A 72,089-nucleotide genomic window follows, 5' to 3' on the forward strand; every position below is an offset into this window, starting at 1 on the left:
TTCGAGCGTATTTTGATTGATTGTGTTGGGCCACTACCCAAAACAAAATCTGGAAATTCCTACTTGTTGACATTAATGTGTACGTCGACTAGGTATCCTGAAGCAATACCACTACGCTCTCTTAAAGCTCATGCAGTTGTTAAAGCAATCATTAAATTCTGCACCACTTTTGGAGTACCGAAATACATTCAGTCCGATCAAGGAACCAATTTTATGTCTAGGGTGTTCGCCAAAGTAATAAAAAAATTAAATATTAAACATCAAGTATCTAGCGCTTATCACCCTCAGTCACAGGGGGCAATCGAAAGATTTCATCAAACTCTCAAGTCCATGCTTCGAACTTTTTGTGTTGATCAACAGAAAGAATGGGACGAGGAAATCCCACTATTGTTATTCGCAATTCGTACCACGACTCAAGCATCTCTCGGATTCAGCCCTGCTGAATTGATTTTTGGGCATACTGTGCGTGGACCTTTGAAAATTTTGCAGGAGCAGATCCTTTCATCTGATCGTCCTACTCCTGCAACGAACGTCTTAGATTACGTTAGCTCGTTTCGTGAGCGACTTCATAAAGTGTGGAAGTTGGCAAGACGTTCTCTTGATTCCGCTCAAGACCAAATGAAAACTCGATATGATCAAAAAGCTGTGCAGCGATCATTCCAAATTGGAGAGAAAGTTCTCGTTTTACTTCCTATGCCTGGTTCAGCGCTTAAGGCTAGATTTACTGGACCCTATGATATTAAAGAGAAATTAAGTGTCACTGATTATGTTGTTAACACCCCAAATCATAAGAAAAAGTCACGCGTCTGTCATATCAATATGCTGAAGGCATATGTTACGCGGTCTAATTCTGAGACTAAGATCCCTGTTGTCACTGTTGCTCCAGTAGATGTATCACCCTCAGAATATTCACCAGAAATCGATGGTTTGAAGATGAACAGTGCCGCGTTCACAACCGCTCGGTTGCCTAATTCAGAAACTTTGTTAAACTTTTCAGCAAGATTGTCGCACTTGTCTTCATCGGCCCAGGCTGACATTTTAAATTTGATAAAGAGGTATCCGACTTTGTTCAGTGACTCGCCTACAACTACACACGTGTTAAAACACGACATTGATGTTGGTTCACATGCGCCCGTTAAGCAAAGTGCTTACCGAGTAAATCCACTTAAGAAGGAACTGATGAAACAAGAAACTCAGTATTTACTTAAACACAATTTGGCAGCCCCTAGTTCTAGTCCATGGTGTTCACCATGTCTTCTCGTCCCTAAGCCCGATGGTACTTCAAGGTTCTGTACAGATTACAGGAAAGTTAATGCGTTAACTAAGGCTGATTCCTTTCCACTTCCGCGAATGGAAGATTGCATAGATCGTGTGGGTAATGCCAAATTTGTGACTAAACTCGACCTACTAAAAGGTTATTGGCAGGTGCCGCTCACGGAGCGAGCGGCTGAAATTTCTGCATTCGCCACCCCTGAGGTATTTCTACAATACCGGGTTATGCCGTTCGGTCTTCGAAATGCTGGAGCTACCTTTCAGCGGTTAATGTCTATTGTGTTATCCAACATATCTAATTGTGAAGTTTATTTAGATGATGTTGTGTGTTATGCTAGCACTTGGGAAGAACATATTAAGGTTTTAGAGGAAGTCTTTGGACGCCTTAAAAATGCTAATCTTACCTTGAATCTAGCAAAGTGCGAATTCGGTTGTGCTACAGTCACCTATTTGGGTAAGGAGGTTGGTAGCGGTCAGATTTGCCCTTTGAATTCAAAAATTCAAGCTGTTCTTGATTTTTCCATTCCGAACAATAGAAGAGATCTCCGTCGATTTCTCGGAATGACGGGTTATTATCGATGCTTTTGTAAGAACTTCTCATCTGTAGCTAGTCCTCTTACAGAATTACTGCGTAAAGCAGTCTCATTCAAGTGGACTTCTGAATGTCAGTCCGCTTTTGAAGCATTAAAGACTCTGCTCTGTAGTGCTCCTGTACTTGTTGCCCCTCAGTTTGAAAAACCATTCTTGCTAGAAGTTGATGCCAGTGGCACTGGTATCGGAGCGGTTTTGTTGCAGACCGGTGAAGATGATTTGAATCATCCGATCAGTTTCTTTTCAAAGAAATTTCTCAAACATCAAATGAACTATAGTACGATAGAGAAAGAGGCTCTTGCCTTGATTCTTGCCTTGCAACACTTTGAAGTGTATATTGGTTCGAGTGTATCACCTATTACCATTTTCACTGATCATAATCCTCTTACGTTTCTCCAGCTAATGTCTAATAGCAATCATCGGTTAATGCGATGGTCTCTGATTTGTCAAAGCTACAATATGAAGATCTGTCATAAGAGAGGTATCGAAAATGTACTTGCTGACTCACTGTCCCGTGTCAACTAGTAAAACATTATGTTTTATTTTATGGGTGGGGGTGTTAGGATTTTGAGATTTTGTGTGTTGGTATCAACTGTCCTTGTGTGAAGGTTTGTCTTGTTCTCTTTTTCTCTCTGTATGTTAACAAGCTTGTTTCAGATGGGCGTTACCTCTGTTAATCTGTGGAAGACTGTGATTGGACCAGCTATGCACCTGACCTGGATATAAGGACCGCCTCTGACACTCTATCAAGGCCTTTGAGCCTCGCTGACTTTGTGCTTCTGTGTTTTGTGGTTGTACTGTTTAGGTACTTCTCGTTAGCTTTGTTTGTGTCACCATTGTTTGAATGAGTAAGAGTGTCGTGCCAGAGAGATTATTAGTGTTTAGTGAAATTGAGTAAGTGTTTGTTGAATGTAATACTATTTCGGGTTTTCTTCTATCTGATTATTGCCTGATTGATTACCTCTTTGGATTCTGATTCTAACTTGTCAACCTGATACTATTTTAAATATGTGTAAGCATTCTTGTAATTATTACCATACCAAGGGATGTAGGGGGTTTGACGCCAATTTATTTATATCTATTTTTCACTTTGTTTATGTGTAAGGGAGTTAGGTAAGTTAAACTGTATTTTCATTTCTTCTTTCTTTTGTTAAAGGTTATTTAGATTCTAAAAAGTAAATTGTTTTGTTTGTTATTTTGGCCTTGTCTGCCCCTGACGATAACCCCTTATGGTCAAATAAAATCATATTACTCTTTATCTCTCTGGTAGTGTGACTCTCTTCCTTTTTCTGTTGCGGCTGACCCCTAGAGGTCGTAACATGTTATTTCGTGAAATTCAGTTGAATCCGATACAATCAACATGTCCATTTTTTCTGAAATGTCATGACTTGAAATTCCAAGTGGCATAGAATCCCATACATTGCACTAAAGTGTTACTATAAAGGTCATGTACTGCAGGTCAGTGTTACTTTAATGTTTGGTTAATTCTAGCATGAACTGAATTGCAGTGCTTTGTCAACATTACTGCATTTCTGGATAAACTTGCCAGAGGGTTAAAGACTCTAGCTTGAGCCCGCAGCCAAAGGTTAGGTTTGTCAGAAGTGGGATTCGAACCCACGCCTCCAGGGGAGACTGCGACCTGAACGCAGTGCCTTAGACCGCTCGGCCATCCTGACACCACGGCCAGTGGTGAGCAGCATTTTTCCACCTACACGGAATGGCAGATGATCTAGAATCTAGGGGTCAACGCTCACCTGAGTCACAGCACATACCACATTGGCGCAGTTAGGCAGCGCATCAGTGTCATAATCTGAAGGTCGTGAGATCGAGCCTCACACGGGGCAGAATGGTGCTTTTTGATACACGGGACTGTGTAAATAAAGGAGCTGCTTTCTGTATTCCCTTTTATGCCTTTGTCCATTTCTTCATATGCACTGTAATTGAAATCCAGTGTTTTTTTAAGACTAATGTTGAACAAATGCAGTAATAGTTGTAAAGACTCTGGGCGGATCTAATCCGTGGGGAATTTGCATATCATAATTAATAATTGGTAATTAATAATTATTCATACATGTTTGGATTAGATCAGTCTTACATGTTAATAAAACTCCCGATAAGGGATGATATGTAATTTTACCTGCATGCATGCTTGTGTATCCTTGCACTTAACCACAAGTTGATTGCAATTACCTGCACGGACCACGTTTTACAAACCAGGCAAAATTAATTAGCTCAATTGTCAGACTAATATCTGTGGGAATCCACAATATCATCTCACTTTATAGGATTTCAGGAAAAGCAATTCTGTGGCCACAAGAATTGGGTTTCCTGCCCTATAAACACATACTCTTTAAAGTATCTTTAATTTGTAAGCTTGTTGCTATAAGATCTTTTGGCACTTAAGGGACTTAAATGAGCAAAAAGGCAGTACATCAATCAGATGAATATAATGAATTTAATAAGGCAGAACTACTTATGTATTTACTACGGTTACATGGGATATATGTATTTACAAACATAATAAACAACAATACACGATAAGGCATCGATGAATGAGAAATGCATAGAGTGTGGACAATGGAAACACGTGTGAGAGGGGAAGGGACAGAGAGAGAGAGAGAGAGAGAGAGAGAGAGAGCATTGGCAACATTCCCCTGACAGTCCCCTGCCTGTGACAACACGAAAACATCATCTTAATGCTTCTTAGAAGCTCTATAAAGAGATATACTTAAGTTTCTGGGTCTCTCTGTGTCGCGGCATTCCTGCGCGTGCGTGAGCGGAGTCCTTTAGGAAGCGTCACTGGGTGCTGCTTGGCGCGCGTTGAACGGAGTTTCCAAGTCTTTGGGGTAACATTACCAAAGGAAAATAGTTCGGCTAAGTTTGTTTCACTTTGTGGAAGTGAACAGAGTCGACTACGGAAAACAAAACTGACTAACAAAGAAAAGAAATAAAGATCTCTACGGGGAAATCACGCGGAGTTAACGTCACATCTTCGCATGGCTGGTGAAGAAGCGTGTGTGCGTCTCTCGCCACATGGTCACGTGCGCGTGTTTATCCTTCAAAACGAGCGCGCGCTCGTTTAAAGGTCCCTTGTAGATGGATTTGCTGAAGAGATATGTCACGCGGTGTTCTTTTCACTCGTCGATTGGAATTAAACACGGAGACTTATCTAAGACTGAAATACACAAACTAAACTAGAAACAAATAAAAGAAAGGCGAAGAGCTCGCCCGGAGGCGAGACCCTACATTTTTGACAGTCAGAGTAACAGAGAGACGAGCGGAGGGGGAAAGCGTCATTTATCACCTTGGAGAAATCCGGCCTCTTCCTGTTGACTTGGCCAATTAGAGGGTTGGAATTTCACAGGCGGGACTTTGGTTTTTATTGCTCTTTGTCTAAGAGAGAGACATTTAAAACCGACGAAATTAGGGTGTTTAAGAGCAGAATCTTCACAATTCTTATAATACTAATGCGTCACAAGTTTAGCAAAATGTAATGTCAATTAACAACTGGGGAATGAAGATTGGAGTTTATCAAGACCAAACTTGCCACAAATGGATTTGGTTAAACATTAGTTGGCCAAGTTTAAAACATTATCGCATTAGAGTTGTCGAGAAACATAGACCAAACCACAAAAAGGCAACTCATGAAATAGGGAACTTAGATACATTGTTCATACAATTCTCAAGTGGATATATAATAGCATATACTGTATATATATGAATACAGGATTCATTTCTCCTCCTTGGTTAGAATTCAGAGAGGGTGGCAGTTCTGTGAACATTCCTTTGGGTCGTAAACGCCGTTATCTAAGAACACCAGTGATGTTAGTTTTGGTCTCTTTTCACTCCAAAGATGGAAAACATAGTAAACTATATTTTTCATTAACTTCTTACATATATTTGGCTCGAGCAAGTTGAGCGATTTCGTTTAATACCAATCACTCCGTGTTTGTTACGCATACAAGGATATATATAAACTCTTAGACCTTTGTAGAAGTCCGCAAGGTTCAACTACATAACTAACAGTCCTAGATAGACAGGATACAGTATAAACTTCAAACATACAGGAATACATCATGTATACATTTCATAATCACTCATTTCTGGGTTTTAATGTTATAGATGCATATATGTGTGTGTGTGTGTGTGTGTGAGAGTGTGTGTTGTCCATTTGCGCATCTGGCATTCCTTCCTCGCTGGGAGGGGGGTTTGGAGATAACGGTCTTCTTGGATGTTGGCTCGCGAACAAATCAGGATCGCGCGAGGATCTCTGTGGGGACTCATTACGCTGTAAAGGTGTCACAAACTAATCTACCCTCCAGACTGGCTGGCGCTAACGGAAGATTTAGAATTGGAAGAGTCATAGGTTGGGGCTTTAGAAACCCCTGTTAACGTGTGTTTATTGTGTTAAGGAATGCTGACTCCATGATTCTGCGCTCATACCCTACATTCCCCCTTTTCGTCGGATGACGTCTCTGTGGAGACATCATCGGACGACAATAATCACAATGGCGGATGGCAGGTGAATCATGAGGGTTTTGTAGCAGGTGGTTATTGAGGCTGAGGGCTCAGCTCGATGAGATTCAAAGCGGTGTCTGGTGTGATCCCCTCTTTCCGGGGGTTCCGTCGGAAACCTCCAGACACGGCTTTCGTGAGCTTGGCTGTCGATGTTCGCATCTCGTTGAGCCTCCTATACAGGATGAAGGCCAGGCCTAGTGACAGGATGTGGCTGACTACCATAGAGATACACAGCGCGGTGTCGGCTGCGGTCCAGGCTTGGACAACAGGTGAGGTGTATTTGTAGAGGGTCAGTTGGCGTGGTGACGGCGGAAGCCAGCACCGTTTGGACAAGGCTTAAGGGTATCAGGTACGGTGGAATCCTTCCCATGGCTAGGCTGTCAATGGAAGAGCTCACCTCCCGCAGCATGTCTGCCATCAGGGCTGTGACCAGCTGAGTTTGAGCAAAGTCATTCTGGAAAACCGTAAACAGCTGTTTCATAGAGTTCACGGTCTGGTTCAGCAGGACGCTGTGAGTGTTGAGAACCACCACAGTTCCCCTCAAAGTCTTGCCGATGGTCTGAAGGGAGGCACTTTGTGTGTTGAGTTGCTCTTTTATCTGTGGGATTTCAGTCCGGATTTCGGCCACGTGCCGTCTCACGGTGGCTAAGTTCACTGAGTTGACACTAGACATACCAATGTTAAACAGAGTTCCGACGGCAGCGGCGGCTCCGAGCAAAGCTCCAAGGAACCGTTTGGAGCGGCGGTTGTATCCACTTAGCTCCGCTTGTGTGACAGTCATTTTCTCAAGTTGGTTGAGCATGTGCCTGACATCGGCCTCAGCGTGAGTGAGGGAGTCCTCTGTCCATCGGGCACCGGCCCAACTGTATTGGGCCACTGCGCTGGGGTAATGTGCTCTGTAAACATTACGCGGGTCTAGTCGAACATATACTTTCTGGGTGTGGGTCCGGCAGTTGGTGATCAGGAGTCCCGGTTGTTCCCTCAGGACGATGCCTGATGCCGGACCTGGTGAGATGTCCGATTGCGGCTGCTCTCTGGTTGGCTGGAGGCACAGCAGCATCCTGGTAAAAGTGAAAGGGAGAGAGAAAGAGAAAGGGAGGAAAAATTTCAGCGAGTGTCGTCCTTGGTTGGCTAGGACAGTCTTTCCGCTTTTGAGGACGCCGGTATGCCACTTGGTTCGGTGTCTTGCAAGTGTCTCTGGTGCTGCGGTGTGCAGCACATGGTGCGTCATGGGCATACATTGGCATGACCCCCCTTTTGCACTGTGGCACCACAAGCTGTGGCGCAGTGATGGCATCAGGTGCAGAACGCTGAATGTTGTCTTGTGCACGCAGCATGTGCCGGTAGACGTCGGTTGTCTGGGGCATTGGTTGTCGGTGGGTGCAGACGGCGTTCGTGGGTGGTTGGAGGGGTATGAGAGGTGGTTTCTCATAGTGTCCATTGTTTGTCATAGTCTTTGGTAAGCTGGAACGTTAAGGTCAGGTTAAGCAGAGGCTCTGTGACATTTTGTCGCACTTGGGGTGAGACTAATGCATGACCCTAAAAGTTCAGAACCAAGGTTTAATGGGTTCGCTAGGAATGTAGCATAAAGCTATGCGTTTCACGTGTATCTAGCTAGTGAAGTGTGTCTTGTATCCTTATCATCTTAGCTGTGGATGTTAGGAGGCTAAGACTTATGTGGTTCCGAGAGTATTTCCCGGAAAGGGCATAGCCGAGATGAAATAACTGACTTAAGATGGTTCTTATGACTAAATTATTTCTCAGGACTTAACTAGTGGTTCACTACGGCTTGACGAAGTGAATGATAGGGGGAAAAAGGACAGCTTTCCTATTCAAATTAGGCTTATTATCAATCCTCAGGACTATAGTTATGCCCTAGTAATCGTTGAAATTACTTGTGTTGCAGGGTCATAAAAATTAGTGCACTTGTTGAAAATAAACAAAATCACAAATAAAGGTGTCTCTGTTTCCTTTCTGGGCCCTATGGGAAATGGAACCACATTCCAACAAGAGAGGAAATGGAATTGAATCATATAGATGACCGAAAAGACAAGGTAATAGCTGAATGCTATTATTATTAAAGTAAAAATAAAAATAAAACGTGGGTGAGTGGTCACAACAGCGGGAATGATCTGAATGTGAGAATAGTCAGTAGCACTAGTGACTAAACTTTGAAATCGCTTGGACCAACACTCGATGGTGGGTTACAGCGGTTGCGTGTTCAAGACCACTTTGTGTGTCCCTTCAAATGTTTAGTCAACATGCTGATGAAAATTCTCATTACTATACAGATTCTTCTCTAGCTACACATTTTACATGTACTTAAGCTTAAGTTTAATTGGCGATTTAGCCTACAGTGCTCAGCAAGGCCTATGCCTAAACTAGTGAAGGTGAACTTTAGCTGAGCAGAATTGAAAGTACGGAAAGTGAAGAATTACAAACCCTAACTGGGGTTAAAGAAAGTATTCTAGAATACTTTGGGCTGTATAAACAGCAGCTGTAATTAAGGCTTAAAGTAAATGATGCTAACTGTAGAAGTTATTATTTAGCTTAGCCTAAGCGGGATGGATGTTAGGTTAGGTTAGCCTAGCCTAAGCTAGATGGATGCTAGGTTAGGTTAGCTTAGCCTAAGCTGGATGGATGGATGCTAGGTTAGGTTAGCTTAGCCTAAGCTGGATGGACGCTAGGTTAGGTTAGCTTAGCCACCTAGGCTGGTTTGTTTACAACGTGACATCACGAGTTAGCACTTCCTGTGACAAGTCATTGTCATGGGAACTAGAGCATGTCAGAACAATTCGACAGTACCTGAAGAATGTCTGCACCTTTTAACGGGTTAAAAGGGTTATAAGGGGGCGCCTATACTTTAAAGTCTTTTGAGAACTTGACGTTACATTAAGTAAAATGCGACTGTGTTTTGGCATTTGCTAGTTTTACTCATGTAACTCTTCTCTTTACTTAACACAACTTATTCTATTTGTTTACCGAGTAAGGAAATAGATTTGCTGTAAGTCAAAGGTTGTCTAAGCATCTATAGTTACGTCCCTCTCATGCACAAATGCTGGCTCTTCAGCGAGTGAACAGTTTTGATCGCTAGGTAGCTCTCTGCTTGTAGATGCAGCTAAAATTTTTAGGTGAATTACATCAATCTAACAATAATTTGTAAGGCCTTTACATTGTAGAAAGGGGAGCATCACCCAGGTCTACGTATATATAACACTGTCCTGAGCTTCCTTTGTCAGAAACAGGTTTAGCAATACTGCAATTTGGATTTCTTTAACCAAAGCAGGATAGATATCGGTACAGTTAACAAGCTGCTGAGATGAGATTTTTTTTTTTTTTGTCAAACAGACTTACGCTTTACTGCTGAACTTACTTATATTAAGGAAATCTAAGACTCTTTCACTTACAGTAGAGATGTCAATTCCAGCTATTGTTTTATCTGCATTTAGACAAGCCAGCACCCAGTGATCAAAATGCTTATCGCATGTTGTGTTCCGTTTGGATTGCAATGATCAAATTAAACCTGTAGGTTAACAGTAGTTTCAACTCAGGTGGTTTTCCTACACTATGGCGTCAAGGTGACGTATGCCTTATTTGGAGCTAGGGTTTCCTGTAACCCTTTATTGTCATGGAAACTAATGTTTAGCAGTGTCATTTCAACCAGCATGTAGCAAATGTTTGTTTCGAAAAAGTTGTGCATAGTGTGTTGGCAGGTGAGGCATACACGTCCATTCAAGATTTTCTTTAAATCAGTTAAATTCTAAATTGTCTAATGCAGAGTCTTGCTTCTCTTCGAGCACACATTTTCATCTACTTTAAAAGTTTTATGTTTTATGCTGACCAGGGACCCTTTTACAGAGTCTTGCATTATGTTCATTCTGTGTGCCTTCTGGTTTTGCAGTTCGGAAACAATGGGATCTTAGGGGACCCTTTCTGAGGAGGCCTTATGTGTTAGAGGCCTTCTGTATCAGTTCGCGCATCATTGAGCAGCATTTCTTGGTCTCTGGCGAGCTGGAAGGTGCAGGGTAGTGAACTTGAATCTTGACTTGGTGCTGAGGCTGTGTACCCATGGATGGCTGCTGGAGTTCCTGGGAACTACTTGTTCGAGCCGGATGTTGTTCTGGCTGTACGACTGCACGTTCAGCTGTCACGTCTGGGGTATAAGAGTTCGATCTTTGCTCTTAGCTTTAGTGTCGAGTCTTTCAAAGGGCTGAGCTGACATTAAAGTGAGGTCTGAGCTGGTGTCTACCAGGGCTTCCAAGCTCACCTCATTTTCCAAAGTGATGGCTAGGTAGAGTTTCCGGGCCACCCCCTTTTTCGATCAGGTTCCCCAGGAGTCTTAGCGTAGGGGCTGGTGTGGTGATCGATGGGCGGTTAGGGCCGGTCTTGTGTAGTTCTCTGCGGAGACAGACAGACAAGCAGCATTTCTAGGTATTTTGGGCTTTTGGACCCAGCTGTGGGAAACTGTGCTGTGTCGCTCAGGCTGTGCAGCTGTCAGCTGTGGTGGCTGGGTGATGCTGTCATTTTGTGATGTGACAGTTAGCTCTGTGCTCTGAGGCTGACGAGCAGTGCTCTGGTTGCCTGGTTCAGGTCTTACGCTTAGACATAGGATGTCTGTCTTGTCCCTCTTGTCTCCTTTGGAAAGTCTTTTGTGAAGAAGCTCTTTCAGCGACTTCAGGGTCTCAGCTGTCTCAGATGTGGCGGCACTGTTTTTTTCTGATGTGGGTTCAGACTTGTGCTTACCAGTGGCATGCCGAGAGGGGTTCCGCTCTGGGCTGTCTGGGCTTGATGGTCTGGTCGATGGGGCTCGGCTCTTTCTGGGCCATTGGTCGGTTTCCCATGTGGCTCCACCTTTTGGGTGGTCGGGTGGTTGTTGCAGGTCCCAGAATCTGTCAAAGCCCTCGCTCTGGTGTCTTGGACGAGCACCATCGCAGTAGTGCTGCCCTCTGTTGGCCTGGAACGGTCTTGACTCTCTGTAAACAGGGCTATGGTGTTGTGGGGCGCCCTCTAGAGGCAGCTCTGAGTAGGGCTCAGAGACAGAGTAGATTGTGGGGTTTTTCAAAGTCTTTTCGGACACAGTCTTTTGCTTTGTGTAAGCTTCTTTTAGCTGTTGAGTAGTCATGCTATGTGGTCAGGCCAGGATGTCTAGATGATGACTCACTGTGGGGTGCAGATTTCGGAGAGACAAAGTTCTGAAATTGAAATCATCCTCCATGCCAGACTGATTGAGGTCCATGGCTGTGATTAGTCTTTGGTCTGATTCTGGATCAGAGAATTCTTTAGTGAAGGCCTGCCGCAGCGGCTGGTAGTCCGACTTGACTGTCTCTGGTTGACGGTCGAGGAAGCTGCGCGCATCACGACTGGACGTGATTCTGAGCAGGTACAATCTGTCCCACGCGGTGACGTTGGTAACAGTTTGTAAGTGAAAGTCAATGTCCTGCGGATGGCGTGCACGTTGTGGCCTCCTGCATGGTTCGGAGTGAACATAGGGATGTTTCTGGCCAGCTTGTTAAGTCTTTTGGGAGCCATGCCGTGGTTAGTGGCCGGGGCTCTCCTGGAAAGGCTCTTCCCCCCTCGCTGCTGACGGGGGTTCTTGTGGGCTGGCTGGTGATGTTTTGAACAGTGGGCTTTCACCCCCCTGTACAGCTCTGGGTTCTTGGCTGAAAGGTGCGGACTGGCTGGTCAGGGAAACTTTGTGGTGTGCGTTTCCCCTTCCCGGTCTATAAGAGGGTTTCAACTCTGTGTGAACGGTGTCAAGTTCGTGTTCGAGATCTTGTCTCTGCTGAACGTGCTTGTGGATGGTAGCACGGGCCTCTTGCGAGTTTCTTTCGCAGGCCGTGGCTTTCGAGTCTCTTTAAGTTCAGTCTCTGCTCTTTGCAAGGGGCTTCACTTTTGTCGGAGTTTCTCGTTGAGTTCCTCTCTGGTTCTTTTCTCTGACTGCACTCTTTGGTCTATGTGCAGATGAAGATCAGATAGGGCAGTTTGAAGTCTTTCCACTTCCTTCTGTAACTCGGGGTCGTTGTCATCCTCGGCTTGCATCCTTAGCGTTGCAACTTCGTGCTCCGGGGCGATGCGGCTCCTTTCGTGGAGACGTGCTTGTGCGATGAGCTGGCGTGTCTGACCGGTCTTTGTCGTGGGAGCTTTGGCTTGGTTTGTGCGCCATCAGCCTGTCCACGTCTGCGATGCTCTTGGCTCGGGGCTCTGAGTCACTGGCGACCTTGGTCAGGAATGGAGGTTTCATGAATCTCAGCCATGTCTCCAGGTTGTGGGACTGTAGGACCGGAACATACTGGCTTCACTGTGGGCGAGAGGAACACAACACACACACAGAGAGACCAATGGAACTAAATTGCCCCTTGGGGATTAATAAAGCTATCTGTACCTGTATGCAGGTTCGTTCTACGTTTAACAAGCTATAATACGGGCTATGCCGCGTATGAAAATTTTGGTTAACTGATGCCGACAGTTAAATCATTTGGTAGGACAATTTGGGTAGGTCAGCATGGCCTGAATAAAGATTTTTAACGGGGCGGTAGCTTAGGTGTCACCTGTTGATGCTAACGGCTTGGTTGTCAAACTATTATTCAGCGTTCCTTGTTGTCTCAGATAGGTTCTGTCTCTAAGTGAACTGAAAGGAACAGAGCACAACAGAAAAGAGCAATGGCAAGATAGCAAAGTTTTAAGTAACATGCAACCATCCAAGACGGAAAGGTCTGTAATGAAATGGCGTTAATAGTACACAGGAAGTGTTACAGGGGAAGAGGAGGCCTAAGCCTGCGATTTGTGGCTAGGAGAGTAGGAGGGAGCCAAACACTTCAATGACCGGGGGAATCTCTAGATTCTGTGGCCAATACTAAGTGATGGATTTAATACCTTTTCTAGTTTCCCTGGGGTGAACTGAGGTCATTCGGGTTGGAGTCAGCATTTTGGTTGGTCTCTCTGTCGTCCCCAAACACTTGACAGCAGTGTCCCGGGCCCTTCCGCATATCTGTACCGATGTGTGCCCTCACGCAACCCGACCTTGAACACAACCGGCAGTGCCAAATTGGTGATGTCGTGTTGCGGGCTGCACCAACGGAGAAATACAGGAAAGTCCGAGACCCGTGCTCAGTCAGCGCTGGTGACGCAGGTCAGACGAACCAGCCAGCTGGACCCCAAGCAGAGATGACTGTCAAATCACCACAGCACGAGAGAAATTTCTACCTACAAACACAAAACAGGATGAAGGACAAGTGAACCTCAACGTGAATTAAAGCTCTCTCTATCTAAATCAAATTGAGTGTCTATTTTTTTGTAGAAAAATCAAAGGCAACGGTTTTACTAAAATTATGGTACAAACAAAAAGGGAATTATGACAATGTTAATTATCAGAACAACCTAGCCTCCATTCAGAGAAGAGATTAAGTGCAGCAGGAAGAGCACAGGAGGAAGCAAGCTGTAGTGGCACGTTTGGGCCACTAAGGGTTTGGGCCACTTCCTCCTAGTGGTCAACCTGGCTGACAGAGAACTTGATTTAAATTGCATTCAAACTGGTTTAAATACAATTCAAATCAAGCGTATGCATAGATGTTAAGTAACTTCTAGAATAGTAAGGATACAGTTGTCATAACGTATCAAATACATAACGTAACGTATCAAATCAAAATTATTAAAAATAATTTGAAAAAGGAAATATAGTAATAAAGCCATAAAAACATTCCCAACAGGAAAGGAGACTTAATTCAAATTGATCTTGAAATTTGTTTGTTTCAAACCAAATTTGATTAAGTGTAGGAAATTAAAGGTTGGCATTATATTTGATGATGATCACGACTACAGTGAGGTATCAATGATAATAACCAAAATAAAACCAACTGGGAGAAAGCCACTTCAGAAAAGAATGATGTTAGGAACTAAGTGATGAGCTGACGTAGAGGGGGGAGGCCACAAGGGGCGCATTCCTCCTAAGTGGTCATCAGAAACTGTAACTGCTTACTTTTAAATTTTAAATTCAACTGTGGTTTGAACCAAATTCAAAATAAGTGTACACAGTCGGGAGTGAAATCATGTTAGCAAAACTGGAACTTGCACATGCATTGAAAGTTAGAAACACAATTTCAGAAATTCACTGGAAAAATCTGAAATTGTGATGAGAGAGATTGTTTAGGAAAAGACGGCCTCGTTACTAGTGTCCACGAGATGGCGCCATTTCGCTCATGGAGGGTAAAGTCAGGGGGCGGTGCGTAATTCGAGAACTGTCAAGCACTTAGGCCTCAGTGCTGCCCTCTAGTGTTTGTCAGCGGAATAACAACCACCCTGCTTCCATGTGTGATTCAAATTTGAGCGTGCAGACGCTTTGTTTTCTGTAAGATCACACTTATCCAAAATAAAATCTCAGCGTTTTTTTTTTTTTCAGCTATATTTCACAAAACGGCGTGGCAGGAATTTTTTCTACACACACACATAGGGACAACCGGAATTAGGCATCGGTTTTTCAATTCCCACATAAACAATTAGCGCTATTATTCACACGTGTTCGCTTATGAATTTTAAACCTCGGCGGGTTTTTTCTATTCGACACACGTGTGCACGGAAGGATTTCTTCGCTTCCACACACTAATATGGACAACAGGAATTATACGTCTGTCGTTCGAATCCAAATAACATTTATCAAATATCACTTATGATTAAAAATGTTTTTCGGTTTTGGATTTTTTTGGTGCTATATTTTAACAAACACGTCTGGCAGGATTGCTTCGCTGCGTCGTGCAAAAATAAAACAGGAAATATTCGTCTGTTTTTTTTCGACTCCCATGACATATTATCAAATAGCACTTATGATTAAATATGCTTTAGGTTTTTTACAATTGAGTAGCTACGTCAATGTTTAACCAGGAGTTCATCGTTAATCTAACGATTATAATATCAGGCCTTTCTTAAGAATAGTGAAAGAGCATCGTTTCACTAAATCTAGTCTTCACCCTGACAGAAGAATCTCGTTCGGACAGGGGAGTTTAACATTAAAATGTCACAATTCAAAAGAGGTTTCTTCGTCTTTTGTTGGACAAATTTAATACTATGAAACTGCAGTTTTACTTTTAGTTATTAACAATGGCAAAAGGAATGTTAGACATTATTTTGCAGCTGTTAATGTGCTGAACTGGACTCGGCTTTGTGCCTTTAATCAGTCAGCCAGTGAGTTCGCGTTGCGTTCGCTCACTCGAGGCGCGCGTACAATATTAAATCACAATATAGACATCGATTGAAACTGAATTGCTCAAAAACAAGTTTAAAATGTGCCTGCATTATTCTCCACCATTATGTAAAGACTCTGGGCGGATCTAATCCGTGGGGAATTTGCATATCATAATTAATAATTGGTAATTAATAATTATTCATACATGTTTGGATTAGATCAGTCTTACATGTTAATAAAACTCCCGATAAGGGATGATATGTAATTTTACCTGCATGCATGCTTGTGTATCCTTGCACTTAACCACAAGTTGATTGCAATTACCTGCACGGACCACGTTTTACAAACCAGGCAAAATTAATTAGCTCAATTGTCAGACTAATATCTGTGGGAATCCACAATATCATCTCACTTTATAGGATTTCAGGAAAAGCAATTCTGTGGCCACAAGAATTGGGTTTCCTGCCCTATAAACACATACTCTTTAAAGTATCTTTAATTTGTAAGCTTGTTGCTATAAGATCTTTTGGCACTTAAGGGACTTAAATGAGCAAAAAGGCAGTACATCAATCAGATGAATATAATGAATTTAATAAGGCAGAACTACTTATGTATTTACTACGGTTACATGGGATATATGTATTTACAAACATAATAAACAACAATACACGATAAGGCATCGATGAATGAGAAATGCATAGAGTGTGGACAATGGAAACACGTGTGAGAGGGGAAGGGACAGAGAGAGAGAGAGAGAGAGAGAGAGAGAGCATTGGCAACATTCCCCTGACAGTCCCCTGCCTGTGACAACACGAAAACATCATCTTAATGCTTCTTAGAAGCTCTATAAAGAGATATACTTAAGTTTCTGGGTCTCTCTGTGTCGCGGCATTCCTGCGCGTGCGTGAGCGGAGTCCTTTAGGAAGCGTCACTGGGTGCTGCTTGGCGCGCGTTGAACGGAGTTTCCAAGTCTTTGGGGTAACATTACCAAAGGAAAATAGTTCGGCTAAGTTTGTTTCACTTTGTGGAAGTGAACAGAGTCGACTACGGAAAACAAAACTGACTAACAAAGAAAAGAAATAAAGATCTCTACGGGGAAATCACGCGGAGTTAACGTCACATCTTCGCATGGCTGGTGAAGAAGCGTGTGTGCGTCTCTCGCCACATGGTCACGTGCGCGTGTTTATCCTTCAAAACGAGCGCGCGCTCGTTTAAAGGTCCCTTGTAGATGGATTTGCTGAAGAGATATGTCACGCGGTGTTCTTTTCACTCGTCGATTGGAATTAAACACGGAGACTTATCTAAGACTGAAATACACAAACTAAACTAGAAACAAATAAAAGAAAGGCGAAGAGCTCGCCCGGAGGCGAGACCCTACATTTTTGACAGTCAGAGTAACAGAGAGACGAGCGGAGGGGGAAAGCGTCATTTATCACCTTGGAGAAATCCGGCCTCTTCCTGTTGACTTGGCCAATTAGAGGGTTGGAATTTCACAGGCGGGACTTTGGTTTTTATTGCTCTTTGTCTAAGAGAGAGACATTTAAAACCGACGAAATTAGGGTGTTTAAGAGCAGAATCTTCACAATTCTTATAATACTAATGCGTCACAAGTTTAGCAAAATGTAATGTCAATTAACAACTGGGGAATGAAGATTGGAGTTTATCAAGACCAAACTTGCCACAAATGGATTTGGTTAAACATTAGTTGGCCAAGTTTAAAACATTATCGCATTAGAGTTGTCGAGAAACATAGACCAAACCACAAAAAGGCAACTCATGAAATAGGGAACTTAGATACATTGTTCATACAATTCTCAAGTGGATATATAATAGCATATACTGTATATATATGAATACAGGATTCATTTCTCCTCCTTGGTTAGAATTCAGAGAGGGTGGCAGTTCTGTGAACATTCCTTTGGGTCGTAAACGCCGTTATCTAAGAACACCAGTGATGTTAGTTTTGGTCTCTTTTCACTCCAAAGATGGAAAACATAGTAAACTATATTTTTCATTAACTTCTTACATATATTTGGCTCGAGCAAGTTGAGCGATTTCGTTTAATACCAATCACTCCGTGTTTGTTACGCATACAAGGATATATATAAACTCTTAGACCTTTGTAGAAGTCCGCAAGGTTCAACTACATAACTAACAGTCCTAGATAGACAGGATACAGTATAAACTTCAAACATACAGGAATACATCATGTATACATTTCATAATCACTCATTTCTGGGTTTTAATGTTATAGATGCATATATGTGTGTGTGTGTGTGTGTGTGAGAGTGTGTGTTGTCCATTTGCGCATCTGGCATTCCTTCCTCGCTGGGAGGGGGGTTTGGAGATAACGGTCTTCTTGGATGTTGGCTCGCGAACAAATCAGGATCGCGCGAGGATCTCTGTGGGGACTCATTACGCTGTAAAGGTGTCACAAACTAATCTACCCTCCAGACTGGCTGGCGCTAACGGAAGATTTAGAATTGGAAGAGTCATAGGTTGGGGCTTTAGAAACCCCTGTTAACGTGTGTTTATTGTGTTAAGGAATGCTGACTCCATGATTCTGCGCTCATACCCTACATAGTATTACTCTCATATTCATGTCATATGTGTCAGTGTTGTTACAATGTTTTGTTAAGGCTTATATCATTCTTTCATTCTAATGGCATGTCTTGTTAATGCTAATGTAATGTTTTACATGACATTCCTTGAATCTTGTGTCATGACACTCCACCCCATGCCCCCAAACCCATGACATTTCATTCCAAGAAATTTCCAAGAATCCTTGCCATGAAATTCTACTTCATCTTCTTCCGGTAAACATCACAACATGTTATTTCGTGAAATTCAGTTGAATCCGATTCAATCAACATGTCCATTTTTTCTGAAATGTCATGACTTGAAATTCCAAGTGCCATAGAATCCCATACATTGCACTAAAGTGTTACTTTAAAGGTCATGTACTGCAGGTCAGTGTTACTTTAATGTTTGGTTTATTCTAGCATGAACTGAATTGCAGTGCTTTGTCAACATTACTGCATTTCTTGATAAACTTGCCAGAGGGTTAAAGACTCTATCTTGGGCCCGCAGCCAAATGTCGGTTTGTCAGAAGTGGAATTCGAACCCACGCCTCCAGGGGAGACTGCGACCTGAACGCAGCGCCCTAGACCGCTCGGCCATCCTGACATGACAGCCAGTGATGAGCAGCATTTTTCCACCTACACGGAATGGCAGATGATCTAGAATCTAGGGGTTAACGCTCACCTGAGTCACAGCACATGCCACGTTGGCGCAGTTAGGCAGCGCGTCAGTCTCATAATCTGAAGGTCGTGAGTTCGAGCCTCACACGGGGCAGAATGGTGCTTTTTGATACACGGGACCGTGTAAATAAAGGAGCTGCTTTCTGTATTCCCTTTTATGCCTTTGTCCATTTCTTCATATGCACTGTAATTGAAATCCAGTGTTTTTTTAAGACTAATGTTGAACAAATGCAGTAATAGTATTACTCTCATATTCATGTCATATGTGTCAGTGTTGTTACAATGTTTTGTTAAGGCTTATATCATTCTTGCATTCTAATGGCATGTCTTGTTAATGCTAATGTAATGTTTTACATGACATTCCTTGAATCTTGTGTCATGACACTCCACCCCATGCCCCCAAACCCATGACATTTCATTCCAAGAAATTTCCAAGAATCCTTGCCATGAAATTCTACTGCATCTTCTTCCGGTAAACATCACAACATGTTAATTCGTGAAATTCAGTTGAATCCGATTCAATCAACATGTCCATTTTTTCTGAAATGTCATGACTTGAAATTCCAAGTGCCATAGAATCCCATACATTGCACTAAAGTGTTACTTTAAAGGCCATGTACTGCAGGTCAGTGTTACTTTAATGTTTGGTTTATTCTAGCATGAACTGAATTGCAGTGCTTTGTCAACATTACTGCATTTCTTGATAAACTTGCCAGAGGGTTAAAGACTCTAGCTTGGGCCCGCAGCCAAATGTCGGTTTGTCAGAAGTGGGATTCGAACCCACGCCACAAGGGGAGACTGCGACCTGAACGCAGCGCCTTAGAACGCTCGGCAATCCTGACATGACAGCCAGTGATGAGCAGCATTTTTCCACCTACACGGAATAGCAGATGATCTAGAATCTAGGGGTTAACGCTCACCTGAGTCACAGCACATGCCACGTTGGCGCAGTTAGGCAGCGCGTCAGTCTCATAATCTGAAGGTCGTGAGTTCGAGCCTCACACGGGGCAGAATGGTGCTTTTTGATACACGGGACCGTGTAAATAAAGGAGCTGCTTTCTGTATTCCCTTTTATGCCTTTGTCCATTTCTTCATATGCACTGTAATTGATATCCAGTGTTTTTTTAAGACTAATGTTGAACAAATGCAGTAATAGTATTACTCTCATATTCATGTCATATGTGTCAGTGTTGTTACAATGTTTTGTTAAGGCTTATATCATTCTTTCATTCTAATGGCATGTCTTGTTAATGCTAATGTAATGTTTTACATGACATTCCTTGAATCTTGTGTCATGACACTCCATCCCATGCCCCCAAACCCATGACATTTCATTCCAAGAAATTTCCAAGAATCCTTGCCATGAAATTCTACTGCATCTTCTTCCGGTAAACATCACAACATGTTATTTCGTGAAATTCAGTTGAATCCGATTCAATCAACATGTCCATTTTTTCTGAAATGTCATGACTTGAAATTCCAAGTGCCATAGAATCCCATACATTGCACTAAAGTGTTACTTTAAAGGCCATGTACTGCAGGTCAGTGTTACTTTAATGTTTGGTTAATTCTAGCATGAACTGAATTGCAGTGCTTTGTCAACATTACTGCATTTCTTGATAAACTTGCCAGAGGGTTAAAGACTCTAGCTTGGGCCCGCAGCCAAATGTCGGTTTGTCAGAAGTGGGATTCGAACCCACGCCACAAGGGGAGACTGCGACCTGAACGCAGCGCCTTAGACCGCTCGGCAATCCTGACATGACAGCCAGTGATGAGCAGCATTTTTCCACCTACACGGAATAGCAGATGATCTAGAATCTAGGGGTTAACGCTCACCTGAGTCACAGCACATGCCACGTTGGCGCAGTTTGGCAGCGCGTCAGTCTCATAATCTGAAGGTCGTGAGTTCGAGCCTCACACGGGGCAGAATGGTGCTTTTTGATACACGGGACCGTGTAAATAAAGGAGCTGCTTTCTGTATTCCCTTTTATGCCTTTGTCCATTTCTTCATATGCACTGTAATTGAAATCCAGTGTTTTTTTAAGACTAATGTTGAACAAATGCAGTAATAGTATTACTCTCATATTCATGTCATATGTGTCAGTGTTGTTACAATGTTTTGTTAAGGCTTATATCATTCTTTCATTCTAATGGCATGTCTTGTTAATGCTAATGTAATGTTTTACATGACATTCCTTGAATCTTGTGTCATGACACTCCACCCCATGCCCCCAAACCCATGACATTTCATTCCAAGAAATTTCCAAGAATCCTTGCCATGAAATTCTACTACATCTTCTTCCGGTAAACATCACAACATGTTATTTCGTGAAATTCAGTTGAATCCGATTCAATCAACATGTCCATTTTTTCTGAAATGTCATGACTTGAAATTCCAAGTGCCATAGAATCCCATACATTGCACTAAAGTGTTACTATAAAGGTCATGTACTGCAGGTCAGTGTTACTTTAATGTTTGGTTAATTCTAGCATGAACTGAATTGCAGTGCTTTGTCAACATTACTGCATTTCTGGATAAACTTGCCAGAGGGTTAAAGACTCTAGCTTGAGCCCGCAGCCAAAGGTTAGGTTTGTCAGAAGTGGGATTCGAACCCACGCCTCCAGGGGAGACTGCGACCTGAACGCAGCGCCTTAGACCGCTCGGCCATCCTGACACGACGGCCAGTGGTGAGCAGCATTTTTCCACCTACACGGAATGGCAGATGATCTAGAATCTAGGGGTCAACGCTCACCTGAGTCACAGCACATGCCACATTGGCGCAGTTAGGCAGCGCATCAGTCTCATAATCTGAAGGTCGTGAGTTCGAGCCTCACACAGGGCAGAATGGTGCTTTTTGATACACGGGACTGTGTAAATAAAGGAGCTGCTTTCTGTATTCCCTTTTATGCCTTTGTCCATTTCTTCATATGCACTGTAATTGAAATCCAGTGTTTTTTTAAGACTAATGTTGAACAAATGCAGTAATAGTATTACTCTCATATTCATGTCATATGTGTCAGTGTTGTTACAATGTTTTGTTAAGGCTTATATCATTCTTTCATTCTAATGGCATGTCTTGTTAATGCTAATGTAATGTTTTACATGACATTCCTTGAATCTTGTGTCATGACACTCCACCCCATGCCCCCAAACCCATGACATTTCATTCCAAGAAATTTCCAAGAATCCTTGCCATGAAATTCTACTACATCTTCTTCCGGTAAACATCACAACATGTTATTTCGTGAAATTCAGTTGAATCCGATTCAATCAACATGTCCATTTTTTCTGAAATGTCATGACTTGAAATTCCAAGTGCCATAGAATCCCATACATTGCACTAAAGTGTTACTTTAAAGGTCATGTACTGCAGGTCAGTGTTACTTTAATGTTTGGTTAATTCTAGCATGAACTGAATTGCAGTGCTTTGCCAACATTGCTGCATTTCTGGATAAACTTGCCAGAGGGTTAAAGACTCTAGCTTGACTCTAAAGACTTAAGGACTGGTGTGATGTGTTCATATGTTCTGGTTCTGCTCAGCATTCTGTATGAGCTGCAACTGTCTTATGGTGTTTTTGGGAAGGCCAGTGAGAAGTCCATTACAATAATCCACCCTGCTGGTGATGAAAGCATGCACAAGTTTCTCTAAGTCTTGACTGGAAATGTGACACCCCAAAGTATGTGCACATTTTCGGTAAAGTGTTAATTCATTAAGCAAAATTGGATTGTTATTTATGTGAACTAAAAAGAATTGTGGAACTTGAAAGTGAATCAGTACAGGATCGGTGTAGAAATATAGTTTGTTGTTGTAGTGAGAAGACGGGACTCGTATTATGAAAAGTGAAAGGAGGACTCTCATATAGGAGCTGTGTGCGCCTGCGCCCTCACATCTGCTGAGGATTTAGTGCGACGTGACACTGTGGCTCCTGTCTCATAAATTTTTCCTGTTATTTTGCAGAACTGTCTTATCTGTATACTGAGCCTTCCGCGTGGGGCCTGTAACAGAAACAAAGCATCTAATTCTTGCATTATTTTTCAGGTGATAGTATGCTGATTTAGTTATTGCTTTGACATGACTACTGAAACTAAGGTCTGACTCTAGAGACACACCCAGATTCCTGACTTGATTTTTCGTTGTTTGACCCCTAGACTGAAGGTATGCGTTCACCTTGAGAACTTCATCTTTGTTTCCAAATGCAATGACTTCAGTTTTGTCTTTGTTTAACTGAAGAAAGTTTTGGCACATCCAATTGTTTACTTCATCAATGCATTGGCAGAGGGAGTTAATGGGGCTGTAATCGTTAGGCGATAGGGATAAGTAGAGCTGTGTGTCGTCTGCATAGCTGTGGTAAGCGATTTGGTTCTTTCTCATTATTTGGCTCATTGGGAGCATGTACAGGTTGAATAGGAGTGGCGCAAGAATTGAGCCTTGAGGGACTCCGCATGTCATGGATGTCCACTCAGACTTATGGTCTCCTATACTCACATAATAACCTCTCCCTACCAAGTATGACCTGAACCATTTTTGGACTATCCCAGAAAGCCCGACCCAGTTTTCCAGCCTGTCAAGAAGTATGTTGTGATCGACAGTGTCAAATGCAGCACTGAGGTCGAGTAGTACCAGCACTGATAATTTGCCTGTATCAGTATTTAAGCGAATATCATTTCGATAGGGTGCAGGTTGATGTTTTAAGGTGCTGTGCGGTTTCTTCCAAAATTTTGCCATCAATTTCTTCGAAATCAGACATAGTGACTACTTTCTCAGGTTGCGGTCTGATCTGTCTGACCCCAGCGCAACTCAAGGATGATCTGATCACCTTTCTGATATTATTGATTTTCTCAGAGAAGAAAGAAGTAAACTCACTGCACTTGCTCTCTGAGAGCATTTCACTGGGAATCTGGCTTGGGGGGTTTGTCAGTCTCTCTACAGTAGCAAAAAGAGTGCGCGTGTTGTTTATATTGCTGTTTATAATATTCCAGAAGAAAGTCTGTCTAGCTTTGCCTAGTTTCTTATTGAAAGCATGGATGCTGTCTTTGTAGATGTTATAATGGACTACAAGTTTTGTCTTCCGCCACATGCACTCTGCATATTTTTCACTGCTGCTGAGTTTCTCCAAGGTGCTTTTTGTGTGCCATTCTTCTTCCTGACTTTCACAGGAGCAATATCATTAATTACACTCTTAATTTTTGAGTTAAAAGAATCGAGGAGAAAATCAACAGTCAGCAGATATGCTTGGTGTTAAAGATATACCCTTCATGAATAGTACACTAGTGTTCTCATTTAAGCATCTCTTCTTGACAGACAAAGATCTAGCTTCAATGGCAGGAGAGATCAATATATCAAAGAGAATACAAAAATAATCAGACAGTGCTACGTCCTTAATAACAATCGATGAAATGTTTAGACCCTTACTGATAAGTAAATCTAGAGTGTGTCCACGATTATGTGTGGGTCCGTGTACATGCTGAGTCAGATCAAGTTTTTAAAACAGTTTTGATTTCTTTTGCCATATTGGTTTCTGCGTTATTTATGTGAATGTTAAAATCTCCAGCAATGGCAAAACAGTCAAACTCTGAGGCAATTGTTGATAACAGTTCTGTAAAGTCCTCAGCAAAGGCTGGAGAGTATTTTGGAGGCCTGTAAACAATGATAAGTAAAATGCGTGGAGCACCTTTTAACACAATATCCAGATATTCGAAAGACGGGTAATTCCCAAATGATATTTGTTTGCATTGATAGATATGTGGCGCGATACAGCACAGCAAATGGAGATGATTGTCCATTGTTCAATGGAGATGAAAGGGTTGTTCTCTTATAACACCTCTTCCTACGAAAAGGAGCAATACTATTGGTATTGAACCCAGTTAAAAGGTAGCCGACTACGCCACCTAGGTTATTTACTGAAACCCAGGACCCAAATTCACCCAATTAAATAATTCTCACTGAGGGCTGGACACTATTGACACTCAAACAGTAGTAGATTGAATTACAAAATCATTTATTACCATAAAATCAAGATGATCTAATTATTAAAACACATTGTCAAAAAAAGCTGCAGTCCTTAGCACAGTCTGGTATGATGTCCTTATGGTCAATGAATAAATGTCCTGGGTTGGTCCCACCGCACGTCGATCTCCACAGATCCAGACAGTAGTTTACCGGAAGGAAAAGAAGAAACAACTACCAGTATCTCTAGTCCAATGCAAATAAAAGCTAACGTTAGCCTATTACCACTCAATTGCGCACACAAATACCCACACCAAGCATTACGCACTACATCCTGAATAAATCACATCACTATAAAGGAAAACCAAGAGCTATGGCTAGTACACTGGCAATTAGTTCTTAGTTTCTATTTGTTATGAATTCGGTGCAAAATGGTCACAGCAATCTTCATCAGACGAGCTTCAAACATCAATTATTGGGGTTTTACTCACAATATGACTGGGTACCCAGCCAACATTGATATGTGGGCCCCATGTGGGTTATATCCAGGCAGCATGGGTTCCTTGTGGGCATGGGCTGAACATGGGCAATTGATGTGGGTCCCATGTGGGTTTCACAATGTGGGTCACATATAGGTATGCCCATGTTGGATGATAATATGGGACCTTCATAGGACCTATGTGGGCAAAATAATTTCATACTTAAAATATATATATATATATATATATATATATATATTTATACGTTTAAAATTTTGAAATGATAACATTTGGTTGGTAGTCACTTTTATACAAATAACTAATATCATAGATAGCATCGGATCAGTATAACAACTTTTTAAAATATAAATGCATTATTTTCTATTGTGACATTTCGTTTTGTTTGAATTATCATTATTACAACGTTCACCTGCCTATGAATTTATCAAACATGTATTTTATTTCCCATTTGCAAAGCTGGGAATGAGAGAAATTAAGAAATGTCAGAAATGAAGTGGGTCCCATATGAGACCTACGGGTTCAACATGACCTAGTCACTGACTGACGACACATTACGCTTGACAAAGTAGTCCTGCTTCGAATGTTTTTAATTACGATTTTTTTTTCACATATCATTATATCATATGTCATATAATATTTCCCGAAAATAATCGGAAATTTAAAATACAGCTATAAAGATTTGAAATATTCAAACTACAAGAATTCCCCCCCAGGCGCAAGGATACAGTTTCTTTCAAACCAAACGTAGAGCGGTGGCGCCGGCGAACGGGCGAAGCGAGCGACGACTTCATAATCGTTTCTGGATATACGACGAGGTCGTGGATAAAGTAAGGAGGTAAAATGAATATTTTCTAAACATGTCTGTATTATCTGTGTTTTAAACCATAAGGAACTTTGTTTTGGCAACTGAAATGACCTTTAAACAAATTTAGCCGTTAAGTTGTCTTTTTGTTTTTAGGCGCGTAACAGTAAATTATGCCTATTATGTTTGTGGGGCTTAAAATTGAGGTCATTTCTTTTGACAGTAAGGTGTACTTTTGTTTTTGCATGTCATTAATCAAGTGACATTCCCATTTTTATAGATTTTATGCTTTAATGATGCTTTTTGTGGCTGTATAGCCGCATTCACCTGAGGTAATGTAACATAAAACTTTCCACAGCAGCCGATGATAACACAATTTATAATAAGAACTTTTAATGGCATAATTCTGAATTTTTAGGGTATCCGACATAAGATGAGTGTCTAAGTTAAACACGTAAGAATTCTGCTTTTGAAGGCAAGGGCTAACGTTAAAAAAGGTTGCCTTTAATTTAAGTTACTTCTGCAGCTAACGTTAGGCAACAGTCCCGCTCAAGTATTAAAAGTCTGCAGTGAGAATGTCCTGGCTTTAAGGCCATCAAAAGGTTTATTTAGATCTGCTCACGTTGTAGTTAGATGTATTTTTATGCATTTTTGTTGCGATTAGTTTTATAACTAATCACACTTCATGTTGCGGTTAGTAACAGTCAAGTTTTTTCTCTCAAGTGTATGCACCATAGACTGTAAGGTACGTTCTGCTCTCTTGTAAATGATCACATCATAGTCAAAAAAAGATGCAAGATTCCTTTCAGTGTCTAGATCCAGTGATCAGAGATTCAGAGGTTTTGCATAAGCGCATAACTCATGCTAACGTAGCCTTTATGTAATTTATTTCCAAACTGAAATTTGTTTTTCATGCAACTAAAATAATCAGCAGGAGGTCTTGATTTGATAAATAAAACTAATTCATAAAGCTTTTAGCTTGTTTTGTCTGTGTAGCTAGAATATGACGTTTCAAAGTTATTTTTAATTAACTATGTGACATTGTGATATTAATGCTGTTGACTGAGCTAAACTTGTTTTAAACCTATTTGTGTAAACACACAGCTGTCAAAAGTTTGTAGTATTTAAGATAATTTAATGAATTTGAAAGTAGGCTATCTAATGCCCACCAAGTCAGCATTTATTTGATAAAAAAGAGTAAATGTTGTGAAATACTTTTATACTTTAACTGTTTCCTGTTTGAATTATGTTTTAAAATGTAATCAATCCCTGTGATGCAAAGTAGTTTTTTCAGCAACCACAAAAATATGAAGCAGCAGAACTATTTTTATCATTGATAATAATCAGAATTTCTGAGCAGCAAATCATCATATAGAGTGCCGAAGTTATGACGTCACTTTGTAGGACAACTCGGAAGTTAGCGGCGCATGGGTTCCCTCGATCGAAAAGCTATGCATCTTCCCCATAGACTTTTGGAAAATCGCAAAAAATAAGATCTGTGTTCAACAAAGAGTTGTGACCCTTACACGTTTTGTCTATCAAGATAATCTTCACAAGTTAATCCATAATTAATACATTTTGAAGCCTATATAAAGTTTGAAAAACCACAAGCAGACAAAGTTTAAAAAACCACGAGCAGGTTATAACTGGTGTGTTTTATGTCATAGATCAAAACGTGAAAATATTTAGAGGCTTTGTTAAAGTGTAAATTGCAGGTTAACCACCACAATCAATTAATGTGTTAATTTAAGTGCTCAATATATATATATATATATATTTTAATAATTTCTGTCTTAAAATGCGTTAAAATAACATTAATTGGGGTTTCTTCAAAGGTTGCATGTTTTTTACCGTAACTGGGTGATGACGTCATAACAGGGAGTAGCAACCCGTACTCTGCTAGATTCCTGCTGTTTGCGGTTTGACTATGGAGAACGACTGGGAGACTGAAGAGGAGGGAAACCATCAAATTCTTGATGGACCACAGCCCTACAATTTTGAACCAGTCAGGCGTGAGAGAGGGGAGGAAATTGTCAGAAATCATGGCCCTCAAAGAGTTATTAATGCTTGGTGTGAGGAAAATTAGTGGAGGCTTGGCCAGGTCTCCTGGTGAGTAGCTAGAGCTAGCCTAGGTTAGCCTATAGTGTCGAGGTGTCCATGAGCAAGACACCTAACCCCAACTGCTCCCGACGAGCTGGGTGGCGCCTTGCATGGCTGACACCGCCGTCGGTGTATGAATGTGTGTATGAATGGGTGAATGTGAGGCAAATATGTAAAGCGCTTTGGTGGCCATTCGGTCTGTGAAAGCGCTATATAAATGCAGTCCATTTACCATAGCCTGGTGCTAGCCCGGATAACATTAGGAAACAAGCTAAAGTCTTTTCAAAATCTTGCCATCATGTAGAATAGCAAGAAGGGACAACAACTGAAGACATTATTTACTTACATGGTGTTAGTGGTCCTAATCAGAGCTGTAGAGATGCACACACTGCACAGGCACAATGGCACTTTTGCTGGCATCCAGGCACGTGCAGAGGGGGGGGGGGGGCTTTTGTTGCTTGAGCTCCTGCCCTTTTGCCCCTTGGTGCCCAAAGTGCCCTTTTGTCAAGGCAAAATGTCCTCTCCTTTTTTAGTAATTAAAGGCCCTTTTGTGGATGCCTTCCCAATCTAACTATTAGTAAAATTAATGAATAATAATTTAGCCGTAAATAAAATGACCCACATGATGACCTTTCACCTGACGAACTCATCCGGGACGATTCCTGACGCTGCACGCGCATTTTAATTTCGCGCGACTACGCGCACTACCAGAGGATATCTTCAACTGTGCGGCTGCTGGTAAGTGGTGTTTTATTCTCAGCGAAGTGATTTTGATGTTTGTTTACTTATTATTATTATTTTAGAAGAACGACGTGAAGAGAGCATGCAGAGATGTTGTTTATATTGCTGTGTGTAGGCTGTAGAAGTAACGTTAGCTTGCTGTTTGAGGGAGAAAAGTTTCACGGGCGTCGAGGGGTCTGGTCTTTTTATGTTATTTCACTAAAAACTATTATTTTTACTTTAAACTATTATTATTATTACAGTATTTATTTAAAAAAATAGTGCCATAAAAATGATCACAAATCTGGTAAGAGTTTAGGCTTATTATCACATAAGTTACCGTTAGGCTTACCAATATCTTATGTTTTGTGTGCAGAAGCCTCTGTGAACATTTCCCCTAGTACTATTAGGCTACTATTATTATTATATTATTATATTATAGCAGCCTGGGCAGGATCTGCAGCTTTACAGCAGGTCAGTGAGCTAGTGAAGGTGCCAAACACTGTCAGCTGTCTTTACATCTTGTCATGGTCACATAAAAATGATTTAATCAGCTAATATATCTCTATATGTTTGTTTTAATGTCTACAGTCTCAGATCAGCTCCAGCAGTATCAGCAGCAGCAGTAACAACAACATCAACAACAACAGCAAAGGCAGCAAACTCACTTTGACTTTAGTAAGAATGTACCAGAACAGGTATCACATTAATGTAAAACATCTTGTAAAGTATTAATTGCTGTTTCTGTTTGCTTTGTTTTTATTTTCATTGTATAAATGTAACTCTTGTATTTGTGTAAATCAGTTCTTGCCATGAAAATAGCCACAGATGCTGATATGGCATTAAATAAAACTATACTGTACGAAACATGGGCCACGTTGATTTTGTCCTACACAGTTTACTATAACAGCTGTTCTTTATTATTCTGTATAACAGAGAAGAAAAAGCCATCAGGTTGGGACAAATTAAGATACTTCAGTTTCTAATCCCAGAGTTATTAATAGGTGCACACTGCACATTAATTATTTTTTTAAACTTTTAAACGTTTTAAAATTTGTCTTTTCTGTTCGGTTTCTTTTTCAAAACTGCATCAATGGATTTGCTACTGTATCGATACAGAATCATCCGTATTGATATATTAAAACGCCACTCATTGTCAGAAAGAAAAAAATAGATCAATGTCCCTATCGCTGTGTTTGACAGGTGTTTGTGTGAACACTAAGCATCTTTTGCAGCGATTTTTGCGTGAGCATATCAGTGCACACTCCAGACCACCCGGTGAGTTTCACGTCTCTGTAAACTAAAGTTTAATGCGTTTATATGAATGATTGTTCCAGTGCCCCTATGAACTAACACAGAAACCTAAAATTCTCGGGACAGCAGCATGTGTCCAAATTTTAATCTCAACCGTTCGATTTCATCAGAAACGATCTTAAAACAGGGCTTTACTTGTAAAACACCGATCTCTGATCTTTTTCTGATCTCAAACAATTTCTAAATTAGAGGAGTAGTTCAATTTTTAAAAAACTTTTGCTGATAATTTACTCACCCCCATGTCATCCAAGATGTCCATGTCTTTCTTTCTTCAGTCGAAAAGAAATTAAGGTTTTTGATGAAAACATTCCAGGATTTTTCTCCATATAATAGACTTCACTGGGTACCAAACGGTTCAAGGACCAAATGACAGTTTCAGTGCAGCTTCGAATGGCTTTAAACGACACCAGACGATGCATAAGGGTCTTATCTTGCGAAACAATCGGTCACTTCAAAAATAAATAAAAAACGTTTAAGTTTTATAAGCTCAAATGCTCGCCTTGCTCTGTTCTGTGATGCACGTTCGTGACTCTCCTGTTCGAACTCCATCATCAAAATGAACAAATCTTTTTTCGAGTCATTCTGTTCATTCAACGAACGAAATGACTCTAAAAAAGATTTGTTTATTTTGAACGAGTAACAATAGTCTACTGCTGAGTCACATACAATAGTGATGAGTCGTCATAAACCAAATTATGTCCTCATAAACCATGAGTAAACACACACACACAGGTGTTGTAAAACAATAGTCTACCGCTGAGTCACATTATTGCTCCTTTCTCTTTGTTTCTGTCTTCCAGCTTGTCCATGAGCCTGTCACTCCAGCCTTAACAGGAAGTGAAGTCACGTCTCCTGAAGAGGTTCGTTAATACTTTTATCAATTAAGTTTCAAACGTCATAAAATTATCTTATTGCTACTAAATGTGATTTAGCAGTACACTATTGTTAAAAACACTCGTGTGTGTTAACAGTACCATGAGTAAAACACACAAGTGTTGTAAAACAATAGTCTACCGCTGAGTCACATACAATAGTCATCAGTCGTCACAAACCAAATTATGTCCTCATAAACCATGAGTAACTCTCCTGACTGCTATTGGTAGCACTTTGTTTTTAATTGTATTCTGTTCATCTCTCTGTGCCTATCCTCAGTCATCAGCCACTGCTACCACCCAGTCGTCATCGTCTTCCATTGGTAACTCAGTGGCATGGTTCCAGCTTGGACCTGCAAGGAGCCAATCCCTCCTGAGTGGTCTGAGCCCGTGGCTCCGCCTCCAGCCTTGGAGTGCTCAGACTCACCTCGACCCGTCGCCCTGGCTCCTGCACTCCTTCATCCCTCGACTGTAGCGTTGACCTTCGGCCGCTCAACCTCGCCTGGGTCAGACCTCGCCACGCCTCTGCTGCGGACTTGCGGGTTGTCCACTGCCCTCCGACCCTCCATCTCTTCGGCTCCGGCTAGCTCCGCCTTCCCCCAGTTGTCACCTCCGCCCTCAGTCACATCGGCTCGTCTTCAGCCCTCAGGATCCTCGCTTCCTTCTCGGGGGTCGTCGCTGCGGCTCCGTCGGTGGGTCGCCAGGGTCATCGGCACTTCATCGCTTCCTCGGCTCTACGTTTGTGAAGGAGTCTCTTCCAGCGGCTGCCTGTTCGTCGATCGTCACCAGGATGATGCCCCTTAAACCACCATCATGGCTCCTCCCTCCATTCAATCCGCCGTGGGCTTTTGTCCTGGTTGTGCTCTGGGTCAGCAACATCTGACAACATCCATCTGCCTGCATCTGCTATCCTTTACTGTCGCCATTAATCACATCCAAAATATGTTTTTGTTTACGTACTTTATGTACATATAAATACAGATACAGTATTAATATATATTTAAAAATTGCATGTGTATACATTTACATATTTTTATTATTACATTTTATATTATATTAAATGTATAAACAGCATATTCTTCTTAAATGTATACATGCATGTGTTTGTATTTATGTATACATAAATATACGCAGTACACACTCATATATTATGTAAACAAAAACTTTTATTTTGGATGCGATTAATCATTTGACAGCACTAGAATGTAATATTATTGTTGTTTTTACAATATTTTAAAAAAACAAAAAACTCACTGAGTGACAATGTTTGTTTTTTTACCCATTTCAAAAAATGAATTTTTCTTTGAACGTTTTTACTCTCCTACTGATGCTGTTGATTTTTTTTAAGGTTTTGTTAAACACCAAGAAAAAAAAACAATCAGCAATTTAAAAAAGAAAAACAAATACAGAAATACAAACACCTGAACTGCCTCAGTTGATCATGAATAATGTATTGACAGTAACAGCCACACCAGTTGAGGTGAGAGAATCTTATGGAGAAATCAGAACAAATTAGTACTGACAAAGAAACATATAGAACAAACACTGCTGTAAACATTTAGCTTTTACATTTATAGTTTATGATGTAGCCTAGTTAAGCAACATGAGACCGCCAGTAGTGTTGTTTCTCGAATATCAGCACGATTGCAGATTTGACATGGATTTTATTCACTCAATAAACAAAGTTGCAATAAGTGACCCTCCATTGAAATGTGTGAACGGTATACTGTCCTTGTCCAGAAAGGAAATAAAGACATCATCAAAGTAGTCCATGTGACATCAGTGGGTTAGTTAGAATGTTTTGAAGCATCGGAAATACATTTTGGTCCAAAAATAACAAAAACTAGGACTTTATTCAGCATTGTATTGTCTTCCGGTTCTGTTGTGGATCCGCGTTCAGTGACGCTGCTGACGTGTGTCTGGTGCGCCCGAGCTTCGTTTACAGTCTGAGGGAGACGCACGCTGGAAACAAAACAATCTTCACAAACATGTCTAAGGATTTCCACACAGACGAAGACTTGCATTTTTTTGCCCAGCCATATTTATTTGAACCCGAATACACGGATACACGAGCGTCACATGACGTGACGTGTATACACCAGATACACGTCATCAGCGTCACTGCGGACTCGTGAACGCGCATACCCACTTTTTGCGCCACTGTGTAGAGACACCTCATAAACCACTATTTGGCCCCATAAGCCTGTGAAATGTCACATAATTATTATTTGTTTGTTGTAAAAGGGAAATTGCTATTTTGAAGCATGGTTGTTTTTTTTGTAGATCAAATGAAAATTTTTGACATGACTTTCATGGCGATTGGATGTTGGGAAAGGTGTGTCCCCGTAAACCACTAAAAAGTCACGTTGACCTCATAAACCACAAATGTGTGTGTGTGTGTGTGTGTGTGTGTGTGTGTGTGTGTGTGTGTGTGTGTGTTAAATGTGTGTGTGTGTGTGTGTGTGTGTGTAAAATGTGTGTGTAACACTGAATAAATGCTGATTAATAAACAAATGCAGTGCGTTTTGGCCATAAAAACAATACAATTCACTTTAACCATTTGAATTTAGAGGGTTTATTTGTTTTGTAGCATATAATAAAAAAAATAAAGAATAAAAGCCCAAATTCAATCTGTTCATTATATAAAGTGATCGAGTCTCTTCTGAGAATCTGGGTGAATGAGTTTCAATGGACGGACAGACATCTCTCAGATTAGACATGAGGGTGAGTAAATTGTGACATTATTTTTTTCTCTACATTTTTGTGTGAACTATCCCTTTAATTATGCGTGCTCGAGCGCTAGCAGAGCATCAGCCATGACGCCACAGGCAGCGCGAGTTCCATGTGACGTCACAGACTGAGTTCAACAGCGATGATCAGAGTCGAGATTCACTAAAGGACAAAGTGTTACAAACGCAGTTTACCGCTTTAAACAACAGGCACGTCTACACAGCTCGTCGAGTTTCAGAATCTGACAGAATACGGTGTCATTCAATATATATTATACAATATTGAGTTACTTTGACGGAATCTTCTGATCATAACAGTAGTTCAGTCACTAACGGACGAGGTTTGCAAACGCAGTTCACCGCTATAAACAACAGGCAGAGACCGTGTCAATCCGACATCATGTCTGTAAAGTTCCCGCTGGATCTGGAGAGCTTGTTCGAGGACTCTCGGCCGCAGAGTTGCGCTGCTGTGTTCGCTGGGAGAAGCCTGAACACAACTGAGGCTTGGGAGGACCACACAACAGGTACTGAGTTATACACATCAGAACTGACACACACATCGACATAAATGGCAGGACTTGTATGTGGCACAGCATTACTGTTGCCACCCGTCCCGGTTTTTCCCGGGATTGTCCTTCTTTTTAACAACCTGTCCCGGGAAAGGCTACGTGAATATGTCCCGGTTTTCAAAAGGCTTTGCCTATGTGATAATATGTATGTTCAAACAGCGCGCGCACGACAGAGAGGGAGAGACCTTGCGCGCGTGTGTGTGTGCTTGTGTGTGTGTGCTTGTGTGTGTGTGTGCTTGTGTGTGTGTGTGTGTGTGTGTGTGTGTGTGTGTGTGCGTGCTGTGTGTGCGTGTGTGTGTGTTCTGTGTGTGCGTGTGTGTGTGCCTCATGAAGCGCATGTAACACAGCATTGCCTAAAGCCAGTCCCCCAACCGAGCAGCACCACATGGCTTAAGCCAATACTCCCCCTTTTTATAACTCTCTTCTTACTTAAAATAATACAAGCTAAATTATACTTGCAAGGATATGTACACAGAGGACATATTTAGCAGAGTGTGTTATTGTGCTGTAGCTTGCATGTTTAGGACTGCTGTGTACAGCTGACTCCTGAAGTGTGTGATATTCTTCATACTCTGTGTGTTGGTCAGTTCACAGCAGTGACAGAAATCATTTTTACCAATACGTTTCAGTTGATTTTATGGGCAGTTTTACCTTTATACATTTATTTTAAGCATGCATCACCTTTTGTATGAATTTCATACATTTATTAAATTATAATAATAAGACACAATAGGGCTTTTAGCAATAAAATTGTATCAACAAAATCTTTGCAATGGAGAGGAAACAGAATCTGCAGCTGAAGTGGCATTTAAATGCATTTACACAGACTGTTTAATGACAAATGAAGAACCTGCAGTTATCCATAAATAATGTTTTGATGTTTTAAACATAAAACGTTTAATATTGATATTTGAAATGATTTAAAACATGAAAAGGTACTTTAAATGTAAGATTAAACCCGCCAGTAGGAGGCGGTTAATGAGTGAGTCATTGAGATTCAACTTGATTCGTTGAAAAAGCTGATTCATTCAGTGAGGAGTGTTTCTTAGAGACGCTAATACAGTGCTGTGGCTTCGTTTTCCACTGTTTTAGTTGGCGAAATAGAGCTAAAACAGGCAATATGGTGTCTTAAATGTACTAAACTTAATATTAACTTCTTGTTTATTAAACGTGTATAAAATCAAAATCACATTTTGTTATCATGCTTATATCTGGAGAAAAACTGCACTGTGTGTGATATTATATAGATGAACTGTGTGTGTGAGGGATATACTTCGGTATTAAACAAGCTGGGTAAATTTTGCTTCACTTTGCTCAGAAACTGCCGGCAGGACTTACAGAAAACCGCATCACTGGATGCACTGTGTCCCAACATGCCGAATCTCTCATACCAGCGATATTAGCGATACAACCATATTACTGTGAATGGAAATCGTTGCACATTATATGACCTTGAAAGGTTTAACAAAAAAAGAAATTTTTTTGGATAACTGCAGAGTTATCTAGTACTAGTACTAGTACTAGTACTATTACTAGTACTAGTACTAGTAACTGCAGAGAATACTAGTCTCAGAGATGGAGAAAGTGTTGGTTTGAGTCTGGAACCAACAAAGGGATATAACTGTAATATAATGAGCTCAACGTGATCATATTCTCTGATGATTTCTCCTGTGTTTTCAGGCTCTTCTCTGATCATCCCTCTGGTTCTGGTTCCTCTGGGTCTGATCTTCGCTGGACTCTTATTACGGTTTCTCTTTAAGAAGTGTCAGTCTCGAGGTAAAACTCCTTAAATACTTTACATGGAGAAACTCTCCATTTATACCGAGTTTAAAACCGATAGATTTCTTTCACCCGTTTTCCCACTTTCTGGCACCACCTTTAGGCTGCAATGTGACATGATACAGATACTTGATGTGTATTTATTTATTATTTCGACAGCTTTGTCATTCCATAGTGGAAAACGTGTTGATTTAAGTGAAGAATATGTCGTTTTGCATACTTGCTGTTATATACGGTTGAAAAAGGACAAACTTGTTGTACATTCAGTTCTACACAAACGCAACTGATGCGCACACGCAAGACTAGATCGTTATTTAAACGGTTAGCATAAATGTACAATTGAAACCTAGAAACCGGTTTGATTTTGTAGTGGCAAACATTTTTAAATCACTGAATAAGAGACAGACATGTGCCAGTTGTCTTTAAAGATTATTTACTCCTTCGCAAGGAAAGGTCAGGGGTCATCCAGTTACTTTATACACATTTTATACTTCTAAAATATTATTACTGACATTATAACAAAATAAATGAGTATGAGAACATGTATAAAACTAAATTAAACATCAATCTCTTAAATATTTTCTAATTTCATGAACATTTTTATTAAACATGGACCTTTGTGTTCATGAAATGTCATTATCTGTTGGAACCGGAGTCGGGCAATAATGCGTACAGAGCCAGAGAATAAACGCTGCATGGAGACAGAACAGGTTTAGTTTAGTTTAATTACGGTTACAGCTTATTGTAACCTAGCCCACTTAAAGAGCTCACAGGTACATCATGCCAACTGAGCTAAGACGCAAAATTGAAAGGCAGAGGATTTACGGAGTTGATAAAGATAGACATATATACGTTATATATATATAGAGAGAGATTATTGCTAGTTTTTGGAAGAGTTTGAGTAGATTTTGAGAGTAGTTTAGGAGTAGTGTAGATAGTTTAGGTAGTTTAGGAGTAGTTTAGGTAGTTTAGGAGTAGATTTAGCTAAACTGTTTTGAGGAGAGGCACAGATAAAAAATAAAAATAAAAAAAACCTGATATTTGCTGTAAATAGTTGTATGTATAATTTGATTTTGTGTTCATTTTACCTATTGTATGGTATATTTGCACTATTGAGGAACCCCTCTTACTCAAGGAATGAAATCCCTGTAATGTAGATATCTGTGTAATTGTACATGAATTGTTTTGTAGAGTTTCTAAGCAAAAAAGAAAAGAAAAAACGCCTATTGCCACACCTGCTTTTTGCTGCATATAGTTTAATTTTATCTCAATTTTAAATTTTTTATGTTGTATTTGCACTATTTGCGAACCCTCATACTCTGGGAATACAAGGCCTTAAATATAGCTCTCTGAATAATTGTGTGCACAACATTTTTTAAAAAGTGGCTGAGCTAAAAAGAAAGAAAAAAAGCCTATGGCTACACACGCTTTTTTTTGTAAATCATATTTTTTTTGTATATAGCTTGATTATATCTGAATTGTACCTGTATATGTTGACATTTACAACTTGTGTTTACATTTTAAACCTTTTAAAATGCTTCATTGAGCATGTTTGTGTTTTTTGTAGTAGAAAAGCTATACTTTTTCTATTCGGATTTTGTGTTTTTTGTGTGATTTTGGGTCCAGTATGTTGATAGAGTACATCAAAGTGAAAAACTAATTGTCTGATCATATAGGTGATGTTGTGCTGAAAAAAATTATACCAAACATTGGTATGGTAAACATTTTTTTATGTTGCAAAATTTAAAAAAAATAAAAGTACTCAAAAACGGCCAAAATAGCCCAAGACTCCGAAGGGTTAACCTGTTCCACTCTGATCGCCCGTGGGCGGGCAAAAGAGCTACGTCATTATATTTAAACTCACATCTTCCATGTCTTACTATTTGTTGCTCTGTTTTGACTTCTATGTACTCTTATTCATTCAACATAATACCTTATCTCAATTAAATGTAGGAATGAATGTATATGTGACACAAAAAGGTAAAAAATATGCTTGGCTGGTGGATTTTTTCATCTACCAGTCCCAGGTGAGCCAAAACTTTAATTTTGTTAAATATATGTGACACCCTGACACCAAACCACTGCATCCACTAAAGTAAACGGCATACGTGCGCCCACTGCCTCTCGAGTGCAGCCGCTGGGAAAAACCTGAACAGAACACACACAAACATCTCATTCTCACCAACACCATGCTATGGCATTACTTCCCAACCAATGTCTCGTCAAAAAGACGGACTCTTTCAACATGTGCTGAGCACACTTAAAACACTATTTCCAGCGAGTTATTGCACCATGCTGTCACTAAACTTGAAAAAATGATGTTGAGTTAGGCTACCAAATGTTTTGACAATCACAATAGCTTACACTTATAGTTTGTGAGTCTCTAGTTATTACCACTCTGATTCATGTCCGTTTCAGCCTGATGTTTCTGATGTTAGTTTGAACTTTTCCTTAGGCAACATGCAGAAAGTAAACATCATGCATGCAACGTTACCCGAGGGAATGGATATCAGCAGCAGCGACGTATTCGTGGACGCATACGAGTATTTGCCTGAGGGAATGGATAGCAGCAGTGCTCCTCAACCATCGACCAGCGCTGCTGTGTTATTGCAGGAGCGTCCTCAAACTCCCGGACAGGAGCCGACTCCAGCCACAGATGCGCTCGAGACCGAGCCAATGGTGGACTACGCTCAACCATCGACCAGCGCTGCTGTGTTATTGCAGGAGCGTCCTCAAACTCCCGGACAGGAGCCGACTCCAGCCACAGATGCGCTCGAGACCAAGCCAATGGTGGACTACGCTCAACCATCGACCAGCGCTGCTGTGTTATCTGAGAGAAACCCCAGCAGAAGCCCAACAGATAGACCTGTGAAGATTAACCCAACAGGTAACTGTCTTGAGGACATTAATACAAATCAAAACTCACATGTAGTGGACGACCGATATATATATCGCCAACGGCGATATTTGGCATTTTTAAAACATCGGCCGATTCGTTTTTCTGATTGGCCGATGAGTTAGAAATGGGACTTTTATTTTGACGGGCGGCACTGAGAACACAAGCGCGTGAGAAGAAAACGGCAGCGCCTGATCACACACTCACATTCTCCGTCTTCATTAGTTAACGATCTCTGTCAGTCATATCTTATACTTTTAAACAGAACTGGTAAACAAAGAAAGTAAATGGTGTGTGAAAAAGTAAAGAGTTTGCTTTCGTATTATTTGTAACAGAAAAGGCAAACAATCAGGCTAAAATACTTTCTCAACTGCCGTCAACATTCAGCAAATCCACATCTACATCATTTAAACAAATCTCTGAATATCAAATAAACATTTAATTTCACAAGTCAGTGATATATGCAATTTGGAATCCAGCTGTGATATCTTGTGAAGTGTGCATTTGTAGCCGATATAAACGTGTTCCTGCGAGTGACGGTCGGGCCGTGTGAAGCGAGTGAGTGCGAACTGAAGATCAGCTTCACGGGAGACATGATCGAAAAACTTTAAATACTTCATTGTAAAATATGCTGTGCTATATCCAGTTGCCCACTGTGTCATATTCATATAGTTTTCACTGTGTGCTGTATGTAAAATTAGCATTACCTTTATTTGAAGAAATATGATTATCAGTGCGCACGAAATTACCAGATTACTGAGTGTCCTGTTACAGTGTTTACTTCCTTTTTATTCACATATTCACATATTTTTAAACAATTACTTTATTTGAGAAAAATACTGTAATAGGATTGCAGATTCAAGAAGTTGCCATCTCGAGTATAAGGAACATGAACTTAAATGCAAAACCTTAATGCTAATTATTCACATGTGTCAATTTCAGCCTGTTTACTGATTTTATTAGTGATCTTCACACCGGTTGGTTCCTCGCCTGTTCTGCACAGGTGTGTTTAGTCACATGCAGTTCAGTCTCATGCTGTTGTGTGTTTTTCAGGATCCTTTGACTCTTTTTATGAACTGGGAAAGAAACTGGCATCAAGATCCCATGGCATCGTCCATGAAGGAATTCGCAAATCAGATGACAAACAAGTATGTTGCTCTTCCTCGATACACCAAACTTTCTGCCTCTTGTTTCCTTCTGTCTTTTGAGTCCTGACATAAACATCAGTGTTTACAGTTTTGATCAAAACATGTTTTAAAAAAGATTGTAGATTGTCATCTAAACAACTAAAATGTATCAGTTCACTTACGCTTGCAAATATTTTCTTTATTTCTTAGGTGATCATCAAATTTGTTAAGAAGCGCCTGTTTGATTTCCACGTAAGTTGACACGATTTTATTCTTCATGAAAATTACTATTAAGAATTATTTATTAAATTATTATTCGGTAATTGATAAGTCTGCATGTAGACAGCATAGGATAAAACTGAAATAGACAATCAAAGCCTTGAAGCATCAGTTGTATTGTACATGTACAGTTGGTTGTTTTCTTCTTGAATGTCACTCACTCTTTAGTGAGGAGGTTTGAGGTTAGAAGTCAACGAACCTTTCGTCAATCTCTTCTTTTAGATTGGCCATTCCGAACCTTTGTGTCGAGAGGCAGCTATAATGCGGATAATGAGACACAGCAACCATGTCGTGAAGTTATACGACTGGTTTGACATGGAAGATCACAACATCTTAGTTATGGAGCATCCAGGTACCAGCATGACCTTGTGTGATTTCATCAAAGAAAACGAAGGTCGTCTGACTGAAGCGGTAGCGAAAGACATCATGCAGAAACTCATCGCTGCGTTTCGGCTCTGCAGTGAACGGGGTGTTTATTATAAAGACATGAGCCTGAGTAAAGTACTCATCGACCCTGACACCATGCAGATCAAGTTAACCGGCTTTTACAGAGCACTGACCATCTTCGAAACACGTGAGTTTGCTTTTCCAGCACAAATCACTGATTTATTATGCACAGGATATGGAAATAAGGGCGTTTTAAAGTTTTTTTTTAACACTGAAAACGTATTGCTTACAGAAACAGCTAAATCGAAATCAGCATTAGTGAGGAGATTTCACGCTTTATTTGCAACCAATGAAGGCTTATACAGAGTGCTGAAGGGGATGGTCGAAGCAAACTCTTTGAAACTCTGGTTTGGTTGGAAAAATACACGCTTGTCCAAAGGTGAGACCAAAAACAAGAACGAAATGGAAATAGCATTGCTTGAAAACATGTCAAGCTCTTACACAAGTGACAGTAAAGTTACCTTGATGACAAATAAGCAAAGTGTAAAACACAGCGGACTGACAGTGAAGTTTAGCAATGAATAAATGTTCATGGGCATCCAGAGAATGCCATAGTAACAGCAACAAATGCAGTGTATTTGATATTAACATTACCGTACTTACACAAACGACATATCTCAAAATCAAACAGGACTAATCAGCTCTCTTCTGAAAACGTTTACAGAATGCCAGGATCTACTTCGGAAACTTCGTGACAGAGAGTCAGAGATCACCTTACAGAACATTTTAGATCATGACTGGTTTAAAAAAACACCAGGCACTGATGCACTCGAGTCAGACGGTGAGTCTCGAGTTATTACCACTCTGATTCATGTCCGCTTCGGCCTGATGTTTCTGATGCTGGTTTTAATTTTTCCTTAGGCAACATGCAGTTTGAGGGAATGGATAGCAGCAGTGCTCAACCATCGAGCAGAAGCCCAACAGATGTGCCTGCGCAGAACGACCCGACAGGTAACTGAGGACATTAATACAAATCAAAACTCACATGTACAGTAGGTAGTCAACCAGAATGCCTATTAGCGCTGCGGTAGCTCCCCGCGGCAAAGTCACCGCAGCAAAACTAAACCATTAACTATTACCACTCTGATTCAGCAGAACAGGCAAAGGAAAGATTCCTTTCAGATAAATCTCTCGATGTGTCCAAATAGGTTTTTCATTGAAAAAAATGGAAGGGTTTAATCCAGTTGTTTCAACTGGTTTTGTAGGGTTTTAGAGTGTGTGAGCAGTGTGTATGATTGTCAGCATTCTGGCCTTATCTAAACATGAACTGTTGACTAAACGCGTTTATGCCAACTAAGCGAGTGCGAGTATTATCAGCTGAAGCCTGTGTTACTAGCCTGAAACATTTAATATCGAGAGAGTGAGAGTGACAAAATAAGCTAAAAGAGATCCAGGAGCGCGTCTGAAAGAGAGAGAGAGAGGCACAGAAAAACGCCCGTTCTTAATTTATGTTGCTTTGTAGGCTACTGTTTTCATTTTGTACCGTTTTAATTGTAGCTTACATAACAAAGCTGCAATTTCTTTGTCAATACAAATTTAAAATGTCACAAATCTTTTGTTATGGCCGGAAAGCACTGGCAATCGTCTCAATTTCGTGAATGATTCACAAAACAATAATTCAGCCTGGTCTTGATTTTCTGGTGCGATGGGCTGATAATCTTCAACAGACCTTCGGGTTTAGTCGTCTGTGCAGCACAACAGAGGTGCTGCTGGAATCTAGCACACTGATGTTGTAATGTGCCATTATTAATTAAACAAAACGCTTGATTCTAATAATCTTTAATGTTTATGTTGAAATGTTTTAATTATTTATTAAAGAAAAGTATGCTAATAATAACAACCTACTGTAAGCCTTATTTAATTCTTAATTAATCCTAAAACACAAATTCTGCCGACTAACATCAGTTAGCAAGTCCTGACAATGTTTTAATTTTACAATTATTTATTTTAAGTTATTTCACTGTTATGTCAGTTATTAAATCTACTAACAAATTAAAATAACACGAAGTAAAAGACAAGTAGGCTATTATAGTATACTCAAGTGTTTAACTTGAATTTATCTGCGTCCTCAGCCCTCAATGAGCCGCGGCAGATTACGCCATAGAGAGAATAAACTTACACTTTTCAAAGTCTGTGATTACAGCACCAATTAGTGGTAAAGGGCAGCAAATACACATCCCAATTTGCCACCGCGGGGAAACGGCGGCGGCAAAACTATTTTCTGGTTGAGTACCAACTGTATGCAGAAATAACAGCGGGACACATGGGGGTGTGCGATATCACAGTATTTGCTCGTGGACGAGTCTCCACGATCTGCTTCTGAAGAAATGTCGTAGTATCGCGTTACTGCGCTCATTCTATCAGTGGCAGTTCTGTTACATTCACGTCACATGTTAAGGCAGAGGTAGAGTTACACTCACGGGACACTGCCATTCACTAAAGTTCATTATTTGCATGTGATTGAAAGCCTTGCCGGCTAAACATCTCATTCACATACACCCGACGCTCACAGGCACTAAAAGCCTGTCAAACAGCGCCTGGATACTGGACTAAGTTATCTTTCTAACATGACCCTCAGTGCTAAACCTGCTAATTATTCACATGAACATCTGGACAGTTTTACATTAATCATTCAGCTGTAATCTGTGCTAATAAAAGTTTCTAATCAATATTCTTTGCTTTCCGAAAAACACACTGAAGGGAGGGAAGGCCGTCCTCGTTTGGCTGCTGTAAAGCGCGGCTTCCAGTCCTTTATAGGGAAAGTGTGTCCTTGTGTGCCTGAGCCTTCGCAGGAGCGTCCACAAACTCCCGGACAGGAGCCGAGGCCAGCCGAGCCCACAGACCGTGAGTCTCCAGTCATCATGCAGTGCTGTAGTCTAGAGTAAACTGAGATTCCTGCACACCTAGTTCTAGAGACAATCCAATATAGCAACAAGCCGCTGCTGCTACGCTTACATTCATGAGAACATATATGCTACTTTTACTTACAGTAGAGGTATCACGTACCACTGGATTCATGTCCATTTCAATCTGTTGTTCTGGTTTTGTTTGTAATCTCCACTCATACTGGCTCCTGATCTGCACTGGTGTGTTCAGTCTCATGCTGTATGTTAACACGTTGTTGCTGTGTGTTTTTCAGTGACCTTAAGATTTCCTCGTCAACCGACACTGCAACATAAATACTTTCGGTGTCTTTATAAAGTGGGAAAGAACGTGGGATATGATGATCGTGTCCATGAAGGAATTAGAAGATCGGACGGCCAGAAAGTATGTTGCTCTTTCTCCAAAAACAAAAGTTTTGTCTCTTGTTTCCTTCTGTGAACTTTGAGTCTTGCCATAAACATCAGTTTTGACAGTTTTGTTCAAAAAGTGTTTAAAAAATGTAGACTGTAGATGATCATGTGCAAAAAATTGTCTTTATTTTTTAGGTTGCCATCAAATTTGTTGAGAGGTGCAGACTTTGGGAAACATCGGTAAGTTGACAAGACTTTATTCTTCATGAAATTCTCCAGTAAGAATTGGTTTGTTAAATTCGATAAGATAGATAGTATGATATATAACCAGTGTTGGGCAAGTTACTTTTAAAAAGTAATTAGTTACAGTTACTAGTTACTTCTTCCAAAAAGTAACTAAATTAGTTACTCAGTTACACATTATAAAAGTAACTAGTTACTTCAGAAAGTGACTATTGCGTTTCTTTCAAGTCAATTTTTAAATGCTCAAATGTGACCCCACCTCCACCCCTCTTTAACAGAACTTAAAATACATGTGCATGTTCAATTATTTATGATAAATCTGAATATTATAATGAAATGGACACTTGGTACAATACATTATTAACAGAGACAGTTTAGAAAAATCTAAGACTAATTCTAAGACTTTATTCTTCATGAAATTCTCTAGTAAGAATTGGTTTGTTAAATTCGGTAATATAGATAGTATGATATATAACTGAATTACACAACCAAAGCCTAGAAGCATCGGTTATAGAGTTTTTTTTCATTAGCTGGGTTTCCATCCAAACGTGAAGCAAATCTTTTTCGAATGAGCATCATTATGTGAGCAAATGTTTGACTATTCCTTTTAACTCTAATGAAAATAGTATCAAAGTCAGTTAGAATAATCAAATGTAACAATTTATTATGTCAGGTAAATGTATCATGCCAATTACATAATCAATCCAAAGATAATCGATACCAAACATCAAATGCTCTGGAATAAAGAGAAGAGATGCAAACCCAACATCAGGGCTGGACTGGGACAGAAAATCTGCCCTGGCATTTTTGCCCAGACTGGCCCACTACATATGATCATAAACACCACCCATCTTTGCACGCCCTTGAATATGTTCAACTCCTATTCATTAAAACCACTAATGGCATGTAATGAGTGAGTAGGAACGAGTGAGAGTTAACAGGTTAAATAAGTAAGAAATTGTAATTTATTAATACAATTGAACTATACTCCGCAGTGATGCATCAAAAAACAAGCTATAAGCTGCACTGGCATAGCAATACCAGTGTTTCCCACAGGATCTTTGGTAAAACTGTGGTGGGTGTACCTCTGTCACTCTAGGGGGGTTTGGGGGCATGCCCCCCTAAGAAAATTGTGTGCATTTTAATGTTAAATTCATCAATCTGGTGCACTTTGAGAGTTAAAAATTAAAAGCTCCAACCCATTTTTAGTGTGCAAATTAAACACAGAAAAAAAACCTCTTTTAGTATAAAACTATTACACTACTACATAATAATAGTTATAATTAATCTCAAGACGGTAGCCTAATAGCCATATATTGTAAAACAAATGCACTGAAAAATAAAGAAAACTTTCATTATTAGTTTTGTACTAATTTATAAACTTGAAAGAGATAAGCACATGATCTTTTATTTTGACGGAAACTGCATCAAGCTTTTATTTTGGCGGAAAACATGGATACAAACGCGACTCATTAAACTTCTAGTAAATTGCTGTAATCGTCAACAATACTTTGACACATTTTACAGCGTCTGCTTGAAGGGCCTATATCTATTTTTCACGCTATTTCTCTGCACATTCCTTGCGTTTCTTCTCCATCTCTCAGACTATAGATACACAGTACACTTGACACTGCACGCTCACTCAAAGCACAAAGGGGGAGGTGTTTCAAGATGTGATTGGGCCAGCCCAGTGTCAATCAAGAAAACAACCAATGGGCCGCGGATCTACGTGTTTCATGGGCCGGTCTGTCATTGGAAAAAAATATGATTTTTTTTTTTTGACCAATGCATTACATCGGCACTAACCCAGCGCCGTCAATTAAACAAAACAAAACGAATGGGCTGCCGATGTACGAGTTTTATGGGCCGTAAAAAAAAAAAAAAAAAATTATGAGATGTATCGGCCCAAAAAGCACGTCGGCCCACCGGGCATTTGCCCGGTATGACAGATTACCAGTCCAGCCCTGCCCAACATTTTAAAAAATACATGAGTCTGAGAGTCTCGGACACTCTCAGCCTCACGGCCTGATCTGAAGTACAGAAAGGCCCAGAATCCCTCGCTGCGGCCCATTAAATAGCCAGAACCTCTTTCACATGGAAACAATGGTAATTTGCATTCAGAGTTGACACCTTTTGGGGGTTGGATCATCTTCCTTTGTGTGCCAGTTATCTCTAAACTCTTAAAAACCATATTACCTTTTGTTTTATTTATTTGGAAATGAGACATTTGTACCAGTCACACTGAGACATTGATTCGAATGATACTGTGATGTGCTTACAATGGTTTTATTTTGAATAGTTCAATATAAATCAAATTAATTTGGCAAATGCGTTTCCATCTCCCAATATTCGCATTATTCCTTTTTCGCACAAGTCAAAAACCACCTCAAGTGAGTGTGTGAACTTTTTAGCGACGTAAGGGATTTTTTTCTCATTTGCCGTTTCCATCACGTTTCTGATGCGAGACTTTAAAATGTGCGTAAAAACAGGGTGATGGAAACATGGCTAATGCTTTCATCTTTCATTTCCCTCACTCTTTAATTAGGAAATTTGAATTTAGCCAATGTTTTATCAATCTCTTTTCTTTAGCCTAAGTTTGTCGAAGAGGGCACTTCATTGCTGAAAATGCAAAAGCGTCCAACTTGCGACCATTCCGTACGTCTATATGAGCGTTTCATCTTGGAAGACCAAACCGCCCTGGTAATGGAACATCTTCCTGCCTATGTGACCTTGAGGGAGTTCATCAGAGGAAACGGAGGGAGCCTGACTGACGAGACAGCGAACCGCATCATGAGCCAAATCCATGTTGCAATCCGTCACTGGACGGATAATGATCTTTCTTACCCATTACTCAAGAGATTGATACTGATCAACCCAAAAACCCTGCATATAAAATATGCACACCTTGCCGAAAAAGAATTCAGTAGTGAGTTGGCTTTTTGAACACAGATCACTGATGACTGGTGATGTTTTACTAAACACTGGAAATCTATTGCTTGCAGGAATTGAAGAAACGGATGAGGATTTGCGCTGTGAATACATCGCTCTATTCTTCATGGAAAAACACAACAAAGACCCATTATTAGGTAAGATCGATAACAAGAACAAAGTGGAACTAACATTGCTTGGAAAACATATAAAGTTCTGAAACATAAAGTGACAGTAAAATGATAAGTGTCAAACCTTGATGACAAATGAGCAAAGTGTAAAACACAGGGGACTGATAATGATTGTTAGCAGTGATTAAATGTTCATGTCATAGTAACAGCAACACATGCTTTGTATGTCATGGTAACATTCACCTTACGTGTACACGCCTACTACAGAAAGGCAAAATGTGATTAATCCGCCCTCTTCACTTACTCTTCCACAGAACATGTGCCTGATGCAAAATACTACTTGACTGCAGAGAACTTGGTAGATCATCCCTTGTTTGCAGATTTGGACATAGAATGAAGAAGAGAGAAGCCAAATAAGTAACAAAAAGATTATTTTTTGTTTGTTTAATCAATTCTGGCCTTTAAATCAAAAAGATATTATTTGAGACAGACTCAGACCTGCCAACCTGTTCGCATTTTGACCTCAAAGTACGCTGGTACGATTTGTCACTCTAAACTACGCAAAAGCCTGTTGCACGCGCTGTCCTCAAATCAAGCAACAGCAGAAGAAGAAGAAGAGTTTGGCCGATCACAGCGCTGGCTCATTCCCCAAATAGCAAGCCAGGATGATTGACAAATGCGTAAGGCTTATGATAGAAAAGAGACAGCGACACAGAATCCCGCTCGATCCCCCTTCTATACGCTTTGTCATTCATAGTCACTCGGAACAATATAATCTAAATAAACTTGAAATCGCTATGGCTTTATGAAAGTGCTCTGACTTGTGGATGACTGACAACTGCGAGTCTGGAGAAACAAGCATTTATTTATTCATTCTCAGTGTTGAGAAATGTAGCATGAAGAATGTGTAATGTTCTTGTGTTAAAAATATCTAAAGTACCAAATTATGTTAAATATTCTTTCAGTATGAAAACTAGCGTGTTAATTACTTATGGATTTAAAAGTACCGTTGTCTCAGTGCTGCGCAAGCTCTCTCACTTTTGGTAACAGTATGAATGAGGACGTAAGAATGCAGATTTGTCATTTTAACTGAAATTAGGACTGGTGTTGCTTAAGACATTGTCGGTCAGTGTTTCTTTAAAAATAAAACAAACAATAACACTGATAAGATGATAATAATACTACTACGAATTCTGCTACTAATAAGAATATAAACCGCACTAAGGATTGATGAACTGCCGGGTTCGTGAATATTAATCACTGCATTTGCTGAAACTAATTTGCTGAAATCAAAACGATGAGATTGCCATTTGCGCATTAGTTTCTTGCTCATAAAGGCTGAATAATTGAAATGAACTACATTATTTTTACAGGACAGTACAAATAATATCGTTCACATGTAGCACGTCAATGGACTACTTGCACAACTTCTTCCGCGTTCTAGTTAGTGCATATCGGGAGTTTCCGGTTACAGCTTTCAGCACACCTCCACACATTCAGATTATTATCACTGTTTAATGGCTGCCAATTGATTAAAACAGTGAATACTCTGTGTTCTCTGTGAATACTCTGATCTCTGTGTTAATTATCTTGAGCCTGCTGTGCATCCTGAATAATAAATAGCTAAAATATATTTATCCACTAAGCTGTGGCTGTCCTATATGTTCGTCTTCTCATGAAGTTTTTTTCTCTTTCTGACATGTCATACCTGTTGGGTTTACATTTTTAAATGAAATTGAGTATTAAAATAATTGCTTGTGTGCGCTGGTGTTTAATCCAGTCTTTTAAAATGGGCAGACCGAGGTGCCTGTAACCATGTTAAATAGGCTAGGCTATTTAATCAATAACACACACAGCGTAGAGGAGAATGACAGTCAACTACTTGGAATGTTATAGCATTTTGGGCATAAACATGTAAATAGTGAAAAGATTGATATTGAAAAATGACACAGAATGGTTAAAATATTTAATCCCAATAAGCAAATGTTGGTGATTCGCACTAATGTTATTCCTCTGTTCTCACACACTTCAGCGTCGCGGTCGCTAGTTTAGACGACCACAGTACATTGAAAGTAAACATAACCAGAAATGAGTGAGGCGTACTATATCATTCAAATATTATAAAGTTATTGTTGTAATTCGTGTCCAGGTGCAGGTCCAGCATCTGATCTGAATAAGGCCGGGATCAGAACATTATATTATGCAGTGCATCTGGTTGGAAGTCGGAGTCATCACGCCGGTATGTAGACGAGATTGTTGAGGATCAGTGCCGATGACTGTCGTGTCGATGAGGCCTTCACAGGGCTGATGAAGGATGCGTCATGGATGGGTCCAGGTGCAGGTCCACCATCTGATCTGGATACGGCCGGGATCCGGCTGACTTCAGTAACAGGGAAGGAACTGGTTGACACTTCAGGACTGCGTTGTCGTAGTGTCCAGGCGAAGGTCCTTCATCAGATCTGGATCCGGCAGACTGCGGCAAACCTCGGATAAACAGAGAGACTAGTATTAGTGTAGACGCCATCCTTATGATGTAACGAGTAGATCAGGATTTATGGGGAGTGTCCCCGGTTCCGGCTGATCTAAACTATGCAGCCTAACATTGAATTATAGACACACACACACTCACTCAATCTCACACACACACACACACACACACACACACACACACACACACACACACACACACTCAATCACACACACACACACACACACACACTCAATCACACACACACTCAATCACACACACTCACACACACACTCAATCACACACACACTCTCTCACACACACACACACACACACACTCAATCACACACACACTCTCTCACACACACACACACACACACACTCAATCACACACACACACTCACTCACTCAATCTCACACACACACTCACTCAATATCTCTCTCTCACACACACACACACACTCCCTCACTCTCTCTGACACTCGCTACCTCGCTGCTATGCTGAGTTGGTTGGCGTCTGTAGCTTCGTATATCTTCCCGTTTTGAATCATTATTTACTACCATTCCCTTTTGTTTATACTGCTAAAATATCTTACTCAACATCACATATTAACTTGACATCGCTAGCTTTAATCTAAATCGTTACTAGTACAACGCGCTAGTAATTCGCTAGCCTGTTGGCGTGCCATCAGTGCGATCTTTATTTGTTTATTTATTTCTTTATTTAGCTTGCGCCTTTCACAAATCCATCAAAGCTGTGGTAAGTAGTGATCAGTCAACAAACACGGTAAGTCATGTCTTCTTCTCCTCTTATTGTGACTTGCAAATTATGTAACATGTATAGCATGGCCTTCTCTTTCAGCACAGGGTTTACATGTGATAAATGCAGGGAGATAGTCAGGCCGACGGAGGAGATTTCAGAACTAGAGACACGCATCCAAACTTTAATTGAGGTTAATTGTAAGAGTGCAAGGGCTTTAGATACTGCTTTGGATGTGACTAGCTTATAGAACACTGTACATTGTTCGGTTCTGGCTGAAGTAGAGCCCGTGCAGCAGGGCAATTGGGTGACTGTGAGGCGCTGTAGTCGCGGGACAAAACACCGCTCTTCGTTCCGGTTACAACATCAAACAGGTTCTCCCCACTCAGTGAAACACCCACTGAGAATCCTGTTGAATGTGCCTTAGTTATTGGAGATTCTATCACACGGAACGTGAAAATAGAGACACCAGCCACCATAGTCACATGTTTGCCGGGAGCCAGAGCGCCTGACATCAAAGCAAATTTAAAAGTGCTGGCTAATGCTAAATGTAAATTCTCTAAGATTATTATTCACGTTGGCACTAATGATGTTCGACTTTGCCAGTCGGAGATTAATGTTAATTAATGTTAAAGAGGTGTGTGAACTCGCAAGTACGGTGTCAGGCACTGTAATTTGCTCTGGTCCCCTTCCTGTTCGCCGGAGTGATGAGATAGTTAGTAGACTGTCATCACTCAATGGCTGGCTGTCTAAGTGGTGTCCACAAAATAATATACAATTCATAGACAATTGGAAAAGTTTTTGGGGCAGACCTGACCTGTTGAAAAGAGATGGTATTCATCCCTCCTGGGATGGTGCTGCTCTTCTGTCTAGTAATATGGCACATACTCTTAGAGCTCAAACTTGACAATCTGGGGCTCAGGTCAGGAAGCAGACAAACTGGCTAGACCGACCGCCTGCCAGCTGTCTCACGTCACCAAGGTCAGATAAACCCCATCACACAGAGACTCTGTCACCTATATGTCATCACATAGAGACTGTGTCTGTTCCCCGAATTAGGAAATACAAAAAACTTCCAAACCCATCTAAGGGTATTTAATTGATGTTCAACAAATAAAAAACAGATATAATACAAATGAAAAAATGATAAAGCTCAGGTTGCTGAATATTCGATCTCTCACATCAAAAGCACTCATAGTTAATGATATGATCACAGACTATAACCTAGATGTGCTGTGTTTGACAGAAACCTGTTCTAAAACCAAACAATTACATTACTTTAAATGAGTTCACCCCCCAAGATTACTGTTAAACATGAGCCTCGTCTAATAGGCAAAGGGGGAGTTGTTGTTGTAATTTATAGTAATACTTTCAAAATTAGTCTAGTTTCAAATAGAATTCTATTGAAGTGTTGGTGCTTAATGTAACAATATCTAGTGTAAATGATAAATCCCGTTTGAGATTTGAGATTTCAGGCAGTGCAGTGTATTCTCCATGAAGAAAAATGATTCATTGCTATAGGAGAGGAAGAATTTTCTAAACTCGTTAAATCATCTAAATCGACTAAATGAATGTTAGACCCTATACCGACTAAGCCACTGAAAGAGATGCTTATAGAGGTCATAGATCCTCTTCATTAATCATTAATTCTTCTTTGGCATTAGGATACGTACCGGAAACTTTTAAGCTGGCTATGATTAAACCGCTTGTTAAAAATAGTCAATTACAGGCCGATCTCGAATCTACTTTTTCTGTCAAAGATACAAGAAAAGGCATTTTTTTCAAATAAACTGTTCCATTTTATTGCTTAGTGCTGCATTTGACACTATCGACCACAACATTCTTTTAAATAGACTCAAACATTATGTTGGAATTAATGGAATTGCACTAGCATGGTTTAAATCATACTTATCTGACCGTTATCAGTTTGTAGCAGTAAATGAAGAGATATCTTATCGATCAAAAGTTCAGTATGGGGTACCACAAGGCTCAGTACTAGGACCGTTGCTGTTCACTCTGTACATGCTAACCTTAGGAGATATTATTCGTCAGCATGGCATTAGTTTTCAATGTTATGCTGATGATACTATATATATATATATATATATATATATATATATATATATATATATATTTATCATATATATGATATATTCTGAAAAAACAGATTCTAATTATTGGACAAAAAACTTCCTCATGTAATAACCTAGAATACTGTCTAACAGTTGATGGCTGCTCTGTCAAGTCTTCGTTGTCGGTTAGGAACCTGGGTGTGCTCTTTGATACCAATCTTTCATTTGAAAGTCACGTGTCTAGTTTCTATAAAACCGCATTTTTTCATCTTAAAAATATATCTAATTTGCGTCATATGCTCTCAATGAAAAATGCAGAACAATTAGTTCATGCGTTCATGACCTCAAGGCTAGATTATTGTAATGCTCTACTGGGTGGTTGCCCTGCATACTTAATAAACAAACTACAGCTGGTCCAAAACGCAGCCGCTAGAGTTCTTACCAGAACCAGGAAGTATGACCATATTAGCCCGGTTCTGTCAACACTGCATTGGCTCCCTATTAAACATCGTATAAATTAAAAAAAAATGCTGATTACTTACAAAGTACTAAATGGTTTAGCTCTGCAGTACTTGAGGGAGCTCTTAACGCATTATAGTCCATCACGTCTATTGCGATCTAAAAATTCCGGCCAGTTGATAATACCTAGAATATCTAAATCGACTGCTGGCGGTAGATCCTTTTCCTATTTAGCACCAAAACTTTGGAACAATCTTCCTAACATCGTCCGGGAAGCAGACACAGTCTGTCAGTTCAAATCTAGACTAAAAACACATCTCTTTGGCTTACCATACACATACTACATTATAGACTTCTATAATTCAATGTTAGGCTGCATAGTTTAGATCAGCCGGAACCGGGGACACTCCCCATAAATCCTGATCTACTCGTTACATCATAAGGATGGCATCTACGCTAATACTAGTCTCTCTGTTTATCCGAGGTTTGCCGCAGTCTGCCGGATCCAGATCTGATGAAGGACCTTCGCCTGGACACGACAACAACGCAGTCCTGAAGTGTCAACCAGTCCCGTCCCTGTTACTGAAGTCAGCCGGATCCCGGCCGTATCCAGATCAGATGGTGGACCAGCACCTGGACCCATCCATGACGCATCCTTCATCAGCCCTGTGAAGGCCTCATCGACACGACAGCCATCGGCACTGATCCTCAACAATCTCGTCTCCATACCGGCGTGATGACTCCGACTTCCAACCAGATGCACTGCATAATATGATGTTCTGATCCAATTTGACTTCTGACCTGTAATGCTGCCTGGATCATAAACAGACACTGTTTGCTCGTTGGCCAGAGGAGGACTGGTCCCCCGACTGAGTCAGGGTTCTCCCAAGGTTTTTTCTCCATTCTGTCACTGATGGAGTTTTGGTTCCTTGCCACTGTTGCCTTGGCTTTTGGCTTGCTTAGTTGGGGACATTTAATATTCAACAATATTATTGATCCGTCTCGCTTAAGGTGGACGACGATGCAATATTCTTCTAGAAACAAACTTTGTTGTATTTTTTCATGTTATCACTGTGTAAATAAAGGTGACTTGACTTGACACAATCAAAATCTTGGATATTATTAATAAATTAATTCATAGATAGATAGATTAGAAATATTAGATAGATAGATAAAAATAGTCAGATGATAGATAGATAAGTTAGAAAGAAAGAAAGAGAGAGAGAGAGAGAAACAAAGAAAGATAGAAAGATAGTTTGTTAGTATCAAAGTTTTAAGAAGTTTTAAAAGCTTGAAGTTTGAAGGATTTCAGTTTGGTTGCAGTTGCAATTGTGTTGTTCATTTTTTGTTTGATTTTTATTTCTCTCCAGTATTTTGCAGACGAGGAGGAGGAGGAGGATAACAAAGTAAAAATAATAAATAAAAAATTGTAATTATAGACCGATTTCTAAATGACCAATTTTAGCTAAAGTTTTAGAAACTCTGGTTGGTGATCAGTTGAAGGACTATTTGGTTTCCAACAATATTTTGTCTGACTTAAAGTCTGGGTTTCAAAGGCAGCACAGCACTACTACTGCAACAATGAAGGTCATTTATGACTTTATTGAAGCAATAGACTGTAAGAACACTTGTGTAGCTCTTTTTATAGATTTATCTAAAGCATTTGATACAGTGGATCATTGCCTTTTACTGGAAAAGCTACATAATATTGTTTTTTCTGAACAGACTGTAGATTGGTAGACTAATTATTTGGCAGACAGAACTCAGTGTGTTTATTCTGACAATCTCAAATCAGCAACATTGACTGTATCTAGTGGTACCGCAAGGATCAGTCTTGGGTCAAATTTTATATTATTAACTCCAAATTTATATTAATAACTTGGGTGAAGACATCCCACAAGCTCATTTTCATTTTTATGCAGATGACACCGTTATTTATTGTAAGGCTGAAACTTTACACCAAGCTTTTTCTAATTTACAATTTGCTTTCAACCTTGTTCAGGTGCAACTGTATCAGCTTAAACTAGTTTTAAATGTTGAGAAAACTAAGATGATGCTTTTTTTTCCAAAATCTAAGTACTTGAATACACCTTGTGGTGCAACCTGGACACATCGTCAGTGATACTCCCGGGGTCATAGGGTGTTTCGGGTCTTACATCAGACACCCTCACCCGGGCGACCCAGCCGGGGGTGATCAAGCCCCGACTTGTGTCCAGGTAGCGCTCTCCGCCACGCGTCCCCCCTCCTTAACCAGAGCCACCGTGCTGCCTTTTCAGCGGCTTCCAGGATGTTCTTGATGGCTCTTTGCCTGTGCAGTCCGCAAATCCCTAAGAGTCCCAGGACCCGGTGTAGAGACTGGCCTGCGAAGCCCCTACAGCCCACTTCAACAGGCTCACAGCGGGCCTTCCATCCATTCCTCCGACACTCCGCTACCAGATCAGCGTACTTGGCCCTCTTTCTTTCCTGGGCTTCCTCGATTCTATCTTCCCAGGGGACCGTTAGTTCCAGTAACACCACCTGCTTACTTGCTGCGGACATCAAGACCATGTCCGGTCGTAGTGATGTAACTGCAATGGTTTCTGGGAACCTCAATTGAGTCCCCAGGTCCACCAGGAGGTGCCAGTCTCTTGCTGTTGCGAGGACGCCCCCTTGGGTCTTTCTAGGGGGCTGAGGCTTCTCTCCTGCTCGAACAAAGGCAATTGCAGACTTGGTTGGATGATGCTGCTTGCTAATGTTAATGCCAGTGCTGATGGCGTCTGCTACTGCCTTCAGGATCTGATCATGGCGCCAACGATAACGCCCATCTCCCAAGGCTTCTGAGCAGCAGCTGAGGATATGCTCTAATGATCCCCTTTTCTGGCAGAGTTGGCAAGCAGGTGAGTCCACCAGGCCCCAGGTGAACAGGTTGGCAGGGCTAGGAAGGACATCATACACTGACTGGACCAAGAACTTGAAATGGTGTGGTTCCGCCTTCCAGAGTTCTGCCCAAGTGATCTTACGGCCAGCTGTTTGCTCCCACTTTGTCCAGGCCCCCTGCTTGGACATGCCCACCACTCTGCTGAAGCGAGCTTCCTCAACCTCGGCTCGTACCTCCTCCTGGATAAGTCTCCGCTTCTCCTTTCCTCTGGCTTTGCTGTAGCATGGCTTGGGATTGCTACCAAGCCCGGTCCGCCCAGTAGCCACCGTACCCACCAGGGTGCTATGCCGCAGCCTTGCCTCCGCCCGTTCCACTGCATCCTGGGCGCGCCACTTCCTTCCTGTTCTGACCTCTACCCCTGCTGAAGAGACCTTGGTGTCAACTGAGTCTCGGTAGAGCAGGACTTCTCTGGCTCGGGTGACCTTGAACTCCTCTGCCAGACTGCTAAAGGGAAGCTGTAGCTTGGTGTTATGGCCAAAGAAAGCAACGCTGCTTAGGCTCCGTGGCAGGCCCAGCCACCTGCGCAGAAATAGGCTGACCTTCCGCTCAAAGCCCTCCACGGTGGTAATTGGGACTTCGTATATCAGCAGTGGCCAGAGGAGACGAGGGAGGATGCCATGTTGGTAGATCCAGGCCTTAAACCTACCAGGAAGCCCTGACTTATCCACTGCCGAGAGCCATCGTGAGATCGTCCATGAATGCTCTAATCGGGGGTTGTCGGGTGCCAGATCTGGACAGTGGACCTCTACATTCCCCTTCTGCAGACTTCACGAGCATATTCATGGCCAGTGCAAACAGAGTCACAGAGATTGTGCAGCCTGTAATGATGCCCTTCTCCAGACGATGCCACTCCGATATTGAAGTCCCAGAGGACACCCTAAGACTGAAGTTGATATAATAGTCAAGGATGAGATTTCGAATCTTCTCTGGGACGTGTTATCTGCTCAGGGCCAATTCCACCAATCGATGTGGTATCGATCCATAAGCATTGGCAAGGTCCAGCCACAGCACTGCCAAGTCCCCTTTGCCCTCTCGTGCCTCCCTGATCAGCTGTGTCACCACCCCTGTGTGTTCAATACACCCTGGGACCCCTGGGATTCCTCCTTTCTGCACCGAGGTGTCTATGTAGGTGTTCTTAAGGAGAAACCCCATCAGACGATTGGAAACAATCTTGAAGTAGATTTTGCATTCAACACTGAGGAGGGAGATTGTCCTAAACTGCTCGATGTTACTTGCATTCTCCTCCTTGGGAATCCACACGCCTCCTGCATATCTCCACTGCTGAGGTACTTTCCCTCTTCTCCAGATGGTTCTTAGAATCTTCCAAAGACGTTCCAGAAGCCTGGGGCAATGTTTGAAGACCTTGTATGGAACTCCACTTGGGCCCGGTGCTGATGATGTTCTGGCCGATTTGATAACCTCTTTGACTTCCTTCAGGGTGGGTTCGTTGATGTTAAAGAGGGTGCTAGGTTCAGGTGGACAAATAAGGGCTGCACAGTGACCAAGGTCGTGCTCCCTCATGCCATCGCTATAGGTGTTACGGATATAGCGGTTGATATCCTCCTCAGGACATGAGAGTTGACCACTGCGTTTCTCTCCCAGCAGCTTCCTTGTAAAACCGAATGGATCTGCAATGAAGGCACTGCGCCTACGGGCCCTCTCCTTGCCCCTCTTCCTGTGCCACTCAACCCGCCGAAGGGTGATTAGCCTTTTCCTTACCACACCCCTAAGTTCTGCCAGGGCTACCTTCTCCTCCTCGCTTGCCTTCCGGTACTGTCTCCTGAGTGTCCTCAGCTCTTGTCTGTGTTGGGTAATCTTGACCTCTCGTCGGTTCGGAATTGGTGCCGCAGTAGACGTCTTGGTGGCGCGCTGTTCCTTGGCGCCAAACCTTTCTGAAGCGATGCTGGTTATGAACGTGCTCATGGTTCGGAGCCTCTGGTCCACACCACCCTTGGCTGTTACTTCAAGGGCTGCATCAACATCTTCATCAAACTGTCGCCACACTGACTCTTTGTTGGCAGCAGGCCACAAAAACCGACGCCGCTCTGATGGTCTGCTTTGGGGTGTAGCTTGTGGTGCTTGGAGGCTCTGGGCACTGTGGTATGTATCCGGGCCTGGTTCCTCCTCCGTCTCACCAGTTGCTATACTGAGTACTGGCACTGTGCGTTGCGTCACAAGCTTCCTTAGGCAGCCCATCTTGGTCTGGTGTATTTTTAGACCAGTCGTGTTTTTGCAGACCTTGCCACATTTGCAGACTGCACTCGTAGTCGATTGTCCATTTGCATTAGTCGTTACCAGAAAAACAGTCCGTTCGGGGCGCTCATTCTCCCCCCCTCTCGGGCGCCCCTGGGGGTATTTCTCCTTAGGGTTTTCCGTAGCGTGTTTTGGGTGCTCCCTCTCGGGAGCTGCAGTTTGGGGTGCTAACCCGCCCTGCCCCGGTTGCCGTCTCTCCGCACTGTCCACTGTCTCTCCAGCAGTCACCACACTTTCGAGGTCGTCATCCAGCCTTTTCCTGGAAGTCAATGGCGATGCCATGCTGGCTTAGTACTTGAATACACCTTGTGGTGCAACCTGGACACATCGTCAGTGATACTAAGAAGTCTCTTGACAGTCTTCCAAGTATTTCTACTATACATGGCGAACTGATTGAACAAGTCAAATTGTATAAATATTTGGGTATATTAATTGATGATCAGCTCTCTTTTTAAGTTGCACATTGATAAATTGGTACATAAGCTCAAATTAAAAATAGGATTTAATTTTAGAAACAAAGCCTGTTTTTCTTGGAAAACCAGGAGGTGATTGGTTGCTGCAACCTTTCTTACTGCACTCGATTATGGTGACCTGCTCTATAGAAATGCGCCTGATAAATGTTTATCTTTGTTGGATACTGTTTTCCACAGTGCACTAAGATTTGTGTCTGGATATAAAGCATCAACACATCATTGTACTTTGTACAAAATGACAAATTGGCCTTCATTATCAGTGAGGAGGCACTTTCACTGGCTTACGTTTATTTACAAGTCTATGCTGGATATGCTTCCCTCTTACCTTTGCACTTCTATGTCTCGCAACAGCTGTTCCTACAATTTGCGCTCTGGTAATCTGTGTTTGTTATCTGTACCTACGGTCCGTACAGAGCTCGGTAAGAAGGCCTTTAGTTATGCAGCCCCTTCCACATGGAACACATCGCAGACTGATTTGCAGTTGCGAAATCTGATTTCTTTTGGTCAATTTAAACACTACATGACATTTTTGGAAATAGATGCTATAAATTGCTGTCACTGCTTTTAATATATAACTATTAGTAACTACATCTTTTAAATCTACAGAATGTATAAATTGTACTTTTAAGTAGTCTAATGTTGATTGTTTATTATCAGAATGTTTTTTTTAAATATTCTTGTTGTTGTACGTGTGTTTGTTGTTCATATTTGTTACTGTGCACTGTTAAAGCTGCATTAGGGAGTTTTGAGAAAACGTTGACTTAGCCTGAACATTTGAACAAGGATGCATATTTTCATATTCAGGATTCCGATTCGAGCGGCTGGTATCAAATTATCAGATAAATGAATAGAAAACGCTTTGCTGATATGTCTAGTGCAGAAATCTGAGTTTGGCCCACAAGTGATGGAGAAAAAGACAAAAGGCTTAGTTAAATATATGCGCTGTTTTTTTTTCCCCACAGAAAAGCACAAACCTTTAATTAATTACATGCGTGCAGATTGTGTTAAAAGTACCTTTCACAGTAAAACCTCTATCACACTACGTTAACTGACTAGAGGCCCACAGAGAAGGAAATGAATAGTTGAAATAAAGTCGTTATTTTTGTTTGTTTTTGCGCACAAAAAGTACTCTCCCCAACAGGAGACATGTCACCTTTTTCACCACTGTTAAGTTTGCAGGTCTGCATTTGTAAATCTAGGATTTGATCATGCCTTAGTGTAACCAAGCCGTTGGTGCTCTCTGCGGACATTTGTTTTTACATAATGTACATAAGTTATGTTTAAATTAGTTTATATCATTTATTTTACATGGTCTATTTTAAAAGCCTTGTTCTATAAAACCCATATGATTACTTTGATACTTTATTTGAACAAATAATTATAGCTTGTTATTATATATTTAGGTAACACTTTACATAAGGTTCATTAGTTAAGGTGCTGTACAGTTTCTTCCAAAATTTTGCCATCAATTTCTTCGAAATCAGACATAGTGACTACTTTCTCAGGCTGTGGTCTGATCTGTCTGACCCCAGCGCAACTCAAGGATGATCTGATCACCTTTCTGATATTATTGATTTTCTCAGAGAAGAAAGAAGCAAACTCACTGCACTTTCTCACTGAGAGCATTTCGCTGGGAATCTGGCTTGGGGGGTTTGTCAGTCTCTTTACAGTAGCAAAAAGAGTGTGTGTGTTTTTTATATTGCTGTTTATAATATTCCAGAAGAAAGTCTGTCTAGCTTTGCCTAGTTTCTTATTGAAAGCATGGATGCTGTCTTTGTAGATGTTATAATGGACTACAAGTTTTGTCTTTTCTGCGTTGTCTTTTCATATTTTGCACTGCTGTTGAGTTTCTCCAGGGTGCGTTTTTACTAAAAGAAAGAGAAATAAGAACACAAACTACAACTTTCTTCAGCCACAGCCTTAGATGAAATAATCGGAAGATTAAAAAAAAATTTTTTAATCTCTGAAGATCTCAGCAGAGAAGGATTAAACAACTCCACAGACATCATTTCCAGCTTCATTTATTACTAACCAGATTTACTTTCTGTCAGATGTCTACAGCAGTTCTTATTGAGAATTAACAAGAGGTTTAGATGTTGATATTTGGTTGAAAATATTTAGTTTGCTTTAGTTGCGCAGTGTTTGCTTTAGGTGGGCTCTTGACTTTTGTTAAGTAGCTTCTTTTTCAGCTATTGCAGGTGTTTTCAGAAAACATTTCTGCATAAAGCAGATTAACATGTCTGTTTTAATGGTCAAATGACTACATTAAGTTCTGCATGACTCCAAGTTGTAAAATCTGGCGAAGTTGGACGGCAAAGACCAACCGCCCACTGCACAGATGCCACCAATAGACACGCCACTGGACCACACCTCACAAAGCTTATTTCAGACAGACTTCTGGCAGTGTAAAGATGTAATGAATCGATAACAAAACAGAGAGAGCTTTGCTGACAAAACAAATGTAATATTTAATTACTACAATACTAACTCCTCGGTAGAAATGTCATCAAGAGTGGGAAAAGTTGTTAAAAATGTAAACTTTACACACAAACCCTACCACCAACTTCAAATTTCAGACGCCATTTTTATTTCTTAGCTCAACAGTCAGGAAATGGAACACACAGGATTGTGGGATATCAAAGGCAGCGAAGGATCCATCTATGCTGCCTTCAAAAATCGCTCAGATGAAGGTATATCAGTAGATGGGATGTGGCATGATCATTGGATTGGGATGTGCCTTGTTACCTTCCTACCTCCATCTCCTGCTTGCAGAGGCAGCCTTTTTCAGTTTTCGGACGCAGCCGCCTGGCAAAACAGTGTGATGCCGGAGGGAAGGAGGAGCCTGGTGGAGCAGAAGGGGTGGAGTGTTGAGGTGCAGTCCACAGTGAAAGACCATGGTGGAGCCTGAGGGATGGCAGACCACGGTGGAGCAGAGGAAGCGCAGAGCCAAAGGATTGACAGGCCGAGGTGGAGACATGGGCCTGGGGGCCAAGGTGTAGCAAAGGGATCTGCTTCACAGAGCTATGCGAAGGCCGAGCCGAGGAGCTGCGAGACACCAGAGGAGCAGGCGAATCCAGGGCCGTGGACTGACCTGACAGTGCTGACTCTGTGATGGACCTGGCGATCAGATCCTGCTTCGGTTCAGATGCCGTGGCTCAGGCTCTGATTCCGGGATGAACTCTATGGCTGGCTCTGGCTCTGTGGAGGTTTTTTTGCTTGTGATACGAGTCAGGTGCTGGCTCGGGATTTTGGTCAATGGAGGATCTCCGTCGAGGTGAATGATGGAGCTGGAGGATCTCTCTAGCTGTCCGGGACACTCCGGGCAGGGGCGATGTGTCCTATCTGGATCTGGCAGAGAGATGGCTGCTGGAGGTGTTAAAAGACCCGGGGACTTGGAGTTGATGGTGGCGTTGTCCTTGAAGACTCCCACGGTGAGGGAGGATCCGCAAACCCACAAGGTAGTGATGTGACGTTCGGCACCGAGGCTTCGAAGCTTGTATCAAAAAAAACGAAACATCTCACATGAACCACTGTACCGGAGCTTGATTCGTTTTGACATAACCATGTGACCAGTGACGTCCGAAGCTTCGTTTTGACACACAGCCACGTGACTGCTTCATATTCTGATTCATAAATAGCGCAAACCTTGCGCAGGTTTCGTGTCATGCGCTTCGGTAGTGAACTGAGACCGACTGAGACTGAACCACAGAGTGAGCTCTTTTGAATTTTCAGCATGGAACCAGCCAAGCGTTTTCAGGTCGTATCCACAAATACAGCGAGCTAATTATTATTATTATTATTTTGTCATAAGAATATGATTTTAAAATGAATTATGATTTATAAAATTTATATAAAATAAATATAATAATTAATTATGTAAATTGATATTTACATGTAATTTTATGCATATTCAGTGTATAATCAACAGTATGTTAAATAATAGGCCTACATTATGTATATGAAAAAAGTACTTAAGTTAATGTGACCACCTTCTGTAGGTTGAGTGCCTAATATGTTCTCAACAGCTTTCTTATAATAAAAACACATCGTCACTGTTGAGACATTTTAGAGCTAAACATGAAAACACATCTGGAAGTGGACCAACAACTATAAGACTTCTGATCAGTCATTCATTTATTTGTTTGTCAATTTCTGTATTTATAATGAGACATCTTAAATAGTGCATAGTTATAATACTTATTCAGTTATATTTTAAATACTTGACTGTATTGCAGTGATCAGAAAACAAATGATTGATGGGGCTACTCAAAGGGTGTCTATCTGCATCTTGCCCTGGGATGTTTATGCACTCCTGCCTCCTCAGTCCCGTGAGAGAATATTCTCAAAGGCAGGGGAAGTAGTAAATAAAAAAAGAAATAGACTTAACCCCCACACTGTTGAACAAGTCCTGTTCCTTAATAAAAATCTTTAATTTCTTCAATTACCCAACTCCCCAGTTCACAAGCACTTTCACAGCACTTCACCATTCCACAATAGTTTTCTTTTATTTTGATTATATATGCCTATATGAGCCTTGCCTATGAACTCATAGGTTTAGGACTACGGCTAAGGTTTTAAGGCTGCATTTGTTGAACAAAGCAGAGTTAATTTGTCCTATGTTTTAATTCTTTCATAAATTGATTCACAGATCTCATTTGTTCATACATTGTGTAAACATCAACACTAACACTAATGATGTTTATTGCTTTGTGGTTTTCATAGCACAAAGTGATTTATTACATAAAACAATAAAATAAAATAAATGGGAAAGGTAGCTTTTCCACTTTTTGACCACAAGATGTCGTTAGTGTGCACCGTGTTGAAAAGCTTTGAGTAATGAACCAATTTACGATACACTTGAGGGGAAAGCCTCAGTGCTTCACAAAGCTTCATTTCACCATCACTACCACAAGGTATAATCAATGAACTCGATTAAAGGTGATTTACCCTCAACAGCATCATCTATACGATGATGTACAACTACTAAATACAGAGAAACTATTAAATACATTTCCAACATAGTCGACGACCGATAAAGAACTGAACAAAACAGGGAGCATAAATACACAGTAGCAAACAAGGGAACTAAACGAGACAGGTGTAACTAATCAGTAACCAAGGAAAATAACAGGGGAATAATCAAGACCAAACGGAAAGGAAATACAAGAAACATACAAGTCATCAAGAAACAATACATGTCACACAAACAAAAAGACAAATAAACCAAACATAATCCTGACAATAGGTGTTTATTTAAAAATCTATTAGTTGAAATATGAATTTCTCATTGCAATGAACTGACTACATTATTAATCTTTACTGATATCAATATTTGGTTATGTCAGTAACATGGGTATACTTTTTTCCCTGAGACTTGTTTATTATGATATTTGATAGCTGAATATTACAGTAGCCTATTAAATGAATGTCATGCATCTGAGATATTTTGACCTTCTATAGATAAATTACCTGTGTCAAAGGCTTCATTTTTTGAAGACAAGGGCATCATTCACAAAAACTGAAAATGACATCATCTGAGTCTAGTGAAACCTTAGTAGACTTCACATGTGTTTCTGAAGATCTGTAGATTGTGTTCTACTGTATTACTGTGAAGATCCCACATACTGGAGTGTGTTCTTTGGTTTTCATGCCAACTGCGTCTGCTGAAGCCAAAGCAATACATTATTTGTAAATATATTATTTTTAATACCAACATGTAAGTAAATTTTGAAAGCAATTGCTTAATGTTTTTGGGGTTACACTTTATTTCACTTTAACTTAAGGCCCGTTCACACCAAGAGTGATAACTATAAAGATAACTATAACGATAACTATATTTGCGTCCACACCAACGAACGATAATTTGTTTATTCTAAGCTCACACGCTGCGTATGTATGTAAAACGCCATTGACTATGGTTTTGCTGTTCATGTTGCATTTACACGGCTTTAACCAGCAGATGTCCTCAGCATGCTGTATTTTGAGTGAAGCTAGCGTAATTAATATGATAATCGGTAACACTTTACAATACGGGTGCACTAATATGCATTAATTCATGTTTAACTAATGCACAGATAATCATGAGTTAATGTATGATTCATGAAGAACTAAACCATTAATTAATTATTACTGCATCAGCAACTAATAAAGAGTATATATGATTAATAGATTAAGTAATACATTAATTGATATTAATGCAACGTGTCATTGTGTATTAATTCCTTAATAACATATTTTTATTAACTAATAGTGTAAATTAATTTGTTAATTACCACAATTAGTCAAAGCTATGCACTTCAACTACCAGTTGTCTGCTTTAATAAATCATTAGCTAATGATTTGCAAATGTATCATTATGTTATGACTTTACTTGTTGAGGCACATCATTATTAACTAGTCATTTAGTAATTGTTGTAATTTACACATGAATTTGCACTAACAATGAAATAATTAATCATGTATTAATGTGTACCTGTATTATCTGGAAGATGAAATACAAGGCTTTGGCTCATTCAGGTAATTAACATATTAATTAACACTATTAGTTAAAAAAATTGTTATTAGGGAATTTATTCACAATTACATATTTGATTAATAACAATTCATGTATGAACTAATACATTAACCATACAGACTCTTAATTAGTTCCTTATGTGGTAATCATTAATTAATAGCTTAGACAATCATTAGTTACACATTAATTCAGTATTATCTGTGCATTAGTTAAGCATGAATTAATGCTTATTAGTGCACCCGTATTGTAAAGTGTTACCTGATAATCTAACATATAGTGAATAATCAATATAGTGAAATAAAACCGCTTTTTCACCTCAACTTCAAAGGAAGCAAGACAATGTTGTCGAAACGTGCTGGATACTTGAGGTAATACTTTTCACCGTTTATTCAGAGGGTATGAACGATAGTTCCCTTTCAAGAATGTTCACTTCGTCTCTGCACGAACCTATGGCAAGGCGGCTGAGACGCGGGAACCAATCGCATCGCTTTTTTGCATGAAACTGATGGACACAGCGATTGCGTCCCGTGCCTGGGACTCGCCCACGTACAGCCTGTACTCAACAATGGCGGCTGCCCGCACTGCGAGAGCCTACTCATCTCCATACTGCGCTCGGGGCTAGCTCTCCTTTTGGACGGTGACCCTGCCACTCGCGCTCCTGCACTTCCTTCCCTCCGCGAGCTGCGACGGAAGAAGCGATGGAGAAGGACTGGCCTGAGGAAGTGAGGGACTGAGGGAGAAGACTGGCCGGGCTCGACAGTTGACCCCGCCCCTCAATCCCAAGCCAGCAGAGACGGCGTTAGAGTGAGCGTGGATGCTGAACTTATTTGCGTCCTCACTAAAGCTGTCAAAGGCCTCGACGTTGAGTGGTCCCCGCCTCAGGAGCCCACCAGAAGCCGTCTCGACGGTGTGGTTTCTACCGGTGAGTCAGCAGACCCCTAAGACCAGCACCCTACTTCCCCAAGCTACACTACGAGCTGACCAAATCATGGCGCGCTTAAAGACTTCAACTTCCGCAACGCTTTGCACTATTGATGGCACTGAGGAGAAAGGCTACAACACATTGTTCCCCCTAGAGCAGGGTTTTTTTTTTAAATTGGGTTAATGTGAGCCTCCCCTTACAGTAGGTAAGGACAGCTGAGCCCCCCCTTCCCCAAAATCCCGTCCGCCTGCCCTAACCCACACACGCCACTGCAGTAAATGCCATCTTGTGTGTGTTCCAGGCAATGTGAGTTTCAATAAAAACTGATACAAATTTAAATATTTTTTTAATATTGTGTTTGAAGACATTTTATTTCCACAACTTCTTTGCATTCATAAATGATTCTTTGCAACAGCAAATCATTTCCAGCTTCATGCAGGCCTAATTGAGGCTACTTTTAAAATCACTGAACATCAGTAGGCCTAACCACAAGTCAACAAAACATGCTTAACATGTGTAATGCAATGAGAAGCAATGTTTCGCCGATGTTATGAGGTTTGCCTGCCTTCGCTATACGTAGCGTGACACGATAAGATGCTTCTGTCGCCTTCATGTTAATAGTGGCAATAAAGCTCTTTCTGATTCTGATTCTGAATAGTGCCAAACGACTGTATTATGCTTTTTTTGTGACAGCAAATCATCACGCTTCCTCTCAAAAAACTGAACTGGCTTGTTCACTAAATTTGTTTGCTTAGTTTCAATGTGATGCCAAAGTTTGCATAGTCTCATGCTAGCACCTCCTTGCAGACCACACACTGCGGCAGATATGCAGCCTTGGACCCAGACCAGGTGAAACCTAACTTTAAGTATTCAGGATCATATTTCCTACGTTTATTGCTGGGTCCTGTCTCCTTCCTTAATATGATCTAAAGCACCTGCGGCAAGGCAGAGGTCGACCTCTTCGCCTCAGAAGACAGTGCTCACTGCCCAATATTCTTTTCAAAGAAAAGGGACACGCTGGCCCACAACTGGCCCTTTTATGCGTTCCCTCCAGTCTCGATGCTCCCACAATTCATCGAGGGGATCAGGGAGAGCAAGTGCTCAGTCCTCCTCTTAGCCCCACTCCAGAGATCCAAAACTTGGTTTATACCGGGCATTTTGAACCAGGGCTCGGATATGTCATCCAGAGACAATGTCCCCCCAGAGGAATGGTCTCTCCACCCTCAGATGGTTCATATGATCTGGAGCACCTTTGGCAAGGCATAGGTCAACCTCTTCGACAATGCTCAAGGCAATGCTCACTGCCCAATATTCTTTTCAAAGAAAAGGGACCCAAAGAAAAGCTTGCCCACAAGTGGCCCAGCCGCCCCCTTTATTCGTTCCCTCCGGTCTCGATGCTCCCACAGGTCATCGAGCGGATCAGGGAGAACAAATGCTCAGTCCTCCTCATAGCCCCTCTGGAGATCCAAAACTTGGTTTATAAAGTGCATTTGAAAAAGCAACACGCGTCAAACATCTTTCCAAACATGAGAAGCATTTATGAACCTCTTGTCCAACAAAAGACAACCTTTAATAACATGCTTTTACTCCAAACTCACTTCATAACAAAGGTTGAGCATCCTTCTGTGAGATGATGTGGCTTCTTACACAGAAAAGGGCAGTCGTGTGTTTATTAGTCATGTTTAATCAATCAAAATGTTTCAATCTTCTGTATATTCAGCTACGGATAGTATGATGCCCAATAGGGATTTCTTGGAATAACGCGTGTTGTCTAATTCTGCGTCGGGGCATATATGGCGTGTCTGCATGAGACGCCCTCTGGTGTTCAGACGGAGCAGCATTTATTACCGATCAGCCACACTGCACTAACAATCTGCACATAAAATAATCGTAGCCTTTGCCAAATCGTGTGTGGTTTTATTGCGATTAATTGTGCAGCCCTAGTGCATTTTAAGAATACTTTACATCAACTGTTTAAAATGCACAACAACGCTGTATGCTGCGTCAAAGAGGCATGAGCACTGATGTAAACAAGCCCAACACGCATGAGCACGCATGGCGGAACGAGTGAAGAATTAATTAAACTGCACATTCACTCTCTGACAGCACGTGGCGGTGACAGCAGGTTACCGTGGTAACCCTATAAATAAACCAGGCTGCTACTTTCTGTTTCTGTACAGTATTTAAAAGTTTTAAGCAGCCGTTCAGATCTTTGTATTCGCAATGCTATTCATCACAGGACCAAATACTTAAATACTTAATAAAATTGACTATCAAAATTAACTGTTACCGTACTTGGCTCTTATAATGTATAGTAAACACTTTGACAGTTAACACATTTTTACATACATAGAAATATAGAGAGTTAACATGAAACCTGATTGTTGTTCATGCACGTCCCACAGAGACATCCGATCAGTCCGTTGACTACCTGTGCCAGTAAAAGCACAGCCTCCAGGGTACCGATGCTCAACAGAATTGAAAACAGGACCACGTTCCACAGCACCACGTTCTGCGGTCTCTTGCACTCCATCCATGATGTCTGGTTAAACAGGTAACTCTCTCTGAACAGAGGAAAGCAAAGGGGAAAAAGTCATTGCAAAAATAAGTATCCTCAAAGGCCTCTTCTAACTGCACAAGGCCAGTGTTTTTCTCATATTCATGCAGGAGTGATGACAGTGACGGCATATTCCTGCCATTAAGCTATTTTGTTCGAAATCCTAATAAACTAAAACGTGACATATGCACACCTGTTTGCATCAGTTGAAATTATCATTATTGCAGCAATCACACAACACTCTGATTGTCAAGGTTCTGTTCAGTTAGTTTTATTTTCATGCACTTTTAGTTTGTTTTGTTCTGTCACTTGTCCTCCTTTGTCATAGTTTCCTGCTAATCATTAGTTTCTATGGACACAGATGAATCATCACAGCCGCTTATCATTTGGTTAATTATCTCTGTGTATTTTAGTTCCTGATTGTGACACTGATAGATTACATCACCTGCCAACCGACAATTACACTGAACACCAATCTTTTATCAAACTGCTGTTGCTGCTCTAATGCTTAAAAGACCAAAAAATACTATTTCTTAATGTTTTCTCGAATGACAAAAGATTTACCAATAGATCAAATGTCATATACATATATATCGTCGATGTCCAATGAAAACATGATGGTATGACGGTATGTCCATTTTGCCGATTTTGAGATTTGTCATGGATAGAATGCCCAGGTTCATTTCTGTATACAGTATGCTTCACATTATCTAAATGACCAATGAAAAGTTGTGAAATCATGTCATCTGATTTTCACATATATCCATTTGGTGTCAAAGCTGTCAATCACGCCGCGTATCTCCAACCCTGTTGAGGCATCTCGCCGGTCTCGTGAAGTTTCATCTTAAGCGTCTCTGGAAGCTCAGCATTGGATAGCCGAATAACACTGTGAGGTAAAGTATCAGCAAACGTTTGTTTTTGACAACTGTTCTCAAGTTTATTATATATGCACAAAATTATGGTAGGACTGTGCAAACAAAGTATCAGTCTAGCATTGCCATGTCAGTGTATTGATTCATTGTCCCTTCATAGTTTGCAAGAGACATTTAATAAACTGAGCGTATTTAATAAACTGAGCGTAGCCTATTCATCTGTCAATATGAAACGCGACTTGACCATTCTAATTAATGAGCGGAAGAAAGCGTATCGACCACCGTTACTGTAAAATAGGCACGTATGTCCATTTAAACTCGATTTTGGTCAAATGTGGATTATATCATTTCACTGGCAAGAATATGGTTACATTTAAAGATGCCGTACCAAGTATGCAACGCTAAGTTCAACTGCTTTTGAAATTACGGTGTTTTTTTTTCACTTCCTGAAAAGTAACCGTTTTGGACATACGTGAGTTTCATCGGGCAGCGACGATATATTACAAACATAGTTAAGAAACTAAGTTAAGCAGGGATGTGATTCCTCCGTATTTCCCACCGTGAAAAGTATGACCCATGTGAATTGTGTAAATCCAAGAAAAAAAAAGGTTTTGGGTGTGGACAGTTGGTGAGTAAAGCCAGGTGCACACCGGTCAATTTATAACAGTCCTTTATGACTTGTCAAACTGTACGAACATGTAGGACTGTAGGATCCTATGTAGGAGAGTAGCCTACGTCACACTGTAGGATCTCAGTTGTCATTAATGTCAGACTGTACGGATGTCAAGACTGCAGATGCAAGAAGACTCGTGTGTGTGTTTTTCACGTTACTCTGTAGTTCTGTTTAAGAATGGGTAGATAAAGGTCCCGTCTCCCGTGTCACACAGCGGGCCGTCCTGCAGGCCAACGGCAGAGACGATCATGCAGTACAGAGCTCCAGCGGCACCCAGCACAGACATCAGCATGGATAGCATCATCTGCAGCACACACACACACACACACACACACACACACACACACACACACACACACACGCATCAGACCAAACACATAAACCACTGGCTCAGCTTCTCTCACGGCGCTCTTTGCCAGGGCCAAATGTAGCCTACTTTAAGGTCACATGAAATGCTGTTTGTCTGATTTTGAACGGATGAAATTACTGTTCACAAATAAATGTTGAAAGAAATGGCAACTCTTGTACATGCGAGGATATATTCAAGAACTTTTTTCTGATAAATACAAAGAATGAATAAAGCTTAGTTTTGTCCATTGTCCAAGAATCGAAGCATATATTCTTCACCTACCTCAATCATGGGTGTCACATACAATAATTAGTTTATTACCAATAACAAAGCTTTTAACATTTTATCCTTGATTTTAACTGGTCATTCACAAAATGTAGCGCTAAAATATTTCTGAATAATGACCGTCTTCCAGTGCTTTATAACTGACTGCTTATGCAGAAAACTTATCTTTCATACATCGCTGTGCTTGTGATTTATCCTCCCACCATCTCTACAAGTAATTTAAACCCAAATCAACATTTAATGTCCATTCATTTATTTGTTTGTTAATGAAATCTATTTGTTATTAGATTATATGACCGACTGTTGTCCCTTATGTAATGCTAAACAGATCATTAGAACTGCAGTGCTTCTACTGCAAAATAGTTGCATGTTGTGTGACATAATAGTTTGCCACTCATATTGCAAGATACCTTTATAAAGATGACTACTCTATAGAATAGGCTACACATTTTTGAATAAAGATTTAGCAAATGCACATGCGGCTCACACAAAGAAAAAGTGCCTCCAACACCTCATCAGAGATCTGAACTTTGTGTGTGCAAGCAGAGAGCAGTTACTCACCCCACATCTGTTTGCACAACAGTTCCCCTCGTGCCCTGCAGCCTTCATCACCGAAGCAGGCAAAAACGCCTGCAACACGGACACAAATGACAGGAATCACACTCTAGAACAGAGTACGCGAATGGAGGCTTGTATCTCTTTCTTTCAGATACCCTCAAAGCTTCAGACTCACCAACAGTCCTCCCCCGATGACCCCGGGAAAGAACCAGATCTTTTCTGTGATTTCCTCGGTCCTCCACACCTCACCATTGGGGAAAAACAGCAAGATGTTTGCAACTATGGCTAAGAGGCCGAGTGGAAAGAGAAGGTCTCCGGTGCATTTGGCACATTTCCCCGTACACATGATGACCTGATTTGGGTTTGTTGCTTAATCGGCGTAAAGAGAATTTTCTTGTATTAAAATTACGAACCAGAAGAGACTGAGAGTATTCGGTTACTGAATGATGAGCAACATTCCCATTTTTATTACTGCATTGTCCATGATCATACAATAATGGAAAAGAATAAAAATACAAACTATTC

General features: G+C 40.9%; 2 protein-coding genes and 5 non-coding genes across 10 annotated transcripts in view; 4 read left to right on the forward strand and 3 right to left on the reverse strand.

Annotated features, from left to right (window-relative positions):
* Positions 1-3,456: 3,456 nt before the first annotated feature.
* Positions 3,457-3,539, reverse strand: trnal-cag (transfer RNA leucine (anticodon CAG)). Its single transcript has one exon. It is a non-coding gene; the product is annotated as a tRNA-Leu (tRNA).
* Positions 3,540-18,836: 15,297 nt separating this feature from the next.
* On the forward strand, positions 18,837-18,910 carry trnam-cau (transfer RNA methionine (anticodon CAU)). The gene has a single exon. It is a non-coding gene; the product is annotated as a tRNA-Met (tRNA).
* Positions 18,911-19,752: 842 nt separating this feature from the next.
* On the forward strand, positions 19,753-19,826 carry trnam-cau (transfer RNA methionine (anticodon CAU)). Its single transcript has one exon. It is a non-coding gene; the product is annotated as a tRNA-Met (tRNA).
* An 842-nt stretch (positions 19,827-20,668) lies between these two features.
* Positions 20,669-20,742, forward strand: trnam-cau (transfer RNA methionine (anticodon CAU)). Its single transcript has one exon. It is a non-coding gene; the product is annotated as a tRNA-Met (tRNA).
* Positions 20,743-21,408: 666 nt separating this feature from the next.
* trnal-cag (transfer RNA leucine (anticodon CAG)) lies at positions 21,409-21,491 on the reverse strand. Its single transcript has one exon. It is a non-coding gene; the product is annotated as a tRNA-Leu (tRNA).
* Positions 21,492-41,167: 19,676 nt separating this feature from the next.
* LOC143715520 (uncharacterized) lies at positions 41,168-49,074 on the forward strand. Its single transcript, XM_077207333.1, has 8 exons — positions 41,168-41,277; positions 41,563-41,679; positions 41,760-41,849; positions 44,038-44,165; positions 44,327-44,371; positions 46,964-47,300; positions 47,377-47,460; positions 47,748-49,074. Exons 1-8 carry the CDS (start codon positions 41,217-41,219, stop codon positions 47,828-47,830), a joined length of 945 nt encoding a protein of 314 aa, XP_077063448.1. The 5' UTR covers positions 41,168-41,216; the 3' UTR covers positions 47,831-49,074.
* A 14,444-nt stretch (positions 49,075-63,518) lies between these two features.
* LOC143715758 (transmembrane 4 L6 family member 1) overlaps positions 63,519-72,089 on the reverse strand; it is an 11,374-nt gene continuing 2,803 nt past the window's right edge. For 2 of the 4 annotated variants that reach the window (XM_077207493.1, XM_077207492.1), the window contains 5 exons: positions 71,740-72,089; positions 71,568-71,636; positions 70,531-70,676; positions 68,648-68,834; positions 63,519-64,497 (listed from right to left, as the gene is read on the reverse strand). The exon at positions 71,740-72,089 is cut by the window's right edge. In XM_077207493.1, coding sequence (XP_077063608.1) covers positions 64,480-64,497; positions 68,648-68,834; positions 70,531-70,676; positions 71,568-71,636; positions 71,740-71,910 — 591 coding nt within the window. In that variant the 5' untranslated portion in view covers positions 71,911-72,089 and the 3' untranslated portion in view covers positions 63,519-64,479. The remainder of the gene's footprint in view (positions 64,498-68,647; positions 68,835-70,530; positions 70,677-71,567; positions 71,637-71,739) is intronic. The other 2 variants (XM_077207494.1, XM_077207495.1) reach the window with 2 other exon arrangements.

The sequence above is a fragment of the Siphateles boraxobius genome, unplaced genomic scaffold (genome assembly GCF_051911475.1).
Source record: "Siphateles boraxobius isolate OS27281-9 unplaced genomic scaffold, OSU_SipBor_1 6, whole genome shotgun sequence".
In the NCBI taxonomy this organism is placed as follows: Eukaryota; Metazoa; Chordata; class Actinopteri; order Cypriniformes; family Leuciscidae; genus Siphateles; species Siphateles boraxobius.

Bases quoted from the DNA above. Each gene is read 5' to 3' on its own strand.
- LOC143715520 (XM_077207333.1), top strand. From the start codon at position 41,217: ATGGTCGAAGCAAACTCTTTGAAACTCTGGTTTGGTTGGAAAAATACA. The intron at 44,372-46,963 runs GTAAGTTGACAA...TCTTTTCTTTAG, and splicing joins GCAGACTTTGGGAAACATCG to CCTAAGTTTGTCGAAGAGGG. The intron at 47,301-47,376 runs GTGAGTTGGCTT...TATTGCTTGCAG, and splicing joins TGCCGAAAAAGAATTCAGTA to GAATTGAAGAAACGGATGAG.